The sequence below is a fragment of the Camellia sinensis genome, chromosome 10, assembly GCF_055761805.1.
Source record: "Camellia sinensis isolate YWXY chromosome 10, ASM5576180v1, whole genome shotgun sequence".
NCBI lineage: Eukaryota > Viridiplantae > Streptophyta > Magnoliopsida > Ericales > Theaceae > Camellia > Camellia sinensis.
In genome coordinates this window covers 128,988,878-129,060,966 of record NC_138970.1, presented here as the reverse complement: position 1 = coordinate 129,060,966, position 72,089 = coordinate 128,988,878, and the positions used below count along the sequence as shown (strand labels likewise).

The 72,089-nt window shown below is 36.2% G+C and overlaps 2 protein-coding genes and 2 long non-coding RNA genes across 7 annotated transcripts in view; 2 read left to right on the top strand and 2 right to left on the bottom strand.

The window, feature by feature from the left end:
* The window catches only part of LOC145801312 (uncharacterized), a 9,991-nt gene extending 3,747 nt beyond the window's left edge, over positions 1 to 6,244 (top strand). Inside the window, exon 2 of the long non-coding RNA XR_014342602.1 lies at positions 5,919 to 6,244. This is a non-coding gene — a long non-coding RNA (uncharacterized LOC145801312). The remainder of the gene's footprint in view (positions 1 to 5,918) is intronic.
* Positions 6,245 to 17,012: 10,768 nt separating this feature from the next.
* On the bottom strand, positions 17,013 to 20,327 carry LOC114315962 (calcium-transporting ATPase 12, plasma membrane-type). The gene is given in 1 exon segment (XM_028262594.2): positions 17,013 to 20,327. A coding segment is annotated over 1 exon segment (3,081 nt). The 5' UTR covers positions 20,292 to 20,327; the 3' UTR covers positions 17,013 to 17,210.
* A 23,400-nt stretch (positions 20,328 to 43,727) lies between these two features.
* On the bottom strand, positions 43,728 to 66,244 carry LOC114315951 (uncharacterized). The gene is made up of 4 exons (XR_014342599.1): positions 65,869 to 66,244; positions 64,601 to 64,695; positions 44,321 to 44,393; positions 43,728 to 44,183 (listed from the first exon to the last, which is right to left on the bottom strand). It is a non-coding gene; the product is annotated as an uncharacterized LOC114315951 (long non-coding RNA).
* Positions 60,811 to 63,577, top strand: LOC114298409 (uncharacterized). Of its 4 annotated transcripts, XM_082892290.1 has the most exons (3): positions 61,035 to 61,817; positions 61,938 to 62,198; positions 63,325 to 63,577. In XM_082892290.1, the coding sequence occupies exons 1-3, from the start codon at positions 61,778 to 61,780 to the stop codon at positions 63,414 to 63,416; spliced, it is 393 nt and encodes a 130-aa protein (XP_082748416.1). In that variant the 5' UTR covers positions 61,035 to 61,777; the 3' UTR covers positions 63,417 to 63,577. The 4 variants fall into 4 exon arrangements, 1 of the variants encoding a protein (XP_082748416.1); XR_014342596.1 differs by lacking the exon at positions 63,325 to 63,577 and having other exon boundaries at positions 60,811 to 61,817; positions 61,942 to 62,427; XR_014342595.1 differs by having other exon boundaries at positions 60,821 to 62,198; positions 62,975 to 63,577.
* Positions 66,245 to 72,089: the final 5,845 nt, after the last annotated feature.

Sequence of the window (72,089 nt, the reverse complement as noted above, 5' to 3'; positions counted from 1 at the left end):
ATCAAGGCATATAAGTTAATGTTACTATAATTATGGTCAGAGAAATTTGGATTCTAGAGAGAATTCATTACAAGGGCAGAAATAAACCAGTGGTAATCAAAGAAGCAACATAAATTGAAATTTCAGAGAAAATTGATCTCAATTAGTTGAGGCACATAAGTTATTCCATATAAGATATTGCATTGCAGAGAAAATTGATCAAATCAAGTAAGGCACAAGGAGGGAAACAAACCAATAGTCAGATAAATTTTGGAATTTTACTAAGATTTCAGTGGCAATAGAAATCTAACCTGTCGAGGTGCAAGAGAGTGGACTAGTGTTTTCTGCAGCTATTTGGTCAAGCTTTGTAGGTTCCACTTGGCACATCTTGGGAATTCAGTTGTGTTATTGGCTTCCCAGTCAATGATATTCGCATGTTCACATAACCAATACTGTGATGGAAATTGAAATAATTAAATTTTGCTAAACACACAAATTTGTAAGTATCATAACTGTAAATTTGAATAGAAATTCTACTTACTGGCAATGCAATGACGCATCCTGTAACTTTTTCTGGAGTTTTGTGTAATGTTGTGATAGAATCAATCAATGTTGTGATTGCTTCTGGCCAATCATACTGTTTCATTGATTCAAGAAGTTCGACGTACTTGATAAAAACCCACCCTATTTGTCACGACCCAAACCCGGCCCTATGGGTTTAGCACCGTAATCGGCCAGTAATCCGAGATTATCGAAGGCCTGCTTAACAGTAGTACAGTAAAACAGAGTACAGGGCCTGGCGGAAGCCAATACAGTAATTAAACAATGCCCAATGAGCTGTGACAGTCTGGATGCAAAAGGACTTCCCAAACATATTTACATTCAGTAGAAAGGTATACACAATATATACAATCATTCAGAATAGGGACCCAATCCCTATCTAACGGTACAGTAAACATTCAGTCTATACAATCCATTTGGTTGTTACAAAACAGCAAGACAGTACAGAAGGGGGAGTCCTAAAACACCCCTAAGCCTTAGCATGAGGCTTGGAACCTCGCAGTGAGGCACGGTAGTTGGCTTGACAAAACTGGAGTAACCCTGACGCTCCTAGCCGCGGTCTGGTGCCTGTACACCTACATATATATATGAGCAATGAGCTAAAGCCCAGTGAATAACATAATGCATAAAGAGGTTAAGAATGAATGTCCTTACAGTATGAAAACAGTTCATTAAATCAGTATTTCAGTCGTTCAGTCAGTACAGTCATATGTGGTACATCCATTAGCATAACAGTACAGTAAACAGTAGGTCTTAAAAGACCGAGCAGTAAATGATGGCCATCAGTCAGTAAACAGTAGTGGTTCCAACAAGGGAACCGACACAGATCTCTGTAACAGTAACAGTAAGTGCTAAGGATGCCACAATACAGTTCAGAACATAGGACATACATTCATTCAATTAACAGTATTAGTTCAGAAAGCAGTACAGTTCAGTTGTTCAGAAGATAATCATTTCGAACATATCTTTACACAGTTGTTACTCACAGAGTTTGGGCTACAGTATGCTAGAGCGTGCCTCCCCAATTGCCAACCCTACACAGTTAACAGATTGAACACACTAAGCTACACAGCTGGGAAAGATAATAACTTAATCCCTAATTTGCCTTGGTGTGTTCTACATCTATATCCTCAATAAGATGTCTTAAACTAGGCCTAAGAATGCCTAGAATGGGATGAGGATGCAAAGATGTACTTTTCAAAGCATTTTCAGATTGTTCAGAAAACAGAGGTCACGCTCGAGCGTAGGTCACTCCACTCGAGCGGACATGCAGACAAAAGTACCCGCTCGAGTGGTAAATCCCCCGCTTGAGCGTACTGCAAAAGTACTGGATGGGTGAAATCTCCGCTCGACGGACACTCGACGCCCGCTCGAGCTTGAGACTCAAGACTCCGCTCGAGCACCCAGTCCTCCGCTCGAGCAGATGCAAAACAGTGCAGAGATACTGGATGCTCGAATTCCATGCTCGAGCGTCACCTTCCCTCGCTCAAGCGGGAGTGCAAAATCTGGAAATTCCAGATTGCACCTCCAAGCTCAAACTCAAGCTCAAATGCATCAAAACCGATCCTCTTGGGCCCATTTTCTGGAAAACTCTTATAAACTCATAGTTAAACATGATTCAAAACTCAATTTGAGAAATCAAAGCCCAAGGGTGTTTAATCAAACCCAATTTCAAACCAATTTTTCAAGAACAATCCTCAACATGACATGCATGATCTTCAAATAACTTTCAAGCTTCAAAACATGCTCTAATGAGCCAATTGATTCACAAACATGATGAAAACATGGCCTACACTCAAAACACGGACATGCATTGTCACGACCCAGACCCGGCCCTACGGGTTTAGCACCGTAACCGGCCCGTAATCCGAGATTACCGAAGGCCTGCAGAACAGTAAAACAGTAAAACAGAGTACAGGGCCTGGCGGAAGCCAATACAGTAAATAAACAGTGTCCAATGAGCTGTGACAGTCTGTATGCCAAAAAGATTTTTCATACATTTGTACATAAACGGTACAAAACAGTATGCACAATATTTACAATCATTCAGACTAGGGACTTAATCCCTCCATAACAGTACGGTAAACATTCAGTCTATACAGAACAGTAAGACGGTACAGAAGGGGGAATCTAAAACACCCCTAAGCCTTAGCACGATAGGCTCGGAACCTCGCAGTGAGGCACATAGGCTGGCTTGACAAAAACTGGAGTAACCCTAACGCTCCTAGCCGCGGTCTAGTGCCTGAACACCTACATATATATATAAGCAGTGAGCTAAAGCCCAGTGAATAACATAATGCGTAAAGGGGTTAAGAATGAATGTCCTTACAGTATGAAAACAGTTCATTTCAATCAGTATTTCAGTTGTTCAGTACAGTAAACAGTCATATGTGGTACATCCATTAGCATAACAGTAAGCAGTAGGTCTAGAAGACCGAACAGTATTGATGGCCATCAGTCAGTAAACAGTAGTGGTTCCAACAAGGGAACCGACAGAGATCTCTGTAACAGTAACAGTAACAGTAACAGTAAACAGTAAACAGTAGGTGCTAAGGATGCCACAATACAGTTCAGAATATAGGACATACATTCATTCAATTAACAGTATTCAATTCAGAAACAGTACAGTTCAGTTGTTCAGAAAATAATCATTTTTGAACGTATCTTTACACAATCGTTACTCACAGAGTTTGGGCTACAGTAAGCTAGAGCGTGCCTCCCCAGTCGCCAACCCTACACAGTTAACAGATTGAACACACACTAAGCTACACAGTTGGGAAAGATAATAACTTAATCCCTAATTTGCCTCGGTGTGTTCTACATCTATATCCTCAATAAGATGTCTTAAACTAGGCCTAAGAATGCCTAGAATGGGATGAGGATGCAAAGATGCACTCAAAAAGCAGTTTCAAAATTTTCAGAAAAATAGAGTCCCGCTCGAGCGCAGGTTTACCCGCTCGAGCGGACATGCAACAGAGGTACACGCTCGAGCATCAAATATCCCGCTCGAGCGTACTGTAAAAGTACTGGATAGGTGAAATCTCCGCCCGACGCCCGTTCGAGCTTGATACACAAGACTCCGCTCGAGCGCCCAGTTCTCCGCTCGAGCGGATAGTAAAACAGTGCAGAGATGCTGGATGCTCGGATTCCACGCTCAAGCGGCAATTTCCATGCTCGAGCGGAAGTGAAAAATCTGGGAATTCCAGATTGCACCTCCAAGCCAAAAACCAATTTCAAAAGCATCAAAACCGATCCTCTTGGGCTGAATTTCCAGAAAACACTTGTAAACATATAGAAAATCATAGTTCAAAGCTCAATTTTGAGAAATCAAAGCCCAAGGGCGTTTAATTGAAACCCAATTTCAAACCATTTTCTTGAACAAGAAGAACATGCAAACATGCATGAATTCAAACCATTTCAAAGCTTCAATTTGATGCTCTAAGGAGCCAATTGTCTCCAAAACATAATGAAATCATGGACTTAAACATAATTGTGAACATGCATGTAACCTTTTGCCATGAAAACAACTCAAACTTTTACATTACAAACATGCATGCATGAATTGAGCTTCAATTCAACAACAATGAACCAAAACATGACTTAGTTTTACAATGAAGCATGAATCATGCATGAACAAGATGAACAAGAGGGTAATTACTCTACCTTAGGTCTCCAATGCAAGACTAGGAGGTCAATTTAGCAATCTACACTTCAATTACCAAGCAATTCTTCAAGTTTCCAAGGAATTCAAGGTGAATTCACTCTAACTCCCTACCTCCCTCTCTCTAGTCAGTGGTGTGCTCAAAATGAGCTGATGAAATGTGTATGTGTGAGTGTAATGAGAATCAAAGATGATCCAAGTAGTGGGCCACTCAAGTGGCATTAAGGTAATTAAGTCCAAAACTCTTTAATTAGCTTATTTAATCTAATTTGATCATACCTAACAGTTTTTCAGATAATTATCCCATAAAATCACATTAATTCTAAGGATCATAGAACACTAACCAATTCCCGGTTCGGCCGCCGATAAGGCCTTCAATTAGCAGTTTAAACATAAAAACACAAACAGATCAAATAATCAATCAAACAGATAGAATACAAATTAACATACACACTCAGTCAATTCAGTTCCAGTTTTCAGTCAGTCAGTTCAGTACTTTAACCAGTCCAATTATCAGTCATAATCAGTTCAGTTTAACGGTAATTGATGTTTATCGGTAATCAATCAGTCTTTAATCGGTAAACAGTATGAGGGTTGTTACATGCATGTGACGATTTGCCAAGAACTCAACTCAAAATCCAACAATACTAACATGCATGCAAGGAATGAGCTTCATTTCAACAACAATGAACCAAAACATGACTTAGTTCTACCATGAAGCATGAATCATGCAAGAACTAGCTCAATGGCAACAATAAGAAGATGAGTTTCCTACCTTAGTCTTGTATTCAAGGTTTAGGAGCTCAAATATGAAATCTATACTTCAATCCTCTCAATCCAAGCAAGATCAAGCAAAAGAGATGAAGACACTCTCACTCCCTCTCTCAAGTCGGTGGTATGCTCAAAATGAGCTGAGCAAAAGTGTTTTAATTCAATGTATAAGGCTCAAAAGTGCATAGATAATGGCCACTAAGTGGTCTAATTGTAATTAAGTCAAACTTTGCAATTAACCCAATATTTAATCTAATTTAATCATACTAAATCAAATTTCAGGTAAATACACCATAAAATCACATTAATTATGAGGGTCGAGAAACCTCAATCAATTCCCGGATTCGGCCGCCGATAGGGCCTTCAATTAACAGTTAAAAGCATAAGAAGGTGAACAGATAATCAAACAATCAAACAAATAAATGCAAAAGTAAATAGATATACTCAGTCAATTCAGTTCTAGATTTCAGTCAATCAGTTCAGTATTTTAATCAGTTCGCTTATCAATCATAATCAGTTCAATTAACGGTAATCAGTGGTTATGCAGTAAACAATGGTGAGGGTTATTACACTATTGAATTCCCACTTATTGCAAAAAAGAGGGTGAGACACAAGTACAAGATAATAATGATTGCTACATCTTTGAAGTCAAGTTGGTTGCTTGCCTTTCATTGCTTTGACCAAGGCATTCTTAAGAACAGGACTAGTGAGCCTTATGTCCTTTGGGAATCATCGCTTTAGGAATTTAGTGTTTGGCTTTTTTGAGTATCTTAGTGACATGGCTCCTTTATTACCTTGCAAACCAAAAATCAAGGTCATGTCATTGGTTGTAAAGGTCAAGTTTTTTTACCAATTGTGAATGCTTTTGTTTTTTCATTGTAACGTTGGATTATTGCAACTACATCATTATCAGATTTTCTAGACTTCCTTGTATCCATTCTTCCAGTGGTTAGAGCTTAAATCAAATACTAGAATGGAGTCTTTTGAAGTTCTTCAAGTTGGTTTGAATTGAATTTAAGTGTTTGAAAAAAGGAGACAACAAATGAGAGGTTGGATCGGTATTGAATACTGTAATGAGCTCTCTTTCTTTGGGGTTTAACATGTTTTTTCCTCCTTGAGCTTGAGTCTTTTGAAGTTGGGGTATTCATTTTGATGCTTGTTGCTTCATCACCTGGGACTTGTGTTTTTTGGCGAGGAGTTTGTGATGTTTTGTTGCTTTTTAATCTAAGATCATAAAAAGACTTAGAGAGTTTCTGTTTCTTTCGTGGTGTTTCTGGTGTTTTGTTGCTTTTGGGTTTCGCCATCTCTAGACAATGAATACATAAAGATATCATCATTAAATTCCAGAAAAAATTAAACATGTCAGAGAAAATTACATATAAGGGAGAAAACTAAGGTGGCTAAAGAAAATTATAAATGTCAGAGAAAATTATACACTGAAAATTAAATGTCAGAGTACTAATTGTTTTCTTGTGGAATACATCTACCCACATAAAATTTCCATTCTCAGAGAAAATTAATAATGCAACATAAACATGCCAGAGAGATCAACAAGTGAGAAAAGTAATTTGGCTAGAGAAAATTATAAATTCCAGAGGAACTTAGACATAGACAAGAGAATACTAAGTGTTTTCGTGTGGAATACATGTTGCCACAGCTAATTTCCATTCCTAGAGAAAATAAACAAAGCAACATAAACATGATAAAGAAATTTTCAAAAATTGTTAAAAATTACATAAAGATGTAAAATATAGTCAGAGAAAATTTAAGAAAGAAACAAAAATCTAGTAAATACAGAAAATGAAAATGTCGGAGAAAATTACACATCCCAGAGAAAATTTTCATTCTATAATATTAAAATGCGAAAGAAATTTCAATACACAACCAGAGAAATTTAAACATGACAGAAACAAACAAGAGAGAAAAGTGATGTGGCCTGAAAAAATTATAAATACTAAAGAAATTTAGACATAAACAAGAGAGTAATATTACATATAGATGTAAAATATAGTAAGAGAAAATTAAAAAATATATATATATATATATATAAATTTAGCAAGCATTGAAAATGAAAATGCCTGAGAAAATTTCATATTCCAGAGAAATTTACAAAGTAGATAAATTTACGGAGTAGAGAAATTTGAATGAAATTAACCATGCTAGAGAAAATGGGGGAATAAACAGAAACAAATGGGAATAAACATGCCAGAGAAAATTCAAGAAGAAACATATATCAAGCAAATACTAGAGAAATTCAAATGCAAGAGAAATTAACAACAAAATCACACTAACATCTTCAAGAATAAGTTTAAAACTCAGAGAAACAACATTTTTTAAATTCATGTAGTCTTTTATCACAAAATTGAAACCCTAATTAATAGAAGGTTAATATAATATGCAATTAAATGTGTTTCCAGAGAAAAACTCATTGGATTATAGAAAACTTACTAGAGTGAGGATGAAACCCTAATTACAAACTAATATGCCCGGAGATGAAGATGCAATGAGATGACGATGAATTAAGATGACGATAAACAATGAAAACGGGTCAGCGAAATTTGTGAGGAAGGAATGGAAAAGATTTTCGCAAAAGATAATGAAATCCTAATGTTGATAGTGAAACCCTAATTCTCCTGTTCTCTTACTTGTGAAGATGGTTGGATGTTTGGAATGGAACATAGTCATTTGTGAAGGGTATTTTGGTCCAAGAAAGAATTAAAAATGCGCGCGTTCTAGTTGAGGGACCTGATGCATCATCTCTTTTTTCGATGTCCTTTATCCTCTAAATTACTATTATTAGAGACCTTAAAAAAAATTCCCCCCTTTTAAATTAATGATTTTAATTTGATATACTTTTTTATAAGCTCAATATTTAATAGGTTAATCAACGAATAAAATTTAAATATTTAATTTACTGAAAGTGTCAATGTCATATAAATCATTATTCTCTGTAATCCAAACCCAAACATAAAATTAGACATCTTTAATTCTGTTTCGTGGATAGTGATCCTTTCAATTATTTTTTTGGATGTATTTGATTTTGTGAAATGTCTTTCTACCCCCCTCAACTAAAATTAGGTATTTGTAAGTGATCTCTCAACTAGTTTTTCTAGACGTATTTGATTTTGTGAAATGTCTTCTCTACCTCCTCAATTAAAATTAGGTATTTGTAAATCAACTTCCTTGAAAGTAATTTAATTTTAGGGTTAATTTCATTTTTATCCATTAATTTTTTTTAAAAAAAATTATATTTATCCCTAAATTATCAATTTCAATTATTTAGTTTTTAAAATTTCTGATTTACTCATGTAGTGTAATTTGAGATAGTTGTCCAAATCAATAAATGTTAAAGCCTAATATGGTAGGCGAAAAAGTCATTTCAAAATTTGAACAATTTAAGTCAGGACACCAGGGATTCTTCCCTCCGTGTTCTTTCTTTTTTTTTAATTTAATACTTGAGAGCATGAAAAAAGTGTGAAAAACATTTATTAAAAATAAAAAAATATACAAATTTAAATGCGTTTGTTTGACATGAGAGTGGTGAAAAGACTAAGAAATTGAATAATTCATATCTGTATGTTAACTTCAAAGTAGCGAGCTCTTATTGGACTTCCTAATTTTCATACAATCTCATAAAATTTCCATAGTAACCAAATGCATTTAATTAAGAACGTAAAAATGTCTTTCATTTTCTATCATATTTATCAATCTAATCAAACAAACAAACAAACAAAATTTTAATCTACACTATGTATTTGGATGATAAAAAATGAGCAATACTAAGTATTATGAAAAATATTTTATGAAAATGATCATGAGAGATTTTTGACGCTTAGATTATATATACAATAAGTTACAAAGTGTAATATAAGGATGGAGATTTTTTCATGATCATTTTCATGAAGCATTTTTCATGATGCCTAACATTTTCCATAAAGGATTCTTGAAGGAATAACTGAAACATTCTTTGCTAGTTAAAATATTGGAATATTTGAGTGACATAAACTAAGGTAGGCATTTCCTGCCTATTTCCTCAAAAGCTGGATAGGGAAAAATGTGTGCCCATCCTTTTTGGTCGAATGAGATAGAGGTTCAAGTATTCTTGTTCCCAACATATTTTATAGCAAAAAAATTATTCTTACAAAAATTTCATACAAAATAATGCAATGGTGATATTTTTGCAATGACAATCATTTGGTGAGTTCATTGCTTTGAAGTGATAATCTCATAATGCAATCATGTCATTTTGTATAAATTTTTTGTATGTAATTTTCAATAAATATTTATATAGTATTACCCAATGTAAAAAATGGAAAGAGAGAGATAAAAGTGTGCCTTTGCAAGCACAACAGTGGAGGTATTTTTAGCGGGTTCATTTTCCACTTCCTAGGAAATTCATTGCACACCTTTAATTTTTGTGACTTATGAAATTCTCTCTTTTTTGGGCCTCAATTGGTGTTTACTTGAGCAAGGGCTTTCAGTGAGTGGAAAAATACTTAGACTGTTGAGTATATGTGTCATTGAATAAAAATTAATAATTTCGAGAATCATTCCATGATTAGATGGGATAAAGTATTTTGTTGCATACATTTCCTCGAAGGTGACCAAAATTATTTTATGCAAACACGTTTGTTTGGTTTCTTGGAAAGTCTAGTCTAACATTTTCTTTTCATTCTTACTTAAATTCGTTAATATTTTCATAGCATAAGAAAAGAAGAAAAAAAAGAAAGAAAAAGTGATCCTTTTTTCTGAAACGGACCATGGAACTTTGGTTTGCTTTCATAGAGAATCTTGTTTGCATGTGGCTCGGGATGAGATTAGGTATTTCTAACCTAATTTATTAAAACAATTGTGTTAGGAACACTTTTATTTTACATTTTTAAATGCACCAACTCTAAGCGAACTCTTCTCCTAGTTTAAAACTCGTTTGACAATTTGAAATTTTAGTCAAAAAGTTAGTATAAATTGTCACATACTCTTTATTTTTCTGCATATCTTTTCGTAAAAAATCTAAAATAACTTGTTTCCAAACAGAGTCTCGAAGTAAAAATATTAAAAGTACTCACATATATATATATATAATCAAGAAGGACTATAGGTCTATGAGCCCTACCACAAACTTTTTTTATCAAACCAATTCAAGAAAATTTAACTGGGGATTTAGGTCCAATAATAATATCACATTATCATAATTCGTTAATTGACCTACTAGTAGACTAAAAAAAAAATAAAAAAATTGTGCCTAGCAGCGGTTGTCCGCCCCGGACATCCAAAGTGTATAGGATATATATACAGTTTCATATTCCTAAAAAATAAAAAAATTATAAAAAAAAATGAAGCGTGCAGCAGCTGGTTGTTTGGCAAGATGTTTGGTCGGATGACAGACAAGATGTCTGGTCAATAAATGATTAAATATTATATACCATGTGAACAGTGTATCGCTACATGTAGTGATATACTATAGCAAAGTTAATTGAAAGTTAGTTTAGAAATAATTTGTTGAGAGTGATAGAGTAAGAATTTTATAATTTGTTAACTATATTTAATCAAAATTTACATTTGTTGAGACTGATGTGGATACTCTTAGATTATGATTTGTTAAAAAGTGTATTTTCTAAGTTGAGCCCAAAACTCATCAAATTTAAAATAATTTGAATACAGATTAAAATTTTGAATTTAATTTAAAAATTGAAAAATGAGTCAGTCCCCCAGTTTTGGAGATCCCACGACTCTCAAAATGATCTAGTCCATTCATGTGTTGTTGTTGTTATTTTTATTTTTATTTTTTTTTCTATCTCTCTTACATGAATGGTCCAGATCATTTTAGAAATCATAGAGATCTAAATTTGGGGGTCTCAATCATTGCTATTATTAATTTATCACTTTCTCAAAAACTTTTTTTGGGTGAAGCGGTTGGTTTCTAGTCCAATTAGGATGGTTAAGATGATTGGAGTCCTGTAACTTTTATCTTCATGCACATTAAAGCCATTCAAAAATAAATAAATAAATCAAATTTAAAAAATCAAATTATCATGATAATCTTAACTACATAATTTTATCATATTTGTTTTCTTAAAAAAGTGATGCTATAATTTTTAATTTATATTTTACACTCATTTTTTTACAAATATGATGAAATTATTAGATTGATATGAAAATCATAATCACATAATTTTATTATAATTATTCTTAAAAAAACAAGTAGTATATATTTAAAATAATTGTCATCTATTTTTTCAAAAATAAATATAAGAATATTTATAATTACAATTATCCCATCAATCAATTTTTCATTCTAGATGATCTACACAGAGAGGTAAAAGATGAAATAAAGATCCTCTATTCAAATCATTCCTGTTTTTTAATTTATTTTATTTTTATGATACCAGCATATGCACCTGTACTACAATGTGAAACATTATTATAAAATTTTGTAACATTAATCACAAAATGCGTAAATTCGCCATAAATTAATATAACAAAAAAAAGTCGTAATCAAGTTATAAACTTTTGTAGTATCAATCACAAAATTTTAAACATTTTATTATATCAATTTATGATGAGATTGCATATTTTGTAACTAATATTATAAAATTTTATGATAAAATTATATATTTGTTGGTAGGGTGTAGCATTTCCCTACCATAATATTAGAGACAAACATCATTGTTGTGATAAAGAGGTGACTTTAAACAAAGGACATGAGAGGGTCCGAAGTTCATCTTAGGGGGCCCTTTTTTGATCCACAAAATCTGGACTGGGCAGTTTCAGTAAACTACTTTGTTTTTGGAATTGGGTCAGCCCGAAACCAAATGTGGAAAGCAAAAACTCAACCCTACACACAGTGATGCTTTTGCTTTGTACCCTTCTTTCAAACCCTAGGCCTAAATCACACACGCTTACTATTATTCAGCTTCAGACAGTACAATTCTACAACATAGTCCCTACACTCAGTTCAGGTCTCTCTCTCTCTCTCTCTCTCTCTCTCTCTATATATATATATATATATATATATATTTTATATGTTTAGATAGATACACATGGACTCACACTTTTGAGAGTTCTTCAAATATGTCATAATATTTCAATTTTTATTTGTAAATTTTGATTTGTTTGATGAAATATGGGTCGAAAGGAACCTTATTTAATAAATCTCAAAAGATGTCTGATGTTTTCAATGAATTAGGAAAGGAAAAGTCAAAAGTGCTCTAAATTAAATTATTGTTTTTCAATGTGTGGAGGCCACTGTTATTTGTCCAATAATCTTGAATATTCTTGCAAATCTAGTGTGTTATTTAATTTAACCGAGCATATAACCTTTGATAGAGCTGAAGAATGAAAAAATTTAATGTAGTTGACAACATTTAAATGGAACACATGACTTAATTTGGTTTGATTATATTTTGGGCTGTGGCCATCATGATAGGATGATTGCAATTTATGTGCAACAATGCTATGATCACCACATTTGTGTGTCTCAAGTTGTTTACTATCTCATGATTGCATTAGTAATAGATACGAGTGATAAGACTCATTACACCAATACAATTGTGATACATGAGATGGTAAATATCTTTTCGTATGCAAATATAGGCATCATAGCATTATTGTCTCACCTTGATTGGTTGAATCCCAATAGATGCTTGCTTTGGGACAATCATGAGCTGCAACTCTTTAACTATAAAATTTCAGACAAAAAATGATTTTAGAAGTTTTGTGTTGATGGTTCACCCAGTAAAGGTGAATTTGGGGTAGAAATATATTCACAAAAAGGTTTTTGGATAACCCAGGTTTATCTTAGATATTTTACCCCACATTGCACTGTACAATGATTGGTCTTTGGGCTTTGCCTATTTAAGACCCCATGCTAAAATCTTATGGTTATGTGGCATTTTAAGTCGAGCACACTCTCTGGAATGATGTAGCAATGACAAATTTTCAATTATAGATTTACCTTATTTAACTTGCAGAGGATGTAGTTAGTGTAGCAGGGGATGATATGAAATGAGATGAATTATTTAGAAATCTCACGAGCATATTAAATTGTATGAAGCATGTTGTGTGTTATATATATATCTTATATGGCCTTGTAAGTTGCATCCATGTCATGTTTTTTGGGAGGTTTCATCTGAACTTGTTAACAAATCATACTTGTCAAACCTTGCACATTGCTTGTGGCAGTTTTGTGAATTTTGGTTGAATCTAGCACAGTTATTGTTTAATCCCAAATACTTATTCAAAAAGCAACTAATTTGATGTTATTAATACAAATATTAATTAATGTAATGTTGACCAATATGCACCTAGGCTTCTTAACTATTTTATTTAGAAGGAGAAACAACACAAGAACTAGATTACGTAAATTCAGCACAAATTGAAATATGGTTTTGATTTTAGTTGCTTAGCTTTATAAAGGGGTCAACATAAAATTAGCGAGTTGGATATTTTCGATGATCAACTAGAGATGAGATGAGGAGGTAGCCATGTGTGAAGGGAAAGGCTAGTGTGCACGCACACACACACAAAGAGATGGCAGATAGGGCAGCCACTTGAGTTTGTTACAAACTTGATCTAAACTATCTTTTTTTTCTTACAAAGTAGATGTGTTGGCTATTATTTATAGTTGTATTTGCAATTTTTGGAGACCAAGCAAACAATATAGAGATGCCACCAAAGATGTAGCCAAGGCTAGGCCTTGGTTGGCCAAGCCCCCCTATTTTTAAAAATCCATATAACCATAGTATATATGTCAACCACTTTTAGATTTGCAGTGTTGGTTGAGTGGTAGAATAGTATATATAAACCAAAAAGCAAAAAGTCCCCAAAAAAATTCTATCTACATGTGAGCCAATAAGTCGATGGCAACATCATTAGATTACTTATAAAAAAAAATAAAACATCATTAGATTATAATTGAAAGAACAAAAAGGTACTATCTTTTTATTTAGGTACATCGGACAACAAAAGGTACTATCAAACTCTCTTTCTATATTTATATTGTTAAAAATTTATGATGTGACATCTTCTCTTAAAAAGTGAAGACTTGTCTCTTCTCTCGCACAAATTGCGGCTTGCATAGTCTTATTGTTCAGTGCCTCTGGAGAACAACAACAAAAATATATGAATTTCGTGATAAGAAAGAACGTCAGGTACCATTTTGATAGACGACTAAGTGGCTATATATTTAAAAAATTATTTCTTTTGTTTATCCTCTAGCATATTTGGTTATTCTGAATATTTTGTCCGACATATTTTAATGCATTACAAATTAGGGTATAAAAAATGTAAATTAGCTTATATTATTTGTCTAAATTGATAATGTTTGGCCCCCTTGGAATAAAATCTTGGTTTTGTCCCTAGATGTCACATGTCCAATGGATCACATGGTGATATTCCCTTCTCTGAATTCTGAACTGCCAGGTCAAGATGGATACACCACTGTACCTCGATAGGTTGAGATAGAGACATGGTCTTCAACTTGACAATCCTTACTCTTAGCCATCAAACCACATAACCCCCACATAGTTAAAACCATAAAAAAGTTCAGAGACCGCAATAGCACATACAGAGCTTTGAGGTGCTTCACTAATCATGCCAATTGACCCAGATAGATGCTAGTTTGAGTATGAGAGGGAGCTCTTTATTAGTGTCACTCCTCTTGAGCTCAAGATGGTCACCTCCACTTTGACCTTGAGATTCCATACCGTTTCAATATAAGATGTGGAGGCCTTTGGCCTTTAGGAGCATTGTCTTTGAGAATGTCACCCTTGAGGGACTATGGCACTTTACCTTGTGTGGCCTACAAGCTTCAATTTGAAGGCTATGTAATTTATGCTAACAGGGTCAATGTTGCTAAAATGTAGATTTTAGCTAATTTAACTCCTTCAAAGTCTTTCTTGGTAGTATAACTCCTTAAACCAATGTATAACTATGAGAATTAGAAACATGTGATGATGAGCAATAGGTGCTTATATTTCGACTTATACTCTTTTTGAAGTGATAATTTTCTTTTGCTTGAGAATGTTGTCTTTTAATTTTCTTATAATTTTTTTTGTTACCTGTTTTTGTTCAAAATATTTGATGTTTATTGCAAAGCTAGTTGAGCTAAGATTTTGTGTGTTATTTGTTCTTTGAGTCTTGCAATTTTAAATGAATTTCCATTTATGCTTTAGCTGAGTAACAAAGCTTCTGACTTGTTATTGTAATTCTCAATAGCCAAAAATAAAAAATTGAAGTCTAAAGAGAGAGAAATGGTTTTTGACATTACTAAAATGGTTTCTGGTGGTTTTTTGAGTTGGCATTACCTTCTTCTAAACGGGTTACGGGAGATCTTTTTTTGATAAGTTTCTCAAGGGTGGAAATAAAAAATTTGAAAATCTGCTTTTAAACAAATATTGTATGTACCAGAATGATATGTTGCTCTGTTTGGGTTTGGTGATGTTGTTGTATGGAAGTACAAAGGATTATGCAAGACAATCCTATGCAAGCATGTCATTGGTTAAGAACCATCAAGATGAAAAAGAAATTTATAATTTGTAGGAATAGATGGTTCTCCATTTTTTAAAAAAAATTTCTGAAAACAACCCATTTTATGGAAACAATTTTAAGGTATTTTTTGAGTTTTCAAAACTTTGTAATTTCTATTTGTAATTTATAAAATTTGAAAAAATACAAGTCCCTAATTGCCTAAAAGAAGATGCCACCTGTGTCAATGGTCTGAGAAGCATGGACGCGGATATACGATACAACACGGGCATGCGAGACAATATAGACATGTCAACACGTCAATTTTCAAAAAATGCAAGACATGACACATGAGGGATACACACAATATATGATTTTATACATTTATTCTATGTCATTTACATGAATATTTCATAAAAGATAATACAAAATGTGACATAAAACTAATTCCTAAAGTTTAGAGGAGGAGGGATTTATAGGTATAATTCTATGTTGTTTTTCTTTGATCATTGTATCTTAAAAGTTATTTTGTTTAAACTTATAATCACCATGTTTAGTTCCAAAAAATTAAGTCCAATTTTCAAAAAATTGATTTTTTTTTTTTTTTTTTTGTGTTTTCTATGTTTTTTTTTTTATGATTTTTTTTTTATAATATTTTACTCACATTTTATATTTTAGATACACCTAATCTAAATTCATCAAATACAGAAAATACAAAAAAAAAAAAAAAAAAAAGAAAGAAAAGAAGAAAGTTCAATATATTTTTGTATTTTGTTGTATTAAATGAATTTTTAAAAGATTTTTATATAATTTTTTTTAATTTTTTAAGTACATTAAGATTAATTGGATCTAAAAAAAAAAACTGATTAAAATATTTTTAAAAAATCATTAAAAATACAGAAATAAAAATTAAAAACTCAAAAAATTATTTTTGAAAATTCAAAATCAAACAGGGTGAATGTGTTTTATGTCTGTCTCTAGATGATTGATGTGTGTCCAAAGCGTAACATTTGGATTTGGATCTGTGTCAGACAGATGTTGAGCGTTGGTGTCAGACATGTACACGGAGAAGCACCTTTTTAGTAGTGTTGATGCTTCTTAGTTGGTGGTACATGGAGAGAAGGTTTTTAGTTTTGGGTCTTGAATCCTTCAATTATCAAGAGCTGTCTCCTCCCTCTAGTACTTCTGCTATATTTGTTAGGAAAATGCTATGCTTACAGGATTTTTATACAAAACAAAATTCAAAATTCATGATGTGTCAGTGACATTTTTAAAATATAAGTCATCCTAATGGATCTTTTGATATGAAATGAAAATCAAAACTTGTCACATCATTCTGTATTACTTTTATGTATAATTTGTGTATTTGTATAGCACTGATCTATTCGTTTAGACACCCACGTAAATATGTATTTGTGTGTGTGTGTAGCATCCAATGAGTTTAGCCCCCTGTGGATGATTGCTGGGTGCACCACTCGAATGCATGAGCAATCACCTTGAAGTGTTGTGTAGTGGAAGTTGTGTTATGAATTGATTAATTGCATGATGAGAAAAGCAAATCACAAATACAGACCGAGGCAAGAAAATGAAAATCCTTGAAGTTTATTTAAGACCCAAAGCTATGGTCCCTTGTAGTTTATCAATATTTACAAGAACTGAAGGTTCGCAAACCTCTAATATGAAATACTTAAGTACTGTGAATCACCTAGTAAATCCTACTGGAATTGAAAACAAAATACGATTTTTGATCCGATACCTGACTTGATCATTTGTTTTATGTCACAGAAGATCTATGTGTGGGGAGGCTGAGAAACTGTTTACTTGATACTGGAATGAACTTGACAAGCCAGCCTATTGGCCAAGACATTGCAGCAATCACAATGCACGCGACCCATTGCCCCCAATTCAGACTCTCAGTATCGGCAAATTTCTTTAGAAACTCCACCATGACCACTTGAAGGACTACTGTCATCCCAATAATGCCTAGAAAAAGTTTGTTCTTAACTATCCCCTTAAATATATTCTTCTCCTCCATCTTCCTTGCATTGAACTCGTTTAAAACTTGGCACAGGACGAAACTATTGAACACAAGTGTGTCCTTGACGTTCTTGTTCACGCCAAAGATTGTGCTTCCCTTGAACTCTAGGATCAGCAAAACAGTTATTTGATACAAGGCCTGAGCAATGAGGTTCCTCCACATGATCTTTGTTATAAGCGGTTCAGTTCGACCCACCGGTTGCTTTGTCATTAGATCATTAGTCGGTTGCTCGGTGGCCAGTGCTAAGGCCCCCAAAGTATCCATTATGAGGTTCACTCACAGTAGCTGGACTGCTGTTAGCGGAACTTCACCAGACGATATTGCTGCGACGAAGTTGATGACAAGGGCAGCCACATTGACAGTGAGTTGAAATTGGATGAACTTTTGAATGTTGTTGTATACACACCGACCCCACTTCAAAACTGTCACCACCGAGGTAAAATTGTCGTCTAAGATGACTATATCCGAGCTCTCTTTTGCCACTTCTGTGCCTTGAATTCCCATTGAAAGTCCGATATCTGCTTCTTTCAGTGCAGGTGCATCGTTTGTTCCATCCCCTGTGACCGCTACCACATGTCCTTTCCGCTTCAAACACTTTACCATCAGAAGCTTGTCAGATGGGGACGATCTAGCCATTACGCGGATTGTGTTTATCTTTTCCATTCTCTCTTCGTCCGAGTAATTTCTAAATGTCACTCCTTCGACCACTGCATTGTTCAAATCCTCATTGGGTTTGACAATCCCAGATTCGATTGCTATAGCTTTTGCAGTGAAGATGTTGTCTCCCGTAATCATTTTAACATCAACTCCGGCATCTCTGCAAGCTTGTACTGCTGCCCTGACACCTGGTCGACTAGGGTCCTTTAAACCGACAAGCCCTAACAAGGTAAGTCCAGTTTCTTCAATCTTTCTGCTGACCTCTACACTTTCATCTGTAACTTCTTTGTAACCAAAGGCGATGCATCGCAAGCTTTTAGCTGCCATATCTTTAATAATCATTTCAAACTGCGTTCTTTCTTCATCATTCATGGGTATATTATTCCCATTTTTGGTGTAATAATTTGAGCACATTGACAGAATCATCTCTGCAGCCCCTTTCCAATGCGCGTGAATTTTTTTTCCATTCATCCTCGTCAAAACCCCACTTCGTTTCTTCTCTGAGTTGAAAGCTTCTACTTGAAGAATTTCATGACCTTGCTTCAGCTCATCAATATCCATAGCCAAATCAAACACGACCCAGGAGAGGATTGCTGACTCAGTAGGGCTTCCAGAAATTTCAGGTATTGATGTGGATAACTGTCTATAGACTTCGCCAGTTGTATTTAAACCGACACCTTCATGTAGCATTTCAAGAACATTAGGGGCTATTTTTAATGATGCTTTGTCTGTCATTACCTCTTTTCCAAGCCAAAATTCTGTTACCTTCATCTGGTTTAATGTAAGTGTGCCGGTTTTGTCTGTGCAGATAGTGGTGGCCGAACCCATTGTCTCGCAAGCAGAGAGTTTCCGAACCATGGAATTCTCAACCATCATCCTCTTCATTGAATAAGCCAAAGTTAGAGTCACAGCCAAAGGCAAACCTTCTGGGATCGCCACCACAACAATCGTAACTGCCGCAGCAACAATACGCACAACGGCATTCATGACATCATTCGCTTTAGTCTTGCCGTAGTTGAATTCTCGGTTCCCGTGTTTATCTTCAGTGTTTCCTGTGAAGTACCGGATGAGCAAAACTACGAGAACAAGGAAAGCCACCAGTAAATCGACCTTTCCGATATAAGATGTCAGTTTGTTAAGCCGAGCTTGTAATGGTGTTTGCTCATCTGAGTCCTGGCTTATCGAGCTCATCATTACACCCCATGCTATATTCATGCCTACCGAAGTAACAAGCATGTGACCGTACCCATCTGTCACCTTGGTACCGGAGAGCAAGAATGGATTATCGGTTTCATTTACTTCGACGTAATCACTCTCCCCTGTCATGCTTGATTCATCCACTTTCAATGAGTGTCCATCCAAGAACAACCCGTCTGCCGGAACTTGATCACCAATCTTTAGACACACAATGTCACCCACTACGACTTCAAAAATCGATATGGGTTGTCTGTGGCCTTTTCTCACCACTTCCACTTTCATCAGGTTACTGCTCTCATCGGAAAGCTTGTCAAACTGTCTGCTCTGCTTGAAGTTACTGATGGCAGAAACCACCACGACTAGAATGACAGCAACGATAATGCTCCCCCCATCGTACCACCCCTCTGTGGGACCGTGCTGTTTGATTCCGAACCCGAGAGAGAACACCGCACATACCAGAAGTATAATGATGGTGGTGTCTTTGAATGCTTCAAAGACAAAACTGAGAAAGCTCTTTGCTGGTGGTTTCTCGTACGTGTTCGAACCAAACACATCGACTCTGTGCTTAATATCACTCTCCTTGGCAGTGATACCAACATTCATGTCGGTTTCAAGAATTGCCGCAACCTCTTTTACCCCTCCATATTGACAGAGACCGTTAAAGTTCTTCTCTCTCACCATCTCGGAGAGTGCTTTCTGATCAATATCAAATAAGCATACGTGATCGTGATTGTCATCAACATCATCAATGGCTTGAATATCAATTGCAACGTAAGACGGGCCGGGCGAGAACCTTGGAAGGAATTGGGTGTTCTTTCCATTGGCAATGACTTTCTTGGCCAAAGAAACAACAAAATAGATGACTCTGAAGGTCTTTCGCAATCGCTTGTTGGTTTTTCGAACTGAGTGAGCTTTGTCGAGAAACATGATGGTATCGCTGGATTTTCGAGATTGCAGAGGCATGGTTGATGAAGAAGAAGAAGAAGCTATGAAACTATAATCTAAGCTGTAGAGATACGGAAACTTGGGACTGAGGTACCTTGCTGTGATAGACCTGGAACGCGGAGCGTTAGTTTTATGAGGAAGTTCACTGTAATTTCCTTTCCTCGGCATAATTGAAGAGTTGTTGGCAGTGAAATTTTGTGGAAACAGCTCATGAGGTGGCAATGTCAATTTTGTAAACAAAATTCAATTGTTATAGAGACTTCACAAATATATAACCCCTACAATTCCTACTCTCATCTCAACCACTCATAATGTGGGGTCCACACATACATGAGTGGACCTCACATACATCAAGGGTCAAGATTAAAATCGGGGTCATGAAATTCCTAAAAAATGGATCCCAAACATTTTTGAATAAAATTATCTTTATAAAATTTTGTTTTACATTAAAAGGATCATATTGAGTCATATCATTGTGAATAAAAATTTAATAGAGTGATGTTAGAGATTTTAAATAATTTATCAAATTTTTTATCAAACTTTTTATATGAGTGTGGAATCTACACACATATATAGACTTGTGTGGATCTTACACTTATATAAAAAGTTTGATAAAAAATTTAATAGATTATTTAAATCCATAACATTTTCCAAATTTTATATGAACACATATCGGGGAAGTCAATTAGTACATGTGAAGCTAGTACACGTGATGCTTCCACTTACATGGTTATTGACTTGGACAATAGGGTCAATTTCTTTAATGTTGGTATTTTGGCAAGACGTGTCAATTGATAATGGTGATTCTACTTATATTATTATTTTATCTCTTTATATTTTTCATATGAGTTTTTTTTTTTTCAATTTTATTCACGTGTGAAATTATTTTTAAGGACAAGACATTAAATTTAAATATATTTTGTTATCTCCTTACACTCTTTGATCTTCAATTCCTACTCTTTTTTCTTTTTTTAATTTTTCTTCTCTCTCACACATCTCTTTTCAAAAAATATGAATCATAGTATTTTGATCATTAAAAAAAATAATGGATGAAGAAACAGTAGTGAAGAACCATAAAAAAAGTGAAATTATGAACTTTTTTTTTATTATTATTTATTTGGTAGGTTTTTGTTTTGTTTTTCTAAACTGGTGTTCAACTTTCGTTCGGTGGTTCGAAATTGAACAAAATAACGTAGTTCGGCATCATATTGCCGAACAAAAAATATAAATCTGGTAATCAACTGCCGAATAAAGGATACATTTCTGGTAACCCCAAACCGAATTTTTTTAATTTGTTCGACTTCTTATTATCATGTATTTTTAGTTTCATTTTTTTATTTTTTTTTATTTTTTTTGTCTGGAAGGATTATATTTATACTCATAACAACACAAGTACTGCAATATTAGTAGACTCTAGTCACGAATTTATTATAGATGAGGTTTATTAAAAAAAAATTATGAATACAATTTTTTCTTATTTTTAATTTGTATTGAGTTTTATTAATAAGTTGACGTATAAATATATTTATTATCTTTAGATTTTTAAGTAGTCGTGAAACATTAATTAAATGGGCTTTTGACGTTGGGAGAGAAGACTGGATTTGTCATTGTTATAAACACATCAGATACGGGAGGTAATGGCAGAAAACCAAGATTTACACTTGCTTGTGAAAGAAGTGGTTACTATAGAGACAACATGAAGATCAATAGGAAACGATTGAGGTTGACAGGTTCTAAGAAATATGGATGTTTATTTCTATTAAGGGGGGAAAAATTGCCTACAAATTATCAAGATGAATTATGATAAAATGTTTGATTGATGGATGCAAACAATGAAAGATTTTATGGATACTTTATGGATATTCGTACACTTGATGCTTTTATGAATAATTTTATGGATACTTTTTATGTATGGTTTTATGGATGCGTGTTTGATTCATGAATTTTTTTATGGATACTTCAAAGAAAAAGTAAATCTTTCAATGTACAGCAACGGGGGCCTAGACAACTCTATTATAGTTTAGCAACATGACATTAGAGTAATCTCATTTGTATAACAATGTATCACTGAATAAGCACTTCACAAGTGGCCCAAATTAATTTTTTGTTATTATTTAATTAGACAGCAACATAATGCTGGAAAAAAAAGTATTTGTCTGATAACATGACACTGAAGTAATTCAAATTAATTAGTGTTGTATTATCGAACAGGCCCACCACAAATTAAAAAATCATTGTTTGGAAGAAAGTGGCTCTGTAAATGTATAGTAACAAAATGCTAGAGAGATCTATTTTTTTCGGCAGCATAACGCTAGAATAATGTAAATTATTTAACACCACGTTGCTAAAATTAGTGGTGTAAAGAGATGAAATAGTTAATTTATGATTAGTTTTGATAATATACTGGGGATGTAATGAAAATTATATTTTTTTTTAGTGATATAATAAGATGGAGGGTATAAGAAGGTTAAATAGTGGTGTAAGTAAAATCACCCATTGATAATTGGTGTGGAATATTGCTCCAAAAACTAGTAATTATCTATACTTTGTTGAGTGTTGTTTGTAAAGGATGCTAAACTTATTCATAACATAATTAATCAAATCAAATCAAATTATTCTTTATGTTTTAATGATCGGTTACATAAACTATTTTTTGTCATTCCATTCGGTCAAGGATTATATTATCAGTGAAATTAAATAATTTTATCATATTTTTTTATTATTACATTCTAATTTAGTTTAGATTTTTCCTTTTATTTAACATTTTTATTTATGGTGATCATATTACTTTTTTATTAGTGGTGCATCTACAGATTTTTGTTATACATGATCAAACCTTGATTACTTTGTTTATTTGTTTCTGTCTTTTTTTTTTTTTTTTTTTAATTTAGCTTTAATTGGTGCTATTACCACCATTATACGTGTACATTAATTTATTCCTAACTCAATTGATTTGCAAAAATGTTAGTAATATATTTGCCCTAGTGTAAGGATATATGCACTTTGTTCTATAGTGTGAAAAGTCTAAAGTTTAGAATAAAGTGAAACGCAAATTGAGAAAAGAAAATGAAAAGTAAATTCTTTCCTTGCTCCTCTCAATTTTTATTCAATTCAAATCTATTTAATGGAATATACCACTTAATACATATTTTATTTAAATTTTTAGCTTATCTTATCCAAAAGAGAAGAAAAGTTGTTTTTGTGTTAAAAAAGTGAAATGACATCCACATACATTCTATTTTTATTTAACACTCCACTTTTATTTCTAGAGTGTGTATATCATTTATTTTTAAAATGTTTAATTTGAATTGTGAATTTATATAATTTGAACAAATTATATTTTATCCCTTTTAACCATGGACTATTTATCACTCTACTCCATCAATTACAAATTGTTATATTTTGCTTCACTAATCTTTTAATTTGTTTCAATTTTAACATTGTGTTAACATTCTATTATGAAAAGAGGACGGAAAAGTGGCATGTGAACAATACATGCCAATTTTATGATTAAAATGGTCATTCAAGAATTGATTTATTTATATATATGTTAAAAGAATAATATTAGGGATCATGAAAAAAATATCATGAAATATTTCATGAAGTGTGTGATGTTTTCTTATATGTGAAATCTAATGGTGGAGAATCTTTTATGATCATTTTCATGATACCTAATATTACTCGTGTGAAAAATATGTATATATCTTCCCCTCTCCTGTGAAGAAATATGTTAAAGAAAATATATGTACATGCCGCTTTTATTATTAGAGAGCAAAATATATATACATATATATCTTCAATTATATATACATATAAATAGCTTTTGAAATAACATTTTAGTCATAAAATTGGCATGCATAATATATACATAACATTTTTTCATCATGTTTTTATGATAAAATGTTGAAATTGGAACAAATAAGAAGATTAAAAGAGAAAATGTAATAATTTTTAGTTGAGGGGTATAGTTTAATTTGCCCTATATGAACAAAGAGATAAGGTGAATTTTCAATTTTTCATAGTGTTCCAACCCTCATGTTTCTTATATGTTTTTGTTTCTTTTCTGTACATTCAACTAAACAATTGAAATTTTGTTCAAATGAAAATAAGAAACAAAAACAGAAAACAAAAACCACTCTCTCTCTCTCTCTCTCTCATATGAAATGCATGTGTTAGTTGAACTGAAATTTCCAAAACACATACTAGATGACTTGGGTTGAGAGAAGTCATTTCATTTATGATACACATGGGAAGACCCCCCATGCATGAGTGATGACTCTCCCACCCAGCTCAGTCTTCAAGTTAGAATATGGAATTCTGTGGCTTTTCTCTCCTTAAGTCTTTTTCTATATATATTTATCAGATCAAGAGGTTTGACAGCACATAGTTTGATGACATAGAATTGATGTTGTAATGTTATTGCATGGGGTTGATGATGTATTTCACTTTGTGTCATGTCTTCAGTCTTGTTTAGATTATTATTAGCCATTTGCTTACCTAACATATATTGGAATTTTATTAAAAATAAAATTAATTATTTCTATTTAATTTGTTTGACCGTTATTAATATTAATATTGGTTTTAAATATTTTGATTACAAAGATATTATTAAGTTTCATTATTATACTTATGTAATGATTAAATGTTATGTATCAATTCTTATAAGATTTTCACTTATATATATTCTTATGTTTTTCTAAAGATGAAGAACACATAAAAAGACACACAACAGTATATATAAGTATGACATATATTGAGATTCTATTGAAGAGTATAGTTTGATATATCTTTTGTATTTTTGAACAATTATGGTTCGTGACTCGTTCATATCCTCTTAGTAGACGTGAATATCGGATGAGAAAGGTTATGAGCACTTGGGTTGTATCTTGGAGTCACTGCACTCCGGTTGTACCTTCACTTGGGGAGGAACAACGGTTTTAAAGCAGTGACTACCTGCCTCTCAATCTCACAGGCTAACTCTTTCTTACTCTATATGAATTTACTTACTTTCATATTTTATTTGTCGTAAATCTCTTAATTATTTTATTAATTAAATTATATTAATAAATAATATTTTTCTAACAACATATAGTAGTTTCTAGGTTTTTGTTTGATAATTTTTTATAGTATCTTGTTTTTGTTTAAATATGCTTATGCTTATTCTTTCTAAAAATAAAAGCAAAAAATGTTTGGTACACATTTTTTAAAATAAACAAAACACATGCAAAAAAACTGAGGGTTGGGAGGATGGGAGTGGGCCCATGGGGAGGGAGGGTTGCTGGAGGTGGTGGCTTATGGGTGGGAGTGGGAGTGGGAGTGGGAGAGGGAGGAGATAATGGATGACTGCAGAAAGGTGGTGGGCTTTGGTAGGATTGGAGGACGCAATGGTGGAGTTAGGATTTTGGCTTAGGGAGAATAGTATTGTGTTGAAATCTTAATAAGAACCACAATCCAATTGAATTCAATTTTCAATTGATGTCACAATTAAAAATCAATTGATACCAAAGTTATACTAGAGATATACTTAAGTTAGGATCATTTTATTTTTGTTATTAATTTTATTTTTTATGAATCATAGTTTAAAAAGCAATCATATACTTCCGTAAAAATATATTCACGTACGTAAAAGAGATATAGAGGGCAGATAAAGGATGAGCGAAACTATGGAGAGAAAAAATAAAATTTATAATAAGAAAATATTTAGCATAATTAAACATTTTAAGTGACAAATTACAACAACAAAAAATAATATAAAAGGAAAAGTAGAGAAAAGAGAGATATAAAAATTTACAAAAATACTTGAAACTTCAAAATAATAATTTTTTTATTAGAAGCAATAGTGCGATCACATGTCTCCCTGGCTTCAAGTGGCTTGGCCCTTCGTTGGAAGTGGTGATTGGTGGGTGAAGGTGGCAAGGTAAGGAGAAAGAAGAGAATGAAAACTTGTTTTTAGAATACGTGAATATATATATATATATATATTAGGGCAAATTACAGTAGTAATCCCTGCAGTTTATCTATTTTATCATTTTGGTCCCTATTGTTTTAATTTCATCAATTTTGCCCCTGAATTTTACGGATTGTGTCATATTAGTCCAATAAATAACGTCAGTTAAGTTTGATAGACGGAAATCAAATGATGTGTCAATTTGATCCCTGTAATTTATAGGATGTGTCAATTTGATCCATGTTCTGTCTTTCCTATAAACTACAGGAACCAAATTAACGCATTTCATAAACTATAGGGACCAAATTGACATATCATTTGATTTTCCATCCATCAAACTTAACCGCTGTTATTTCTTGGACTAATATGACACAATCTATAAAATTCAGTGGCAAAATTGATCAAATTGAAACAATAGGAACCAAAATGATAAAAACGGGTAAATTACAGGAACCAGTTGCATAATTTGTCCTATATTTTACTTTTATAAATTTGTAAAACAAAAAATTATCAAACATCTGTTGGTTTATTCTTCGCATATATGATATGTTGGAAATTATGGTTTTTTATAAGTTTATTTTGAGTCAACTTTGAGCTCAAATTTGAGTAGGTCCCACACGTTTTTTCGGGTGGGTTCAAAAAGGTGACGTGTTCCTTGCCGCATAGCTAGTTACACAGTGCAAACGGTTCGTCAAAACCAATTATGAGTAAATGTGAAGTTAACGTTGTTTTCAGGTTCGTGAAATGAACAATTAAAGAGTAAAATGTGGGTTTCATTAAAATGATGGTCCCACATTGAAACTTTAAGAAAGCTTGTATGTGTTTATAAGCTCTAGGTGGACAAACTTGGGTTAAGCTCCAAGAGGCACCCCAAGTTTGTAAAAAAGAGCAGCTATGGACAAAGTGAGCCTTGGATCAAGCCACCACACGCGCGCGCTCACCGCCACTGCCGTCCGTCCAAGCCAAACCGAGTCCAGGTTATGGGTTGGGTCCTTACATTAATTTTTTGGACAATTTATCTGAATTTTTTCCAAAAATTCTTGCGGGAAAATTATTTTTTCTAAATGAAATTAATTCAAATTTTGCACCAAATTTGAATTCAATTTTCTGTCCAAACAGTGCCTCCTCCGGTCCAATTTCCAGCAAGTTCAAACAGGTTTTTCAACCTGTTTTAACATATTGCACCGGACAGATACAATTTCTTCCAGACAGATTCAAACATATTTGAATTTTTGCACCTATTCATTTCAAATCTCCACCTGCTCGGCTCTACAGATTTGAATCTCTATCTGTTTAATTCAAATTGTACCTGTCTTCCCAATAGTCACCTTCTATGCCTATAAATTCATAATCATTCCAGCAAATTTTGACATCTAGAAAATTAATTCTCTTCCCCTTTTTACTCTCTTTACATTGTTCTTCATACTAGTTTTTTAGAGAAAATTCGAAGTGTATAGAACACGAGTTCTAGTTCGCCGTACAGATTGTTTGGAGTGCTATTACAATCTATGTAAAGATCATTGTATCCTGGGAGATGTCATTTATCCGTAAGCACCGGAACAGGGCGAATATGTCTCAAGGACAAAGTGTCACACACTCGACTTGATCATTTTTGTAGTAATTCACTTCGGTAAATAAATTATGTAAGTAGTTTATTTTTATTTGTTTGATTTCGTTTCAAGTTATTTATTTTGTTTTATACAAAAGATTGTTCCAACAATCTTAAGATAAATTCAAATTATTCTTTTTATACATAATTTTTTCGTTTGTTTCCTTTTCTTCTTTTCTTCTTCTTACAGAAATTATTTTTTGTGCTTATACAAAATAATATTCTAGTTGAAAAATACAAATAATAGTAATATACTGTTTAACAAATAATAATAATATACTATTTATTTTCTTTGACAACTAATAATAATATACTAGTTATCATTAACAATTTTAGAATATCATTTATGAAGTTGGTCAGAAATTAATTTTGGTTTCCAGAAATAATTTCTGAGTTTTCATTAATTAAAATTATATTTTCAGTATATTAATTTTTGAAGTGTTACAGAAATATTTTTTGTGTGGAATTAATTTGTTTAAATAAAATTTTATTTTCAAATTAATTAGAAATAAAAGTTACAATTCTTGTTTCTTGTATTTTTACAGAATTAAAATCCTGTATTTATGTTTTAAATTTTCAATGTAGTATAAAATTCTAATTATAATTTTGTTTTATAATTTAAAATTCATGGCTATTGAAACTAGTCAAACTAATGTTCAAACCAGTACTATTATGATGACTGCAATTGCTCCGACCCCTCCTCCTGTTGTGATTGTGCCAATCAATCACGGTGAAAAGCTAGAGAATTTCTTATGAACTGATTTTAAAATATGACAGCAGAAAATATTGTTCTATCTTACTACTCTCAACCTGGCACGTTTTCTCCGTGAGAATGCTCCTACTCTGAAAGAGGATGAAACCAACCGACAATTGGTTATTGTGGTCGATGCCTGGAAACATACTGATTTCGTTTGCTGGAACTACATCTTGAACAGACTTGATAACACATTATACAATGTCTACAGCCCTATCAAGACGGCAAATGAACTTTGGGAGTCTTTAGAGAAAAAATACCAAACAGAAGATGCTGGTTCAAAGAAATTTGTGGTTGGTAGATTTCTGGACTTTGTGATGGTTGATTCTAAAACTGTAATCAGTCAAGTTTAAAATCTCCAACTCATTCTACATGACATTCATGCAGAATGCATGTTTCTGAATGAATCCTTCCAAATTGTTGTCTTAATTGAAAAATTACCACAAAGTTGAAAGGAATTCAAGAACTACCTCAAACACAAGTACAAATAAATGACTTCAGAGGAATTGATTATGCGTTTAAGGATTGATGAGGACAACTGCAATTCCGAGAAACGGGTTGGTAACCATCCAATAGAGTCTAAGGCAAATGTGGTGAAACATACTCTAAAAGTAAAGAAACGGAAATATATTTTGGAGAAAGTTTTGCACAAGGCTCTAAAGGAGAGGAAACTAAGAAGTACAAGTTCAATGAAAAATGTTACATTTGTGACAAAGAGTGACATTGGGCCAAAAATTGTTGTAGCAAGCGCAAAGGCAAAAGAAGATCAAGCAAGAAGCCTGCTCAAACCAATATGACCGAAGTGGATAAAATTTCCAATGATGTAGATCACCGAAGTGGAAATCTAAAAGAATAGTGGATAGACACTAGTGCTACTCGCCACATCTGTGCCGACAAAAAGAAGTTCACAACTTATTCTGTGGTGGACAACGGCAAACAACTTTTCATGGGCAACTCCTCGACTTCTAAAGTTGAAGGACAAGGAAAGATTATTCTGAAAATGACATTTGGAAAAGAACTCTCTCAACAATGTGCTGTATGTACCAGACATTCGCAAGAATCTTGTTTCCGGATCACTATTGAGTAAAAATGGGTTTAGACTAATGTTTGAGAGTGATAAATTTGTACTTACTAAAAATGAGATGTATGTAGGGAAATGTTACATGTTTGATGGCCTTTTTCAAAATAAATGTAATGATTGTTGTACCCTCTGTTATTAATAAAAATACATATTATTCTTACTTGCTTGAGTCTTTAAATTTGTGGCATGGTAGATTAGGACATGTTAATTATGAATCTTTGTATAGATTAATTAATATGGAATGTTTACCTAAATTTAACATTGATTTAAATCATAAATGTAAAATTTGTGTTGAGGCAACATTAACTAAAACTCCTTTTTATTCAATAGAACGAAGTACGGAGCCACTTGAATTAATTCACAGTGACATTTATGATTTTAAATCAATTCAAACTAGAGGTGGGAAAAAATATTTTATCACTTTTATAGATGACTATACTAGATATAGTTATGTTTATTTAATTCGAACAAATGATGAAGCTTTGGAAACTTTCATTCAATTTAAGAATGAAGTTGAAAATCAAGTTGGTAAGAAAATTAAAAAACTAAGTGATAGAGGTGGTAAATATAAATCATCTTTTGGTGAGTTTTGTAAAGAACATGAAATAATTCATCAAACCACCGCTCCTTACTCACCTCAGCAAAATGGAATTGTTGAAAAGAAAAATAGAACTTCAAAAGAAATTATGAATGCCATGTTAATAAGTTCTGGATTACCTCAGAACTTGTGAAGGGAAGCAATACTTTCTGCTAATTATATACTTAATAAAGTATCCCAAAAAAAAGTAAATCAAACACCTTATGAAAAATGGCATAGTAAAGTATCATCCTACAAATACTTAAAAGTGTGAAGGTGTTTGACTAAAGTGGCTATCCCTAGTCCTAAAAAGACTAAAATAGGTCCTAAAACTGTTGATTGCATATTCATTAGTCATGCCAAGAATAGTAGTGCATATCGTTTTTTGATTCATAAGTCCGAACATTTCGAAATGCATGTAAATACTATTATTGAATCTCGAAATGCATCCTTCTTTGAAAATATATTTTCAAATAAAACTGGACAGGAGACTAGTACTAATAAAAGATCTCATAATACTATTACTAATCATAAACAAAAACAAGATCAAAAACAAGAGCAAGAGATAAATCAAATTGAGGAAGAGGAACATAAGCGTAGTAAACGTTCTAGAATCTCAAAATCTTTTGGTCTAAATTTTCTAACATTTTTGTTAGAAAATGAGCCTTTAACTTTTAAATAAGTTATGTCCAGTCTTGAGGCTCTTTTATGAAAAGAGGTTGTAAATAGTGAAGTTGAATCCATCTTGCAAAATCACACTTGAGAATTTGTAGATCTTCCACTAGGTTGTAAACCTCTTGAGTACAAGTGGATTTTCAAGAGAAAAATGAAAGCAGATGAATCAATTGACAAATACAAAACAAGTCTTGTGATTAAAGAAAGATCTTAATTACTTTGACACATACTCACCAGTTACGAGAATAACATCCATTAGAATGCTAATTGACATTGCATCTTTGAACAATCTAGAAATTCATCAAATGGATGTAAAAATAGCTTTTTTAAATGGTGAGTTAAATGTAGAAATTTACATGAAACAACCAAAAAGATTTTCTGTTCCAGGGAAAGGAAAGATAGTATGTAAATTGGTTAAATCATTATATAGTTTAAAACAAGCACCAAAGCAATGGCATGAAATATTTGACAAGGTACTGATGTCAAATGGTTTTAAAATTAATGAATGTGAAAAATGTGTTTATATTAAAAACACAAACAAATGTTATGTTATTGTGTGTCAATTTTCGACCACACTGCCAATCAAGCACTCAGCTAGAGAACACTGACAGAATAGATTAAGCCCGAACGACCTATCACAAAAAGAAGAGATTTTGGTGGTGGTTCGTCCACCCGGGGGCACTCCGACGATCAAGTCAGTTATCTCTCAAAGATAGCAAAAGTGCTTAACTCACTATTCAGAGCATAAAAAGCATACCTTAAACCTATGAGGATGTCTCTCTTTTATAACCAACACTTAATCTCAATAGAAATCTAGCTTCAATAGACTTAAGATTACTGTTAATCTTGGACTCGCAGTAGGATTGGGATAAACTCTCTAAGAGTCTTATCTTTATCCAAATTGAAATCCTCTCCCATTCTAGGACTTTTGTCCCTTATCCGCTTATCTCGGATTTCGATTTCTTCGCAGATAACCTCGGCCTAACTGAGATTATCTCGGTGTCATGACCAAGACACGTGACACCTCGGCCACGTGTTGTCATTCAAAAATTATGTCCCCACAACTGCCCCTAGGTTCTATTACCTTGGCATCCTGAGGTGATGGAATCTATATCATTCCTTTCATTTAGTACATCGGCTAAGTTCGCTTTATCCTTCATTGCCGAGGTCATCATTCGTCGGCTCAAATATGACCAAGACTTAGTCTGTTTTCATCAATGCCTTAGAACCAAAAAACCAAGTTTTGTTCAAGTTTCACAACCGAGATCGTCCTCCTAGCCGAGGTCTTGCTCCATTAAATTAAGAACTCCAAAAGTTTCATCACGCGTATGAGCTGTCACGCACAGCAACTCAACCGTTTTTGCCACGCGTCTTTCCCCTACTGAGCCGTGCCTGACACGCGCCATTAAGTCGCATCGCACTTGCATGCGCCGTCTGACAAACACGTCGTCCTAGTGTCACGGACCGAGAAATCCTAATGTTGTCCTCACTAGAAAGCGTTGGAAACCAAAGGAGATTGCTAGAACTCTCTAGAGAATGACTAGAAGAAGGGAGGCTAATAGAAGAATCTAGAACTCTCTAGAGCAGTCAAGGGAATGAGAAAGCCTTGGGAGATTGTAGAGCATGCTGGAAGCTTCTAGAACTCCCTGGAGTTTTGTAGATACTTGTACATAATTGTAGAGTTATGTAGACTCTTCTAGACATGTACATACTAGAATAGTCCTAGAATACTCTAGCTAGGGGAAGTGTCTAGAACACTCTCCAACATAGTAGTTCTAGAATAATCTTTGTAAGGCTATATAAAGGGGAGGGCCTCATTTGCCCAAACCACCCAAGTAGATCCAAACCACCAAGTGTAATCACAAGCATTCAAGCAATACAAAGCTAACATTCTCCAAGAGTTCTCTCTAAGTTCTCTAAAGTCTCTCTTGTGTGTGCAAACTTCTCCTGGCTCCCTTCCACAAAAGGCTTACTTAGGTACAAGCAAGGCGTGTTACAAGCATCTAAGGCCGCACGGTTGGCTTGGAAAGACTGAGGGTTGGTTCAGAAAATCCAAGGCCGTGACAGTTAGTATCAGAGCCAAAGTTACGAAGGCATCGTGACTAAGGAAGGAAGGGTACTATGTCGGAAGTAACTCACACCGAAGAGAACCGCGGAAGGGAGACTGTTGCAAACTTGGGCAAGAAGGCGAAAGACAAGTCACGGGACATCGTGAGTGCCATGGAGACTCAAGCGGTCAAGGTTGAAGTGGCTATGGCCGATGTCAAGGAGCGTCTTGATCGGCTAGAACAAGGGATGGAGCAACTCGATGGCAAGGTGGAAGGCCAAGTCGAGGAATTGCTTGAGTCCATGCGGGACACCATCCGGATCAACTCTGAAGCGCAGAGGCAAGAAAGCTATGACTTCCAAGAACGAATCCTGAAGGCTATTTGTCAACTCCAAGACCAAGTCCAAGAGTTGAAGGAAGGCTTGGAGGAGACACGGGCGGATTGGGCCATATGCAAGCGAGCTGTGGCTAGTGGCAGTGTTGCCACTAATGCGGGATTCACTCCAAGGCTTGAGGCACCAAAGCCTAAGGAGTTTGATGGCATGCGGGATGCCAAAGAGCTAGATGACTACCTTTGGCACTTAGAGAGGTATTTTGAAGCTTTAAACTTAAACAATGAGCTTGCGAAGGTACGCACTACTTCTCTTTACCTCACTAAGTTAGCTGGAGTTTGGTGGCGTCGTAAACATGCGGAAATGAAAAGAGGCATTTGCACTATCTCTTCATGGGAACAATTCAAGAATGAGCTAATGAGGCAATTCTATCCAAAAAATGTGGCATATGAAGCACGTTTGAGGATGAGGGAGTTGAAGCACACCCACTCTATCCGGGATTATGTCCAAGAATTCTCCGGATTAATGCTTCAAATCCCTAACATGTGTGATGATGACTTGCTCTTTAACTTCACAGCTGGGCTTAAGCAGTGGGCACAATTGGAACTACAACGAAGAGGCGTCAAGGATATCTCCACTGTACTCACCGTGGGCGAGACATTGGTGGAATACACTAAGTCGGAAGCTTCTAACTTGGAGTCCACCAAGGAGGGTCAAGGCAAAGGTGGGGGAGCCACATGCGCCAAAGAATGGAAGGATTCTAAGGCTTCAAGGTACAGAGAAGGTAGAAGCAAGTCACCGACGGGCAAAGATTGGAAGAAAGAGGCGAATAAAGAAAGCAAGCCCAAAGACAACTGCTTCATCTGCGATGGGCCACATTGGGCGCGCGATTGCCCAAAGAGAAAGAGTCTTAGTGCAATGCTGGAAAAGCAAGAAAGGGAAGAGCAGGCTTGCATGGGATCTCTGCAGCTGCTTGGTGCCATCGAAGCGAAGCCTACTGCATCAACCCAATGGGACAAGGGTTTGATGTATGTAGAGGGCAAGATCAATGGGAAGGCGACCCAAGTCATGGTAGACACAAGGGTTTCCCACAACTTCATCAAGGCGGAAGAGGCCAAGCGGCTTGGTCTAAGACTTGACAGGGGTCAAGCATTAATGAAGACAGTAAACGCCAAGGCAAAACCCGTGGAGGGCCTGGCTCGAGAGGTTGAGCTGCACCTTGGTGGATGGCGCGGAAAAGTGAACTTCTCAATAGCATCACTCGATGACTATGATGTGGTGCTAGGGATGGAGTTCTTGCGAGAGTTCAACGTGGCAATGTTGCCTCGCGACAACAAAATGTGCATCATGGAGGGTGGGCCTTACATGGTGCCAATGGCGAGTAAGGAGAATACTACACTCCAACTCCTATCAGCTATTGAGTTGGGGGCAGACAAAGACAAGGTAGAAGGCGCTACCAAAAAGATGATAAGCAGGCAAGCGGCCAAGAAGGTTCTCTCCACAACGCAAGTCAAGGAAGACTCAAAGAAGGGAGAGACTACCTATCAAACTATCCTCCAAGGCAAAAGAGGAGCGAGACCTAAGAGACTTCCACCAAGGAAAAAGGTGGATCACAAAAAGAAGAAAAAGCAAGGCGTCTAGACACGTTATCAAGCACAAATGGCAAGTGCAACTCCCTATGGCAAGGAGGCAGGAAGATTTTGCAAGGAAGGCGCGACGAGGGCGTCGCCGCATTAGGTGGGAGAGAATGTCATGGACCGAGAAATCCTAATGTTGTCCTCACTAGAAAGCGTTGGAAACCAAAGGAGATTGCTAGAACTCTCTAGAGAATGACTAGAAGAAGGGAGGCTAATAGAAGAATCTAGAACTCTCTAGAGCAGTCAAGGGAATGAGAAAGCCTTGGGAGATTGTAGAGCATGCTGGAAGCTTCTAGAACTCCCTGGAGTTTTGTAGATACTTGTACATAATTGTAGAGTTATGTAGACTCTTCTAGACATGTACATGCTAGAATAGTCCTAGAATACTCTAGCTAGGGGAAGTGTCTAGAACACTCTCCAACATAGTAATTCTAGAATAGTCTTTGTAAGGCTATATAAAGGGGAGGGCCTCATTTGCCCAAACCACCCAAGTAGATCCAAACCACCAAGTGTAATCACAAGCATTCAAGCAATACAAAGCTAGCATTCTCCAAGAGTTCTCTCCAAGTTCTCTAAAGTCTCTCTTGTGTGCGCAAACTTCTCCTAGCTCCCTTCCACAAAAGGCTTACTTAGGTGCAAGCAACTGTCACGTACCTACTCATTAGGGATGTGAGTTCTACACCAAGCACCTTGCAAGCGCATTAATTTGTGAGCGGCAAGGCAGGCAGGGTAGATCCCTATCGCATCTCCTGGGTTGGTCCTTGGGCATAATGCACGGGGGTACGCAGTACCACTCATGGAGCCGGCTTCTCGGGAGGATGACAAGCGCCCAGTCCGTGACAAGTGGTATCAGAGCCAGCCTAGGGGCACTGTGATGGGGACGGTACGTGGGACTTACACCAAGCACCTTCATTGTGGGGTCCGCACCAAGGGTGGTGTCCGCGCGGGGTGGGTTTCCCATGGGTAGGAGAACGGACAAGCATGGGGGCAGGCAGGGTAATGTCCCCCTGACGAGGGCGTCAAGGACTGGCGATGGTAGCATGTCACGTACCGACTCATTAGGGATGCGAGTTCTACACCAAGCACCTTGCAAGCGTATTAATTTGTGAGCGGCAAGGCAGGCAGGGTAGATCCCTATCACATCTCCTGGGTTGGTCCTTGGACATAATGCACGGGGGTACGCAGTACCAATCGTGGAACCGGCTTCTCGGGAGGATGACAAGCGCCCAGTCCGTGACACAAGGTGTGCTACAAGCATCTAAGGCCGCACGGTTGGCTTGGAAAGACTGAGGGTTGGTTCAGAAAATCCAAGGCCGTGACACTAGGCACACTAAATGCGTTTTTGCTGCCATTTCGTGTGTTTGATCAAAATCACTTCTCTCTCTCCGTCTTTTCATTTTTGCATCTTCGTCTTCGTGCAAGCTTTCTCTCTCTAACTTTCTCTAATCCTCCTATTGCTTCAAGCTCTAAAACTCTCTGCAATCACCGTCGTTCACCTCCTCCAGCAAGGTTTTTGCTGATCCTTTCCGTTTGCTGCCATCATCTGACTCCGGCGTACTCAACACCGGCTTCATTTTTCTTCGGTGAGTCACTATTTCCTCCTTTATCAGTCTGTGTTTTCTTTGTACCTTGTACTTTTTTCTTACTTTTTGAAACAATGTAAGCTTTAATTTGGCTGACATGCCATTTTTGTAATCTAAACAATCATTCTTCAATGTCAAGCCGAGGTGCCTTCTTTCCTTATTAGAATGCATATACAACTTTTTTCCCTTTCAAGTGCTTTGAATGTTTCTCTTCTTTTTACTCTTACATGATTCTATACTTAGAATAATTTGCATGCCTTCAATGTACACCTTAACTGTGCAACCTCCTCGGGGTGGAATACCTCGGTTAAACCATTATCGGTTTATTTCGACAAGTACATAGGTACTTCTTTTCAATACAACCTTGGCTTAACTTGTAAACTTTTCTTAAAAATTTCAACAAGTGTTTAAACCAACCTTCCTTTAACATAACCTCGGATTCACTTCAACTTGTAAATTTTTTTTAAAAATTTCAACAAGTGTTAAACATGACCTCAGTTTAACTTCAACTTGTAAATTTTTCTTAAATTTCATCAAGTGTTAAACATGACCTCAGTTTAACTTCAACTTGTAAATTTTTCTTTAAAATTTCAACAAGTGTTAAACCGATCTTGGCTTGAAAATTCCAACTCCCAAGCATCATTCTCCAGCCCTCTGCCCCTTAATGTGAACTTAAGTTCTACTTGGGTTCTCATTAGGCATGTGGCTCTGACCTCGTTGCCGAAGTCTATATTTAAACAGAGACTAACCGGTGTTCTCAACCTTGGTTCTTCTGTTAATCTTACCCAAGTGCACTTAGTTTCAATCTGTGTTTGACTTTGCCGAAATGGCAAGTCCAGATTAATTCAACTTAGTTCAACTCTATTATATACAAGTAGAAACTCTGTCATATAATAGGTCTAAGTTATTCGTCATGTTTCAATCAGAAACATCACCAACTTAGTTCAACTCTATTATATGCAAGTAGGAACTCTGCTATATAATAAGTCTAAGTTATTCATCATGTTTCAATCAGAAATATCGCCAACTTAGTTCAACTCTATTATATACAAGTAGGAACTCTGCCATATAATAAGTCTAAATTATTCATCATGTTTTAATCAGAAACATCGCCATAGGACTGGTCAATCCTATTGCACAGATTTCAAATTCACAAAAATCAAACTAGCACTTTATTATTACTTCAGCCGATATGCCCCATTGTCGGCAACCGAGATGATTCTATTTGGGCCAAGTTTGGCCTCCCTATTATCTTTTTTATTGCCAACAACCTTTCTCAGGATGAAGTCCCTAACCTTGAACTCTCTTAGGCTGACCTTCTTGTTGTAAACCCTAGCAAATTGTTTGTTGGTATGCCCCCAGCAAAATTGATGTTCTCTCGCACATTGCAAGTGGATTTTAACAACATTTTCACGCTTTTTTACATAAGCTTCAGCTTCCTTTTGCATGTAAGGCCAAAAGAATTCCTGCGATATTGCTCTATGGGCAAGGGATCTGCCCCCTGTATGGCTTCCACCTACTCCTTTGTGGACCTTATATAAAAAGTCTTTAACTTAGGCTGAGCTTTTCTCTTCTCGGACTTAATCATCTAGGTTAAGATCTTGTCTCCTAGAATTTGGGATCTACTCACTTAGGTTGGAGGGATAAGTTGTGACTGCCTGTGCAGCCCTTAATCCTGTCTCTTGCTTGCTGTATCCAGTGTTACCCCAGCCTCGCTTCGGCGAGCCGTTTCTCTTTTCTTGTGTTAACGCCTTTGTCCCCGGCGTGTCTTCCTCAACCCTTGCATACTTCTCTATTCTGACCATGAGTTCCTCCATACTCTTTGGCAGTGTCTTTACCAGTGATTTTCGTAGCAGACAGTCATCTTTCAGGCCGTTCTTAAAGGACACAACTGCCACCTCTTGGTTGCATCCTGCTATTCGGTAGAACACCTTGTAATACCTCTTAGCATAAGCCCTAAGGCTTTCATCCTCACTGATTCTCAAGGCCATCAAGGAGTCCACCCTTAATGGTTGTAGTTTGTCTGTCACAAACCTGGCCACGAACATCTCGGCCAGGCCTTCCCAGGTTTTCACAGTTCCTTTCGGCAACTTGTGAAACCAGTCCGATGCAATTTCCCCAAAGGACGAGAGAAACACCTTACAGAGCAATGGCTCGTTCTCGGTGTATAATGCCATCGAGTTCAGGTACAAGCCGACGTGAAAGTTCGTGTTCGACTTACCGTCGTATATCTAGAATCTCGGCATGTGGAACCTTTTCGGGGCCTCAGATTTGTCCAACTCTACTGAGAACAGTGTCCTCAGCTTGACCGGAGAGGTCACCTCGGCATCTTGTCGCTTTCTCTAGAGGTAATCCCTCATATCCTCCTTGGTTCATTCAGGAGCTCGGCTATCTCCGAATTTCAACCTCTTTGATGCATTACTTCCAGTGTCATTGTGAGTCTCTCTGGACCTCCCTCCATTGGTCGTGTCGAAACAGAGTTCCTTCTCCTAAAGATCCCGATGTTCTTTGGTGCATGTTTCTTTTGTTCGACGTGTCTTCTGGGATTCTCCATGTCCGACCTCCCGCGAAGGCCGATGAGAATGTCCCTTGGTCTTGTCATGCTAAAGGACTGCAGGAATCGTTTTCTGCCCCCCCCCCTTTTTGGGCACCTTTTTTGGTCGCTGGAATCAGCGTATCTTGTAGCGGGAACGGTAGCTGCATGACGTTCTGCATCATGAAATTGACGACCGTTTGCAAGTCCGCCAATTTGTCCGCCATTCCCTTCATCTCGTCGTCCCTCCACAAGCATCTATCTTTCTATACCTGGAAGTCGTCCTCTTTATAATACCCACTCCGATCCGATTTCTTCGGTACGCCGCCCTCCTGCCCGACATCCTTTCCTCCGTGATTCTTATCACGAGTCTCTTCGTTGCAGTTGTATTCTTCGACATCAAGGTCAATATGTTTCCCACTCTTAGTAGGGGTGTTGTCCCCAACCTTCTCTTTCTGTCCATCGTTGGCCATAAATTCTCCTTTCTCTCCCATAGACGGCGCCAAATTGTGTGTGTCAATTTCCGACCACACTGCCAATCAAGCACTCAGCTGGAGAACACTGGCAGAATAGATTAAGCCCGAACGACCTGTCACAAAAAGAAGAGATTCCGGCGATAGTTCGTCCACCCGGGGGCACTCCGACGATCAAGTCAATTATCTCTCAAAGATAGCAAAAGTGCTTAACTCACTATTCAGAGCATAAAAAACATACTTTAGACCCATAGGGGTGTTTCTCTTTTATAGCCAACACTTACCTAATCCCAATAGAAGCCTACCTTCAATGGACTTAGGATTACTGCTAATCTTGGACTCCTAGTAGGATTGGGATAAACTCTCTAAGAGTCTTATCTTTATCCAAACTGAAGTCTTCTCTCATTCTAAGACTCTTGTCCCTTATCCGCTTATCCCGGATTCCAGTTTCTTTACAGATAACCCCGGCTTAGCCAAGATCATCTCGGTGTCATGACCAAGACACGTAACACCTCGGCAGACACTTCGGTGTCACTTTGGTCACGTGTTGTCATTCAAAAATTATGTCCCCACAGTTATAGTATGTCTTTATGTGGATGATATACTCATCATAGGTAGTAATAATGACATGATTAAAACTATCAAGAAAATGTTGAACAAACATTTTGACATGAAAGATATAGGGATTGCTGATGTAATACTTGGCATGAAAATTATCAAAACATCAGAAGGATATGCTTTGTCACAATCACATTACATTGACAAAATATTTAACAAATTCAGCAAAGATGATGATCATCTTGCTAGAACACCTATGAATGTTAATTTGTTTCTTTCTAAGAATGTACATAAAAGTATTTCTCAATTAAAGTATGCCCAAATTATTGTAAGCTTAACGTACTTGATGAACTACACTCGCTCAGATATAGCCTATGCAGTAAGTAAATTAAATAGATATACGAGTAATCCAAGAGTAGAATACTAGAAAGCTATTATAAGGGTTCTAAGATACCTTAGATTTACTCGTAATATTGTACTAAATTATACTAGATGTCCAGCAGTACTTGAAGAATACTGCGATGCAAACTAAATATCGGATACTAAAAACTCAAAATCCACCAGTGGATATGGTAGGGTAGCTGTATCTTGGAAATCTTCCAAACTGACTTGCATTGCTAGATCTACTATGGAATCAGAATTTATAGCTTTAGATAAAGCTGGGAAAGAAGCAGAATGGCTTCGTCACTTCTTTGAAGATATTCCAATATGACCAAAATCGATGCCTGCGATATGCATACATTGTGATAGTCAATTAGCAATTGGTAGAGCACAAAGTCATATGTATAACGGTAAGTCACGTTACATTCATCGTCGACATAATACCGTAAGACAACTACTCTCTAATGAAATTATTTCCATTGAATATGTGAAATCTAAAGACAACATAGCGGATCCACTAACCAAAGGGTTAACAAGAGAGTTAGTTGAGAATTCATCGGGGGAAATGGAGCCTATTAAATAATAGTTACCACAACGGCAACCCAACCTAGTTGACTTGAGATCCCAAGTTCTAGGTTCAAAGGGACAACCTAAAACTCATAAGGATCACTACGGAGTCAAACTTCTACCAATTTCTATGATGAAATAGTGATGTCTGCTACGTTTTAAGTTAAGTAATACTTTTAATGATTCTTATTTCTAGGAACACCTAGTGGAGTTTGGCGGGATATTCTTCATAAGAATCACCTATATGAGTCTGAACTTAGCCGGTTCTATGAGATTTGTGAAGGGCTATAATTCTCTAGAGCACTCATGAAAGGCCAGGTTGTTCAGGGTCAAAATGAACATTATAGTGAGAACTAAACTGTGTCTGATAAATATACTGTGTGAGTTCCATTGTCTTGGTTTACACAAATGGCTGAACAGTTCAAGACATTATATTCATTGGTTAACTAGTAAATCTGATAGTGTCTCACAATGGAAGATTCAAAGCCAAAAGCTACATATCCTTTATAGAATATTTCAAATTTATGTACTCTCTGTAATCAGATCATGTTGTATTTTTTTTCCATCAAATTCCATTCATGTGAGGGATTGGTGGAAATTATGATTTTTTATAGACTTATTTTGGACCAACTTTGACTCCAAATTTGAGTGGGTCCCACACGTCTTTTGGAATGGGTCTAATGAGGTAACGTGTTCCTTGCCATATGGCAAGTCACACGGTGCAAACGATTCATCAAAATCATCTATGAGTTAATGGGAAGTTAACGTCATTTTTGAGTTCGTGAAATAGACAATTAAAGAGTAAAATGTGGGTTTCATTAAAATGATTGTTCCACATTGAAACTTTAAGAAAGTTTGTATGTGTTTATAAACTCTAGGTGGACAAACTTTGGTTGGGCCCCAAAGAGCACCTCAAGTTTGTAAAAGGGAAGAATTATGGACAAAGTGAGCCTTGGCTTAAACCATCACACAAGAGCGCACGCGCGCCGGCGGCGTTGGCAGTCCAAGCCGAGCCGAGTCGAGCTGGGTCCGGGTTATGGGTTGGGTCCTTACATTAATTTTTTAGACAAAGTTTATTTGAATTTTTTTCAAAAATTCTTATAGGAAAATTATTTTTTCTGAATGAAATTAATTCAAATTTTGCGCCAAATTTGAATTCAATTTTCTGTCCAAACAGTGCCTCCCCCGATCCAATTTCCAGCAAGTTCAAACAGATTTTTCAACCTGTTTTAATAGATTGCACAGATTCAGTTTCTTCCAAATAGATTCAAACAAATTTGAATTTTTGCACCTATTCATTTCAAATATGCACCTGTTCGGCTCTACAGATTTGAATCTGTATCTGTTTAATTCAAATTGTACCTACTCGGCTCTTCCCCACAATCACCTTCTATGTCTATAAATTCATAATCATTCCAGCATATTTTGACATCCAGAAAATTAATTCTCTTTCCGTTTTTGCTCTCTTTTCATTATTCTACATAGCAGGTTTTTAGAGAAAATTCTGAGAGTATAGAACACAAGTTCTAGTTCACCGTACAGATTGTTTGGAGTACTACTACAATCTGTGTAAAGATCATTGTATCCTGGGAGAAGCCATTTATCCGTAAGCACCAAAGCAGAGCGAATATGTCTTAAGGATAGAGTGTTACAGACTCGACTTGATCATTTTTGCAGTAATTCACTTCGGTAAATAAATTATGTAAGTAGTTTATTTTTATTTGTTTGATTTGGTTTCAAGTTATTTATTTTATTTTACACAAAAAATTATTCCAACATGATAAACATGGGAGATGACCCATGCATGGAGTCTCCAAACTTGTCGTGTAAGTTATAAATATTGGAATTGTATGGATATTGAACTTCAGTCAAAATTTAAAAATGCCATCTTGATGCCTATTGCACTTAGTTTTTGGCGTCATACTGTTTTCAAATAATATCTATTCAGGTTTGTGACATTTTTAGCATTCGTATAATGCGTGTTCTACCTATAGCTTCTTATACCTAGCAAGTTCATGAAAGACTACGGTTGCGTTTGGTAGAGGTTTGTAACTATGATTTGAGAGTATTGAGTTATATTTTGAGTTTTTGAGGTTTGGAATTATGATTGTGGAAAATTTGTTTGGTTTGAGTGAGGAATTGTTGACGTGACATTTGATATTTGATACAAAAATTTACAATTCATAACCAAGCATACAACTCAAAATTATTTTAAAGCACATAAAAAAATTTTAAAAATTCAGAAAATATTTTTTTCAAATATATAAAAATTAAATATCAATTGCAAAAAAAATTCACTGTTCCGGTCAACCGACCGGACAACCGGTTAGGCCAAATTTCGAAAAAAAAATTGAAAATCGCGCTCTGTTTGACAGAGTTTTCTATAGAGTTGTAGAAAATTAATTCCACAACTCTATCCAAACACCATATGCGAACTCAATGGTAGAAAACGAATTTGAGAATCGTTCCAAACAGAGCCTACTTTTCTCTCTCTCTCTAGAAGTTCAATATAATATTTGTGTGAAAGGCTTTGTCCATACTTTTTATAACATCTCTAGGTCTAACCTAAAGAAACAGTTCAAGAAGCATAACTGGTGGCCGATTTGGGTTTCTCTTTTTTCCCTGGCAATACAAGCTTAAAAAATTATAATACAAAGACTTAAGTCCAAATAACCTCAAGAGGCATCAACCACACTTGGCTTTTTATCACTATGTTACATATATTAGTCATAATAATAAAGACATTCAAATTTTTTAAACATTGTCTATCATGTTCAGAGTAAATATGTAGAAGCTAAGGAGCAAAATTTCTTAAGCCAAAAGGTTAAATTTATCATCATGTATGCCAATATCTGAAACATAGAGTAGAGGGAAAAAATTTCAAGAATCGAGAAACATCATAGTACTTATTATGGAGTCTAAGGATGATCTGGACAATGATCCGACTGCACCTATCCAGCAAGGGACATCGGACAAAAACTGACTAGCTCCATAATCTCATGAAATTTGAAATGAAGCTTGAGGTTAAGAATAATATCCAATGCCAAATTGAAATGAACTCATGATGAAATAATGCATGCCACCAAATGCTAAAAAGCTGACCTGATTCAGGGAGTTCTTTGGAGTTTCATACTCAGCAGCTAAAAATATAAAAACCTGCAATTAGAAAATGAGATGCAAATAAAACACTAAACAAGCATCAACACTATAGAATTGAATCAATGCTTTCTTGGAATTTGCATCAGTGTTTTATTCTGCTTTCCTTTTGGATCAGAATAGTATTTTAGTTTTACCTTGAGCTGCTACACTTTTATGTAAACAAGAGGTAGAACATCTCAAAGCAACAATTTGGCTACCACAGGTTAACTGTTGCACAAAACAGAGACAAATAAAAAATATGCACAACAAGATTTTCAAAATTAAAACGATCAACTAAGAGCAAAGTGGTTTTCAAAATAAAAAATTACAACACAAAATATATATATCTATATAATAAGGCACAAAGGTTTTTGAAAAATGTATCAAAATGTATGTGAGATACATTTTGATCCAATAGCTTAAATTACTTCATCTAAATTTCAATGGTTAGGATGTCTTTGAGCATCAACGGTCCAAAATGTAATGGTCCAAAACTCTCCTCTGTGATCTGTCACAGGTACTCATCTTCTCTCTCTCTCTCATTTCAATTTTTGAACTCTCTCTTTCTCTTTCTCTCTCTCTCTCTCTCTCTCTCTCTCTCTCTCTCTACCGTGCGACGACCACCAACCACCTCTCCTCATTGCGACGACCACAGACCATCGCGATGCCGACACCACCGACTGCCTCCTTTCCTCTCACCCTCCTCTTTCGGTTTGGTGGGTTTGGTTGTTTCTGATTTCTGACATGTGGGTTGATCTTCCAACTTAAATGGATTGATCAATCAGGTAGGTTGATTACGTTATAAATAAATGGATTGATTACCATAATGGGTGTTCCGGCTGAGTCACGGTGGAGAAGTCAAGGCCGACGGGAATTGCAATTGACGGCGGAATCATGGACACCGGAGATCTACGGCGGAGGACGGTGAAGAGATTTATGGAAGATCTTGGATCTGTTGATGATGCGATAAGGCATGTGGTTCAGGAGGTCAAGTTATTGGCTAAGAAGGAAGATCGGGAGGGTTTGGATTCATCTATCAACGAGCTTCTTCTTCTTGGAATGCAAGGGTGAATTTCTCGCTTTTGATTGTTTGAATGTGTGTTTTATTTTTATTTATTTTACTTCTGTTTGATTTTTGTGGAAATATAGGAAAATTAGAAGAAAATGTTTATTACATATTGAGCTGTTTCATTCTTCGTTGTTTGGATCAAGAATGCCAAAAAAATTCCATTTGAATGAGTAGAGTGCAATACCACTATGCTGTATATCTCTGTTAACCTTGAAACCGAATTTCATTTTTTTCCCTTCGGGAGCTTGCATATAGTCAGTGACAGGGCAGAATGATTTATTTATTTATAATGTAATCAACCTACCTGACATGTGGGTTGATCAAGCATTTTTCTGATTTCTGATTTCTTAAATGGATTTAAATTTAAATTTTTTGAAAGTTTTGGGTCTGAAATGGGTTTCATTTGTATTAAGGCTAGGAGGATCTGGTGAATATTGAAATGGACAACGAATCGAGCAGTGACAACGAATCGAGCAGTGATATAGACCCGAAACCTGAAAAGGGTTTCACTTGATAGTCCAGTGTATAAATGGGTTTCACTTGATTTTGTGGGTTTGAAGAACATGTGGATTTTCCTTATAAAACAGTGAATGAAAGGAAACCTGATTTCACCTGATAAAACAGTGATTGATCAAGTGTATGAAACAGTGATTGAAAAACAGTGAAGAAATACCAAGTGAAACCCATTTATTCTATATACAAAGAGGAACCCATTTATTCCATTTGTAGCTCTGTTTTTGTATAAATTTAAGTTTCTTAATAGGAAAATCAAGTGAATGAAAGGAAAACAGTGAAGAACATTAAATTTAATGAAACTCATTTATTCTAATGATCAATCACTGTTTTTTAATCATTGAATCATAGTTTGAAGAACACAAAAACAGAACTGAAGCAACAAAAACAGAGCTACAAATTAATGTTGCAATGATGGAGATTGGCCCACTGATTCACCTAAAATGCCGTTCTAATTTTGATAAATTCCACAATTTTGTAGGTATGGTATTAATAATCATAGGTATTTTAAATGCCGTTCTAGCGTATGCCCGCAAAAGGGAACATGTAACGCCCTCAAAATAATAACATTAAACCCATCAAATAAGACATGCGTTGACATATAAACAAAACCACCTTCTATTATTCATTAGCGTCTCATTACATAAGTATTACATGTTAACATCAAAACAAAATGCCCTACGGGTTTACAGCTTTCCAAGTTAACACTTGGTTACAACAAAGAGTACTAACTCGACACACATTAAGCCCTTGGCTTGAAGTTACATGTAATACATCAAAAGTAAAACAACAAAACATGTCCGCCTCTAGCCTTCCAGCTATGTCCTTGGAGGTGGCATGCTTCCTGTACCTGAAAATGATGTTCCCATATAGGGTGAGCCACAGCCCAGTAGAAATACACTAAACCAACCATGGACAATGACTAAAACATTAGCAATTGATAGATGGCTAACACTTATACAATCACATAAATCCCATATTTATGTCAACGACTTACAAGTCCCATTTACTCTTCATTTTCCCTTTTTCAACAGATAAGCATGCTAGCTCTATCATCCTTTCCACAGATATGTATAAAAACTATATCTCACATTCAGAGAAGCATAAAAGCTATATCTACATTCTCAACAGATATGTATATCAACAATATCCACAGATAAGCATACAAGCTGTATCCACATTCTACAACAGATATGTATATCAACAATATCCACAGATAAGCATACAAGCTGTATCCACACTTCACAAAGATAAGCATATGAGCTCTATCTTCACTTCTCTAGACAAGCATATTAGCTCTGTCTACGGAGTTCATCCCCTATCTCCTCCCAATACCTATCCGGTTTAGAGGTACATCCCCTATCTTCCCCTAAACCGCGGAGTACATCCCCTATCTCCTCCTCTACACATAACGTATACAAACACAAAGGTTCTATATACAATCACACAATACATATAATTAATGTATTCTATCAACCGTCAAGTTCCATGACACATTTCATTGATTAGTTTCAGTTTACTTAATCATCAAGCATTGTCTACAATAATCACGACTATCCTCCACCGATAGCCCAAAGCAGTTATTTCTAAATAGAAAATAAATGCACAATGGATATTCAATCAACATTTCATTCCTTCATTCCTCTCAATTAATTATCCCAATTAATTAAACAATGTAATTAGGTCAATTCCCCTAATTAACATTTCAACCCTTAGGTCCCATTTTCATCAATGATTCAACATTAATTCCATTTTCCATGCCAAACATGCATCTAGGTTTATTATGAATAAAACCCCAACTTTTGTAAAATTACACAAAAGCCCCAAACTTTCACAAAATTACCAAACCAAGCCCAACATCTCAAAATACCAAAATTTAAAGACAAAACCCATAGAGAGGAGTAGGTTATCCCTACCTTGAAGTTTAAGCCACAAAGGAGATGAAGACTCCAAGATCAACTTGCTCCAAATCCAAACTTTTTCAGATTAAATCGAAGCTCTCAACACCCTCTATCTTTTTAACAAAGGCCCTAGGCTAGATTCACACTCTAGGGAGATCAAATCTTAGAGAGAATATAATTTTAGAGAGAGAGAGTGTCGGATTAAGGGTTTGCTCAAAGAAAAGAAGTGAAAAAGTGATGTTTTAGACGCTGCTGTCCGCTGATATAAAACACTCTCGCTCGAGCGAAGGATTGGTCGCTCGAGCGACCAGACACAGAAAACTCTCGCTCGAGCCAAGAAGTTCTCGATCGAGCGAAGAAAAACCCAGACCGCTCGAGCCACGAAAAGCTCGCTCGAGCGAGAAACTACAACTCTCAGGTCCAGAACCGGGGCAACACTACTCTCGCTCGAGCGACAAACTCCTCGCTCGAGCGAAGGACCAAAAATCTGGGCAGCAACACTAGGCTCCCAAGCACAACCAACCTGTAACAAACCTGCCCAACACATCCCATAACCCAATATACAAAGTAAAGAGGATGCAAACTAGAAAATAAACAACTACCAACATTCACGGACACATGTCCGGATCACTATATAACAAGGGTAAACCCGGGATCGCTATAACCTCCCCCCTTTAAAGAATTTCGTCCCCGAAATTATAAGCACAAGTTTTCAAAAACAGGTTTTCCTCCATTTTGAACAATGTTACAATTTAACATTCAATAATTCGACCCATTACCGGTCATCCCATCCCTTTAACAAGAGACATATCACAATATGTAAACAACATATGTATTATTAACATGCATCAACATTATGCACTAACTTTCCAATGTCAACAATATACTTAACACCTATAATGTTACATTCAACTTCCATATGAGGCAAGTTCCAAAACATACTTCCAATAACCAAAACATTTTCAATGTTTCACAACTTAAGACATATATAAAAGCTCTTAAGTTCAACAAAATGTAAAATTTAAATACAAAATTACATATCAATAAACAAGTCCGGATATTTCTCACGGACTTCCAACTCACGTTCCCAAGTGGCTTTCTCCACTCCGTGATGTTTCCACAAGACTTTCACCAAAGGAATGGTCTTGCCACGCAGGACCTGGTCCCGCCTATCCAAGACCCGAACCGGTCTCTCCTCATACGAGGCATCCTCATCTACCTCTAAATCAGTCCAATCTAACACATGTGATGGATCTGGCTCATACTTCCGAAGCATACTCACATGAAACACGTCATGCACCCCGGACAACTGCGGCGGTAAGGCTAACCGATAAGCAACCTCGCCAATCCTCTCAAGGATCTCAAAAGGACCAATAAACCGAGGGGATAACTTCCCACTCTTCCCAAATCTCATCAAACCCCGCCTAGGTGATATCTTCAGAAAGACATGATCACCTACCTCAAACGCCAAAGGCCTCCTCCTACGGTCGGCATAACTCTTTTGTCGACTTTGGGCTGTAACAAGCCTCCTACGGATAAGTTCAACTTTCTCCGTCGTCTCCCTCACCAACTCCGGACCCAACAAAGGTGCATCACCCACCTCGGCCCAACAAACTGGAGACCTACACGGTCGGCCATACAAGGCCTCAAACGGTGCCATACCGATGCTAGACTGAAAACTGTTGTTGTAGGCAAACTCTACCAAGGGTAAGTGCCTCTCCCACGTCCCACTAAAGTCCAGGACACAACCCCGAAGCATATCCTCGAGGATCTGAATAGTACGCTCGGACTGCCCGTCAGTCTGGGGATGATAAGCCGTACTAAAGGTCAACTTAGTGCCCAAGGCACTCTGCAAACTCTGCCACAACCTAGCAGTAAAACGAGGGTCTCTATCTGAGACAATCGTCACTGGGACCCCGTGCAATCTCACTACGTCCCGAACATACAAATCGGCAAGATGATCCACCGAATCTCTCACGCGCATAGGAATAAAGTGCGCCGACTTAGTCAACCGATCTACAATCACCCAAATAGCATCACTACCCCGTTGAGTCCTCGGAAGACCTACAACGAAGTCCATAGTGACATGCTCCCACTTCCACTCGGCAATAGGCAAGGGTTGCAACAAACCCGCTGGCCTCTGATGCTCGGCCTTCACCTGCTGGCAAGTAAGGCATTTCGATACGAAAACAGCCACATCTCTTTTCATACCCCGCCACCAAAACTGGCGACCCAAATCCTGATACATCTTAGTACCTCCCGGATGCACCGTAAGGCGCGAATGGTGAAACTCTCGGAGTACTTCCTCTCGGCAAGCCTCCGGTACAAACAAACGGTCTCGGTATCTCACACTCAGGTCGGGATACACCGTCAAACCCTTCTCAACTTTCCCACTGGAGATCTTCTCGCGGAGGGATTCTACCTCAAGGTCACCTCTCTGTGCCTCTAACACTCTAATCACAAGTGTAGGCTGCGCAACAACAGAAAACAAGGCCGCAGCCTCGACAGATTCGCCCAGTAGCAAATCAAACTCGCCAAGTGCTTCCAACATCTCCCATTCCCGGATGGCTATACAAGCTACATCACTAATGGTTTTCCTACTAAGGGCATCGGCCACAACATTGGCCTTTCCCGGATGATAATGTAACTCAAAATCATAATCCTCGATGAACTCCATCCATCTCCTCTGCCTCAAATTCAAGTCTCTCTGTGTAAACAGATACTTCAAACTCTTGTGATCCGAGAATACCTCGAACCTCTCACCATAAAGGTAGTGCCTCCAGATTTTCAAGGCAAAGATCACAGCTGCTAATTCTAGGTCGTGTGTGGGGTAATTCTTCTCGTGTATTTTCAACTGACGTGAGCCATAAGCTACCACTTTCCCCTCTTGCATCAACACACAACCCAAACCCTCTCGTGAGGCATCACAATAAACCGCATAACCCAACCCTCTTTCCGGAATAATCAACACCGGAGCGGTGGTCAATCTAACTTTCAGCTCTTGGAACGACTTTTCACAAGTCTCACTCCACACAAACTTGACTCCCTTCCTAGTCAGTCTAGTCAATGGTGACGCTAACCTGGAGAAATCTTTCACAAACCGACGGTAATACCCAGCTAATCCCAGAAAACTGCGGATCTCAAACACACTCTTAGGCTGTGCCCAATCCTGCACTGCCTCAACCTTGGATGTATCAACAGACACCCCTTCCCCGGATACCACGTGGCCTAAGAATTTGACTTCCCTCAGCCAGAACTCACACTTCCCAAACTTGGCATACAGCCTATGGGCTCTAAGTAACTCAAGCACCACTCTCAAGTGTGCCTCGTGCTCCTCCTCAGAAGACGAATAGATAAGAATGTCGTCCACGAAGACAACCACAAATCGGTCTAAGAACTCCCGGAAAATCCGGTTCATCAAGTCCATAAAGACTGCCGGTGCATTGGTAAGCCCAAATGGCATCACCAGAAACTCATAATGGCCATACCGCGTACGGAATGCTGTCTTAGAAACATCCTCCTCCCTGACCCTCAACTGATGGTAACCCGATCTCAAGTCTATCTTAGAGAAACAACGGGAACCCTTCAACTGGTCAAACAAATCATCTATACGGGGCATAGGATACTTATTCTTAACCGTAGCCCGATTCAACTTCCGATAGTCAATACACAGTCTCAAGGCACCATCTTTCTTTTTAACAAAGAGGGCCAGTGCTCCCCACGGCGAAACACTAGGGCGAACAAAACCCTTATCTAGCAATTCCTGGAGCTGAACTTTCAACTCAACCAACTCTGCTGGAGCAAAACGGTAAGGTGCCATAGAAATCGGCGCCGTACCAGGCACTAAATCAATAGAGAACTCTATCTCTCGGTGAGGTGGCAAACTAACAAGATCTTCGGGAAAGACATCCGAATACTCACAAACCACCCTTGGCAACACACTCTGAGTCTCAACACACTCGCTACTCTCAAGGCTAGCAAGTAAACCACTAAGCTCACTTCGCCCTCGCGAATCATACCCCGGTGGCAAAACACTACCAACCCGGTCTCCCAAGAAATGGAACCACTCCCCGCTCAAGGTACACAATGTAACCCTCTGGCGGTAGCAATCAATAACAGCCCGGTATGACGATAGCCAGTCCATACCCAAAATAACATCAAAACCCTTCATGGGCATGACAACAAACGGAAAAGGAAGCCTATAGTCGGCGACCTTTATATCACATCCTCTAACACCCTGTTTCAGAATCAACTCACCACCCAAAGGTGATACCACACAAATAGGAGATGCTAACTGTGCTAACTCCAATTCCAAAACAGATACAAATGCAGCAGATACAAAAGAATGAGATGCACCCGTGTCTATCAACACATTAGCAACTGAGTTGCAAAACAGAAAAGTACCTCTCACTACTGACGGAGCCGGTACTAAATCCTGCGCGGTAACGGCATACACGCGCCCCGTAGGCCCCTGGTCTACCTGCTCACCTCTCGGAGCAAAAGACTGCTGCACAGACTGGGATGACGAAACTCCCGGATTGGCCTTCGAGGCCTGCACAGACTGAGCTGGCTGAAAACCCTGCGTCTGCCTAGAACCAGACGCTCCCGAAGTGGCACACAACTGTGGGCAAAACCTCTTCATGTGCCCAGGTTGTCCACACTGATAACAAGTCAAGAGCTGCCCCCTGCCCAAACTCTGACTCTGCGGTCTAGCTGAAGAAGAAACAGCTTTCTGACCTCCACCCTTCTGCGGGCAAACAGAAACCTTGTGACCCAACTGGCCACACTTGTAACAAGTGAAATCCCCCTGACCACCTCTCCCTGGGCCTACACTCGGCACTGGGAAGGTCGATCTAGCCACACCACCCTGTGACTGCTGAGGGTTAGAACCCCTCTGCCTCCTGCCATCACTCTGACTATCTTGGCTCCTCTTGGAGCCTCTCTGCCCCTCATCCTCCTCCTGCATCATAAGCTCCATATGAGCTGCAGCGTCCACTAGGTGTCTATACTCCCGGATATAGGACCCACCAACTCTCAACTTGAGGCCCCGCCTCAACTTCCGCTCAAACTCATAACAACGGCGTTCCTCAGACGCCACCAGTTCAGGTGCAAACCTAGACAGACTGGTAAAAGTAGCCTCAAACTCGGCCACTGACAAGCCCTGCTGATTAAGCCGGCTAAACTGATCCCTCAGCTTCTCTCTAGCCACTGCAGACAAAAACCTCTCCTGAAAAGCATTCACAAATGCCTCCCAAGTCCCACCAACACGAGCCTTCTCGTACTTCCACCATTGACCCGCATCTCCCTTCAGCTGGAAGGATGCCAAGGTCACTTTCAGTGCTCCGTCCTCGATGCCAAGCATCTCAAACGTCTTCGTTGTCTGTTCGAGCCATTCATCTGCCTTAAGCGGCTCTTTAGGATCCCCGATAAACTCGTCCGGATTACACCGGAAGAACTCCCTCTTCAAGAAGGAAGGCCCTGCCTCAACTGCCTGATTCTCAGCCCTAAGAATACCCAAAGCTCCTGCTAACTCTCTGGCCAAGGCACCCATAGCCTGCTGACCCACTGGCTCGGCCACATTGGCCTGACCAACTCCCTCCTGCACTGCCGGAACCTCCTCCGGTAACGGTACTTCCTGCCTCGCAGGTCTACCACGCCTAGCACCCCTTCCTCGTCCTGACATCCTAATAAAGGCAACACAGAACGTTAGCACATTCACAAATGTGCCGAAACTAGACACTCACGTCCTAATGCATGGACAACAATAATTCACTCCACGTAAGCACATAAAACACATAAGCACTTACGAATTTCATTTCCGGATAATGATAGTCCCGAGACGTTACTAGAGTTCCGGTTAGAAACAGCATTGATCAAGTGCTTTTCCAACAAGACTCCCAGAAACTCAAGGATCCGATCAACATCCTAGAAATTAAATCCCATACCCACATAGTCACATAAGCATGTTAGCATTTAAGCACATCACATATGATACTACATCTAAGTCTCTATCAAGCGAGACAAACCCATTGTGATACTAATCACTTCCCACGTACCCAAAGTATTCGAACCCGGTACGCTCTGATACCAAGTTGTAACGCCCTCAAAATAATAACATTAAACCCATCAAATAAGACATGCGTTGACATATAAACAAAACCACCTTCTATTATTCATTAGCGTCTCATTACATAAGTATTACATGATAACATCAAAACAAAATGCCCTACGGGCTTACAGCTTTCCAAGTTAACACTTGGTTACAACAAAGAGTACTAACTCGATACACATTAAGCCCTTGGCTTGAAGTTACATGTAATACATCAAAAGTAAAACAACAAAACATGTCCGCCTCTAGCCTTCCAGCTATGTCCTTGGAGGTGGCATGCTTCCTGTACCTGAAAATGATGTTCCCATATAGGGTGAGCCACAGCCCAGTAGAAATACACTAAACCAACCATGGACAATGACTAAAACATTAGCAATTGATAGATGGCTAACACTTATACAATCACATAAATCCCATATTTATGTCAACGACTTACAAGTCCCATTTACTCTTCATTTTCCCTTTTTCAACAGATAAGCATGCTAGCTCTATCATCCTTTCCACAGATATGTATAAAAACTATATCTCACATTCAGATAAGCATAAAAGCTATATCTACATTCTCAACAGATATGTATATCAACAATATCCACAGATAAGCATACAAGCTGTATCCACATTCTACAACAGATATGTATATCAACAATATCCACAGATAAGCATACAAGCTGTATCCACACTTCACAAAGATAAGCATATGAGCTCTATCTTCACTTCTCTAGACAAGCATATTAGCTCTGTCTACGGAGTTCATCCCCTATCTCCTCCCAATACCTATCCGATTTAGAGGTACATCCCCTATCTTCCCCTAAACCGCGGAGTACATCCCCTATCTCCTCCTCTACACATAACGTATACAAACACAAAGGTTCTATATACAATCACACAATACATATAATTAATGTATTCTATCAACCGTCAAGTTCCATGACACATTTCATTGATTAGTTTCAGTTTACTTAATCATCAAGCATTGTCTACAACAATCACGACTATCCTCCACCGATAGCCCAAAGCAGTTATTTCTAAATAGAAAATAAATGCACAATGGATATTCAATCAACATTTCATTCCTTCATTCCTCTCAATTAATTATCCCAATTAATTAAACAATGTAATTAGGTCAATTCCCCTAATTAACATTTCAACCCTTAGGTCCCATTTTCATCAATGATTCAACATTAATTCCATTTTCCATGCCAAACATGCATCTAGGTTTATTATGAATAAAACCCCAACTTTTGTAAAATTACACAAAAGCCCCAAACTTTCACAAAATTACCAAACCAAGCCCAACATCTCAAAATACCAAAATTTAAAGACAAAACCCATAGAGAGGAGTAGGTTATCCCTACCTTGAAGTTTAAGCCACAAAGGAGATGAAGACTCCAAGATCAACTTGCTCCAAATCCAAACTTTTTCAGATTAAATCGAAGCTCTCAACACCCTCTATCTTTTTAACAAAGGCCCTAGGCTAGATTCACACTCTAGGGAGATCAAATCTTAGAGAGAATATAATTTTAGAGAGAGAGAGTGTCGGATTAAGGGTTTGCTCAAAGAAAAGAAGTGAAAAAGTGATGTTTTAGACGCTGCTGTCCGCTGATATAAAACACTCTCGCTCGAGCGAAGGATTGGTCGCTCGAGCGACCAGACACAGAAAACTCTCGCTCGAGCCAAGAAGTTCTCGATCGAGCGAAGAAAAACCCAGACCGCTTGAGCCACGAAAAGCTCGCTCGAGCCAGAAACTACAACTCTCAGGTCCAAAACCGGGGCAACACTACTCTCGCTCGAGCGACAAACTCCTCGCTCGAGCGAAGGACCAAAAATCTGGGCAGCAACACTAGGCTCCCAAGCACAACCAACCTGTAACAAACCTGCCCAACACATCCCATAACCCAATATACAAAGTAAAGAGGATGCAAACTAGAAAATAAACAACTACCAACATTCACGGACACATGTCCGGATCACTATATAACAAGGGTAAACCCGGGATCGCTATAGAACAATGGTGGATTTCATGTAGGAGCTTCATTTTGACTTATCTTCTAATTATTTGTCACTTCATATTAGATTGAGAAAGAAACTAATTTCTGTTGTAAAGTACTTTCATTTTTTGCTTCCTCCTTATCTCTTGCATGAATTAGACAGAGGAAGTGAATGATTTTGAACTTCTTTTTCTCATCTATCAATGAGAAGTGATGGGACTTTGCAGAGGATACAGTGCTGATGAATAAATTGCTGAAAAGCATCTTTCTAAGACTTTATTTTGCTAAAAACATCTTTATCTACCTCCTTTTCTTACTGGATCAATCACAAAATTGTTATGGCATGCCGATTTCTCTAAAGGATGGCATTTGTGCCAACTTGAGGTCTTGGATTGCAAGAAGGTTGCATGGCCGAACTCTGTAACTGAAGAGAAGTATTGTGTTGAGGACTGTGGGTGGCCTTTAAAAGAGTTTGCACATGAGTGCAAAATAAACCTTTTGACAGGTCGAACGCATCAGGTACTTTATTTGTGTCTTTTTTGGTTTGTTTGATGTTGTTTCCCTCATCTATAGCAATCACAAGCTATGATATTTAGAATTGCAGCGTGCGTTTGTGACCATTATTTTTATCACATCTGGTTTGTGGTGGTGAAGAATTATAAGTGGTTTCAATTTGCTCGACTTTTTTTTATCAGTTTTATTAATGATAGTAATTGTCATTTTAAGTAATTAGCATTGGCATCTTTAGACCTGTATCCTTTAGTGATGAAAAATTGATCTAAGAATACAAGAAGAAATTTTCGTAGTGTTCTTGGCTATGACTTATATTGGTTTTGGTTATGAGACTTTGTGGTATTTGTTTATGAATTGAAATGACATTGATTATGAGAAGCAGAATGGCAATGGAGGTGAAGAAAAGTGCTGATATGTTGGCTTATACTGCCATGGCCACAACATGTTTGATAGTTTGCCTATGAGAGACTTCTAAGTTGTTTCTTCTCGGTTGTCAAAATAGCACACACTCTTGGTTGTTGCACAGTACTTAGTGTAGATCAAACCCAAGAAGCTAGAATAAATATCATAGTCAAAAAGAACAATTAGCATGATCAGCTATAAAAGCAAGAATGCATGAAAGATAAAGCTCACATTTCACACAGAGTAAGCACTCACAGTTTGTTTGGAACACATAACTGCCCATTTGACTGACAAATAGAATCGTAGGACAAAAAATTAAGACCAGCTGAAGATGGGAAATATAATAATCAAAGAACAGAATAATAACCAAGATAGCTCACCTTCCAAAGATAACATTGAAGCCAGCTATTATATCCAAAGAATCGTAAGATTACACATCAACTAAAAAAAATGATGATAGACAATTATATTTATTGAAAAACAAATTCCATATGTCACAGTGCTATGAAAGTAAGAACACCAACTAATTTGAAAAATATTACCTTTATCAACAGGACATGTGGATCTAAATCCCACCAACAATAAAATTATTTAAAACCCACAATTTATTGGCAAATTAGACTTTACCCTGTCAGCTTAAAATTGCTAAAATTACATGATTATTAGAAAAGTTAAGCAATGAAAGCAGTTAAGAGTCCACCATTTAAAATATTATAGAAATGTAAGTAATAGAAACACCAAAATAGTGTTTCAATAAAGAAAACATTGTTAAATAAAATAATGCAGGACTTAAGGTATTTTTGGGATGTATTGCTTTGGAAAAAAAAAAGGTATTTTTGGGATGCATTACTCTGAGGCGTGCCACTAAGTGAGCCTCATAAATTCCACCCAAGTTGGTTTGATCATGTACAAAGACCAATAATACACCAGCAAGCAGTCAAGGAACATGAACTGAGGTAGTGAATAAAGCATATGATGTAAGTGAAAATAAAGCATGACGTAACAACAATAAAAAAAACAGAATAAAGCATAAAAGAAATCCATGGGGTAATTTGAATAAAGCATAACTATACACCCATGTATACATATACATACATATGTCTGCTAGGGTTTGATTCCATGGTGATAGAGGGTGTTTGATGTATCTTGAATGTGTTTAGGTATTATGTTATTTGTTGTTGGTGATTTTTTTTTTTTGTTGATGTTGTGATCGAATTTTGTTTAAAACGATTTATTGTTGGATTTTCTTTTATAAAGGTTTAATTTTTATAGGTGGTAGTGACAATTTTTTGAGGCTTTTGTTTGGAAATGAGAGAAACTGCCACATTTTTTTAGGAAAAGTAAGTTATTGTATTGTTTTTCAATTATGTTTTGATTTGCACTTTTTTTTTAGCCAGATGTTTATTGTAATTTTGATGTGAAATAGTAGAAATGCTTCTGAAAACCCAATGCATGAATAACTGCCACATTGTAATGTGATCGCTGCCTCCTTTGGGTTTGATTGGTGTGATTTGGGTTTGATATTTTTTCCCCTTCTCTCTCTGTTCTTTTTCTTCATTTCATGAATACATACATTTTTAGGGTTGTTTATAACATTCTTGGGTTTGATTGGTGCATTTGGGTTTGATATTTTTTTTCCCTTCTCTCTCTGTTCTTCTTCATTTCATTAATACATACATTCATGAATACATTGATATATTTGATGAATCTTTTTTCTCTTTGTTTCACTTTTTCAGGTTGGTGATGATATACGGATGATGATCCAAGTTAGGTTTTTTTCCAATCAATCTGTTTCGTATGAATAAAAATTTCAGCATCGACAACCACCCTCATTTCGAACTCGCACTCGCAAGGTTCAATTTCTGTCTCTCCCCTTCTCTCTTTGTGTTTGTTTTTACCCTAATGACAGTGAGTCTTTCTGCAACAAAGCATGGTGCATTTCCCTTTGCAATGCATATCCTTTTTGGTTTTTTTCCTTTCTATCATGGACAATGGGATTTTTGAACCTTGATATCTGCTACAGTGGCCACAAGGCATCATTTGGCCATGAAATCCATTAGGACATCCATCTTCAGCTAACTTAATTTTGGTTTTGTGTTGTACAGACCTATATGTTTAAGTATGATAGTGTTTATGGTCAATGGAAAAAAAATGAGCTTAAGGTTCAGGATTCTAAGACCCTTCTCTTTGGTGACAAACCTGTCACAGTCTTTGGTATGAGATATTATAAGCTGATTTTGCTATCTTTATGTTTCATTTTATTTTCAAAATGGCACCCTTTGATTATTAATAATTTATTTTTTGATTTTATTTACGAACCCAGAGGAAATCCCATGGGGTGAAGCTGGAGCTGAATATGTTGTTGAGTCCACTGGAGTTTTTACTGATAAGGACAAAGTTGCTGCCCATTTGAAGGTTTGCCTTTATTTTTTTGCTTTATGGATTGGTATTTTGATTTGTGTGCATACTTTCTCTGATATAGTTGAAGAGATATATTTGTCTTGCTTTCATCAATATTGATTTCTGGTTCTTTTATTTTTTTAAATGGAAGTGTTGCATGTTGAATCTGTTTTCTTCTTTGGCTAAAATACCAGTGCTGGTACAATGCCCCACTCATGGATTTTGACTTGACATGTTATGCTCAATTGGGCAATGTTTGTTATTTTGTTGGCTTGCAAATGTTCATGACGGCATGGTTTGTTGATAGTATTGCTCTTAATTTTTTTTCAATCACCAGGGTGGTGCAAAGAAGGTTGTCATTTCTGCTCCAGGTAAGGATGCTCCCATGTTTGTTATGGGTGTCAATGAGAAGGACTACAAGCCAGATATTGATATTGTTATATTAGGGACATGAATTGAATCAAATTTGAATACAATTAACATATAGTTTCCAATGCTATCAAACTTGAATCAAACTAAAATACCAGTGCTGAATCAAACTTGAATCAAATTTGAAGGACTACAAGCCAGATATTGATATTGTTTCCAATGCTATCAACAAACCATTAACATTATCAATATCTAGCATTGGAAACATTATTATACCCAGTGTGTTAGTGTTTCCCTTCAATTACTATGCATTTGTCTATACCATTAACATTTATTGTATACATTATTTATTTATTTATTTATTTATTTATTTATTTATTTATTATTATTATTTTATGGTTAATTGATGGAATGCTTTCAATATATTTCAGGGAGGAATTTAAGGATGAGGAGATGGTTGATGTGAAGTCATTACACATCCGAAACTTTCTCTGAAGTTGAGTTTGTTGGTTAGTGCTTTGCTTTGCATTTAACAATTGTTAGGATACTCATATCCAGCAATTGTTTCTCTATCTTCTTTGATTGAAATTCATTGATTACCTAGGGACCTGCCTTAAAAAGAGATGTAATCCTAGATTTAATAGTAAACCACTTGATTATCTTTTCGTCTATTGTTATTGGTCAGTTTCCAGACAAAAGAAATTTAAAAACTATGTCAATATACTGTAAGAATGTGATGGATCGCAGCCCTCTAAATCTCCATTCTCAAATTTTCACAAAATCTTAAAAAAGGGTAAATTATAAATATGCCCCTCATGTTTGTAAAATATTCTCACTCTGCGGTGTTTCCTTTGAGTCAAACTTGGTTCTAGATCATGACACAATGCAATTATACAATTGGATTTGTTGATTGGGATTTTATTTTATTTATTTGTTTTTATTTTTTGTCAGTCAAACTTGGTTCTTATGTAGTTATAATTTGATTAGCAGCAGTAGCACTAACTGGTGTGCATTTAAGTTTTAATTTCTTTTAAATTGCATAGCACTGACTGGTGTGCATTATTTGATATTTTAATTTTTTTTATATTTGATTTATTTGGAATTGTATAGTACAGTCTGTTAAATATATTTTTATAAATACAATTTCTCTGTGTGCGTTGAAATGCTCTTCAAATGGAGGTGGTGCTACTTGGATCCTCTGATTATGCGTCTCTCTCTCCTCCTTTTCTCCTCTCCAACGCACACAGAAACCCCAATTTCTCTCCCAAGGTAATTCACAGATTTATTTGGAATTGATATAGAGTACAATCTATAATTCCAAACAAATCAAATATAATACATAGGTTAAATTTTGATCTGAACCTATGTATTATTAAAACAGAACAGGTTTTGAAAAATATATAAAATGTATGTGAGATACATTTTAGATCAATGGTCTATATCAATCCTGAGAATATATCAACGACTCAGATTTATGTAGCTCCCGCCCAAACATTAGACCTCCACCCACCCACGTCTCCTCTCCTTCTATCTTTATCTCTCTCTCCCTCTCACCCACGTCTCCTCCTCATTCCCTCTCTCTCTCTCTCTCTCTCTCTCTCTCTCTCTCTCTCTCTTCTTCTTTCATACCCTCCCTCTTTCCTGACGCTCCTGCTCTTCAGTCTCGGCTCCGAAGGTAAGATTTCTACCTCTTCCTGTCGTCTTTATAATCTGAGGTTGGGTTTGACTGTTTATTTGGGTTTATCTGGGTTTATATTGATTGTTTATTTGGGTTTATCTGGGTTTATAACCTGTTTATCAAACAGCTTCTGCAATTGGGGTAAATGATTTCTTTCCTGAGGTTGGGTTTGATTGTTTATTTGGGTTTATATCCATTGTTTATTTGGGTTTATCTAGGTTTATAACCTGTTTATTTGGGAGCTTGATTTACTGTATTTGGTGCAGATTTTAAAGCTGACTTGAAATTGAACATTATAGGATTTTCAAATCGTTCAATATCAAAGTTAGAACTTTAGATCTGAACATAGTAAAACGCATGTAACATATTGCACAATTGGGGAAAAAACATACTGCCCAATTTGGATGTTCAGAACTTCTGCAACTGTATTTCTTCTTTTAAGGAATCAGTAGAGACACTAAACTCTATTGTATTGTACAGCTGTCTTTGATTGATCAAGGAAATAGAAATAATTTCATATACCAAGAATGTGTATTAGTTGATGCCCATATTTAATAATTTCATAGTTTTTTTGCATATTATTTGTGTCTATACATAGTAATTCTGCTAACTGTGTCTCTCAATCTAATTTTCTGGCTTGCTAATCAAACAGCTTCTGTGATTGGGGTAAATGATTGGCTTGCTAATCAAACAGCTTCTTTTGCTTTTGGGTAATCTCTTTTGCCCAAAATAAACCTACATTGTTCTTCTTGCTCTGTTGACTGTTTTGTTTCCAATTGTGCACTCTGATTTGTGAAGTGTTGATTTGTAAAGTGTTGATCAAATGTAAGGTAGATCGGTCGACGCAACCAACAAGAAAGAGATCGGTATCCTCATCTCAATCAAACCCTACTTCCCTCTCTCTAAGTCCCTCCAATGTCTTCCTTCAAATCCCCACTTTCATTGGCTTCATCAGTTGATGGCAGCAGCAGCGATCGGATGGGTCTGTCTCACCACCCTTCCGGTGAGATTCACGTCATTGTTGGGCCAATGTTCGCTGGAAAAACAACAGCTCTCCTTCGTCAAGTCGAATCTGAGGGCAACAATGGCAGGTACTTTGTTGACTTTGTTAATTTCGTGAATTTGAGGGTTTTGATTTGTAAAGTTGGGGGTTCTGAGGGTTTTGAATTTGAGGGTTTTGTTAATTTCGTGCAATTTATTCTCAACACTTTTATGGTGTTATGTAGTTAAGAAATTCTGAATGTTAATTAATTGTACATGATAACAATGTGTTAATTTTATGTTGGATGCATAAAGAATTTTATTTTATTTTAACTATTATTTTGGGGCCAACCATGTAAATGTAGAAATGTTGCAATAATAAAGTCAAGCAAGGATACGAGATATGCGGTTGACTCGGTGGTGACACATGATGGGACAAAGTTTCCCTGTTGGGCGTTGCCGGATCTGTTGTCATTTAGGCAAAAATTTGGAGATGAGGCTTATGCCAAGGTATTTCAAACTTGAACCATTTGATTTGTGTTTTTTTTTTTATAAAAAAAAAAAAAAAAAAAAAAAATTTGGTTCAGTTTATGGTGTCCCAGTTGTTCTATGGGCTTGGTAGCTTCATAAGTTGGATGTGTTTGATATATTGTAAGTGATATTGAAGTGATGTTATTATAATCTTCATGGTTTTATGTAAGAAGAATTTGATTGTTTCTTGCGGCTTGACATTGTACAAGTTACTTTTCTAATTATTGGTGTTGGAGCTAATTTAACTGGTAGACAAGCAATCTTAACTGTTTAGGCTCTCTTTTTTATTTTTATTTTTAAATGTGAAACCAAATGCTATTCATGATTTTTTTTTTTTTTTTTTTTTTTTGAGTAGAACACAACAATATAAACATTAAACTAAGCAGAATGTCTTACATCAGTAGCAAGATGATGAGCATCTTGAACCACATCTCGATCCACCTCTTCTAATACAACATGATGAAAAGGTTTACAATAAGACAAAAAGAAGTTAGAATGGATTGGAGACTCCAATCATATTCTTGATCATGGTGTTGGAGCAGCAGGATGAGGACTAAGCAGTCCGTTTGTAGAAGCAGATTGCTAATGCCGTAATGCTATTCATGATTAACACCATTGCAGTCCTATATTTAAGTTTGGAGTTTTTTTTTTTTTTTTTTTAATGCTTTTTCTATTATCTTCTAAATGCTGGTTACATGTTGGCAGCTGGATGTGGATTGGCATTGATGAAGCTCAATTTTTTGGTGACCTTTATGATTTTTGCTGCAAGGTTGCTGACCATGATGGGAAAACTGTAATAGTTGCTGGGCTAGATCGGGACTACTTGAGGTTTTTCTTACAGATTAATTCCTTTTTTTTTTCTTTTCCTTGATGCAAATTTGTGACGGGCCTTTGTTGTGGTGTTTTTGTTTGATAATATAAATATTTTTCGTATGCCCGTGTCTAGGCATACACAAAATTCATGTTAAAGTCAATAAATTTGATAAATTACATTTTAAATCAATACTTTTAAATTTAATTATATTTTAATCTTATAATTAATTACATTATTCCTTTTAGACACGAGTATACACTAGGGTGACACATTACTTTCATGGGTGATACATTTTTTAATTTTTATGGGTGATACATTTTTAAACCTCCAGACCAACCCTGAGGACTTACCTGATTAGAAACCCATACTTTACGATAAATCAAAATTTTATACTCATCAAACGCACCATAAATTAGATTTGTACTATTTATTAGTCCATAAATCAGTAGTTTGAAGGTGTTAAAATCAGAAAGTGTTAAAATCTATTGCTTGATAAATTATAGTTGTTGCCAAGGATATGCGGGCGTAATGTGATTGGCTAGAAGGAAAAAGCAAGCAAGAAAAGCGATAGAAAATGTAGTCTTAAAAAAAAAAGAAAAAGAGGAAGCTTTGGGTGACCCACCACCAACCCGGGAAAGGGGTCCGAAAATTTCACGTCTTCTGAGAAATCACAATACTGTATTTATTATTATTTTTATTTTTAGAATCTTAATTTATTTAGCTTTTATTGTTTGTTGGACAAACTATTAAATTGAAATTCTTAAACAACATAATAATTATTTATTTGATAGTATTATATATATCAATTGGAATAATTGTTAGTTTTTATTGAAATTTTTAAACAAGAAAATTATTATTTGTTTACTGGCAGTGGGAGTATTTAGGTGCTTCTTCATGGGCTGCATCACCAGAGTTCTGGATAATTTCATTGTTATTTTATTTGAGTTCTGTAAAACGTGTGGTATAAATAAAATTGTTTTAAGTTTTTTAAAAAGAATAGTATTTCTTTATATTTTTTCAATATTTTTGTCAAAACATATTACGGACTTTATAAATTTTAATATGATACGTATGAATTACAATTGTATTTTGATCACAATATTATTTGCACCGTGCCTTCAGGCACGGGCATACGCTAGTACATATATATGTTCACATTCAACATACTAATTTGTGTGCCACATGGAGTCACTTCTTCTCAGAGTGCCTTGTCTTGAATTTGTTCTAGAGGTTCCACGGCGAACAAAGACAAGACTCGGATCCTACAGAACAAAGAAGATGAATCAAGAGATTTCAACAATTAAGAGCACCACCATCAGTCACAACCCTATCCCATTCCAATCAAAAGATTTCCGAATTCGCTTTCCTCTGAACAACTAAATTATGCACTTTGGAGTAAACAATATAGAGGTAATGGCATGAATTTTCTTAACAATTTTTTTTTTTTCTTCTAAGAAAAGAACACCATAGAAGGAAGAAAAGGGTAAATCTGAAATTTCACATGGATTCCAACAAAACAAAGAATTACATGGAGCATATGTAGGGAACCTTCTAGTGGAGTTTAGCGTTAAGTTGAGTCTTCATTTTATGAAATTTATAGGTTCGTAGGCAGCTAGATAGCTTCCTTTTGTTATTAGGTTTTAGTAAAGTAATCTAAGGCAAATATGTTTTGAAAAAAAGAACTTGGATAACGGCTCTAGATGAAGCCTATGGATCTCATGTGTCAAGAATGTTATTGAATCATTGCATGTGATTTTATTTAGGTCCAAAATGTTTGAATGATCAAAATTTTATAGTTTTCATGTATTAATCCTAGAAAAATTAGAAAAGGTCCAGCAACCTATAAGTATCTATGTAATAATTCTAGTCAATAGATGATTTGGATTCAGAGAATTTGTGTTTGAAACTGTGCGATGAATTACAGAGACCCGAGTAATTTCCAAGGAATTCTAGACCGAATATACAAATGGTTCTTCTTCCTGCCACTAAACCAACAGGTTACTTTTCTCAGGGCACTATTTGCAGCCCCTAAACACCACCTCTTAATTCCGAGACCTTAGCCTATTGAGTGCCAATTAACCCTAATAACTTTCGGCGTCTGATTTTGCACTTTAAAGCGACAAATTAGCTATTATCCATTTCCATTTAAAAAGACTAGAATCTTTCTCCTACGGTCCTAATATAGCCCTAACCCTAAAATCCCCCCCTTTCGTTGTTGAGAAAACAGAGGAAAAAGGAAAAAAAGAGAACCAAATAGTTTAAAAGACACAAACACACTCAGCCAAATAGTTGTATTAGTTTAATTTAGCTATGAATTCTTTGATTTCTTCGCAGCCAAACAGAGTACTGTGTTAACTCTTTTTAGTTCACTTCTTTTTTTTTTCCTTTTTCTTTTTCCTACAGTTTCTCGGCAACCAAACAGGGGTGAAACTAACCGGATTGTGCGCATTGGAGGACGTAATCGGCGCTGAGAAGTTCAAGATCAGAGTCGGAGACAGAGGAGGTGGCACCAGTAAGGGACCGGAGCTCCTTTATCAAACCTGATGAGAGTATGAAACTCAGGAGCTGACGACGATCGCTGTGATTGCGTTGGAGCAGAGATTGAGAAGCCTCCATGTTCGATCTTCAATAGTAGAGAAGAGAGAGAGAGAGAAAGAGATCGTGCGACGGTGTGATGACGATGCGAAAGAGATCGTGGAACAAGGGCAAAGGCGTGGGGAAGAAAGAGGCAGAGAGTCAAGAGACACACACCAGCTTTCCAAGTAAAGGTAATTTGGCCCCTACGAGGTGGAATCAAGATCCCCCATTGAGTTCACTTCCTGCTTGCAGAGTTATTGGGTTCAACTTTGGATCTAATTTTGATGATTTGAACCGTTTATATTTTAAGATTTACTGAATATATTATATCTGTAAAAAATTAAATTGATCGGATATCAAAAGTTATATGTTTGGATCATTAAACTAAAAAATATTTTTTAAAAAAATTTAATAAACAATTTTCCGAATACATAGGATATGTTTGGTTTGAGTTTGGGAGATGAGTTTTAGAGATAAAAAGTACGAAAAGTTGTTTGGTTTGGTTTTTTTCAAAAGATGTTTTGAAAAATTATTTTAAGAGAGAGTTTTGGAAAAAGTGATTGATTTGATGTGTATGAGAGAGAGATTTGTTTGGAAAACTTGTAAACCAAATAAGTTTTGGGAAAAATTTTTGGAAAAATTTGTTTGGTTTGATTACTTTTAAAAACTTATTTATAGAGAATTTTTCCCAAAAATTTTTGGGAAGCACAAACCAAATAAGGTCATATTTTTTGATATCCGATCAACTTAATTTTTTACAGGTATGATATACTCAATAAATTTAAAAATATGAACGGTTCAGATCATTGAAATTAGGCCAAAAAATGAGCCAAAATAACCTTGCAAGTAAGAAGTGAAGGAGAGAACTCCAAGTAGAGGATCTTGATTCTAAAGCGTGAGTGGGCAAACCTAGCCTTTTTTTTTTTAGTGGGGGAAGGGGGGAGTTTTGAAAACCTAGCCCTTTTTCTTTTTTTTTTGGGTGGGGGTTTTAACTGTTCTCCTCCCATAAAATAAGGAGAAAATATTATTTTATTTCCTAAATTATCACGTGTTTTTCATGTTAACTCCCATAATTCAATTTATTTTAATTTAATATTTGAACTTTTTATAAATTGATCAATTAGACCCCTATCGTCACCTTCCGTCTATAATTAAACGGAATGTGCTGACGTGGCATTTAAAATTTCATTTTACCCTTCAAACTATACCTTAAAAATTAATTTACCCCTCAAATTAAAAATCAATTTGTCCCCCAAACTATACAATCAATTTGCCCCCCACATCAACACATTCCGTCCAATTGTGGACGGAAGGTGACGGCAGGGGTCTAATTAATCAATTTGTGAAAAGTTCAGGTACTAAATTAAAATAAATCGAAGTATGAGGATCAACATAAAAAACGCATGATAACTTGGGAGGAAAATGATATTTACTCTAAAATAAAAGAGTTGTAAATTTTTTCCAACTAAAAGATACTTTTGTTGCCAATTAATTTAGGAATCCCTCCAAAAGTTTGAAGTCCTCCCTGCAAAATTTTAATTACAATTGAAGGACTAAAATTTAGTCACTAAAAGTCAACTAAAGGGCTACTAAATTTTTTTTAGTAGCTAAATATTATACTTTTTGCTGACTAAATTTTGTTTAGTTGTCCAAAACCCTGCCTTCAACGACTAAATTTAATTAGTCGCCAAAAGTAAAATAAATACCGACTAAATTAATTTTTGTAGCTATAGATTGAACATTTAGGGACCAAATGTTTTTTTTTGGTCGCTGAAAACCCTATTTTCAAGGACTAAAATCCAATTAATCGCCAAACATAAAGCAAATACCAACTACATAATTTTTTGTAGGCAAAGATTGCACCTTTCACGACTAAATTTTTTTTAGTAGCTAAAATGTGTACCTTTGCCGACTAAGTTTTTTTTAGTAGCTAAAGCATGTATCTTTGGCGACCAAATTTTTTGTAGTCACCATTTTTAGTCGCTAAAGGTGTAATTTCCTGTACTGATAGTAGTGTATCAAAAAATTATTTAATTATTTATAAGTAAATTTGTTCACATTTTAAATAAATAAATAAATATTAATTTTGATCTTTATATTTTTAATTAGATCAATTTTAATTTTTAATTTTTTGTCAATTTGGTCCAATTAATAATACCATTAGTATTTTTGACGAAAAATGATCGTTGAATTTATTGAGATTACTCACTAAGTTGAGAAAATTTATTATTTTACCTCCAAAAGAATAACATATGCCACTTATATGCATATTTGTCATTAAAAAATGCTAACAATTAGGCCAAATTACACTATTAGTCCCTCTATTTTGGCTATTGTGTCATTTTAGTTTTTGTAATTTCAATTGAATCGATTTTAACCTTAAATTTTTGATTTTGTCTCAAATTGGTCCAATTGATAGCATGTTATATTGAGTTCAACTTATTTTTTTATATTTATTTTGTGCATTTTAAAAAATTTTGGAAGTATATTGATATTTTTTGTTTTTTTTTCAAAAATGACATTAGATAGCTTGGAAATTTTTTGATCTAGTGACATTTCTCAAAATGCCATAAAATATTTGTTTATGATACATTTCACTTAATGCCATAAAAAGTAACTTACATCTATCTAGTTTAGTGACATTTTAAAAAAATGCCATTACTATTTAGTGGCATCTTTTGATAAATGTCATTAAAATAATTTCTTGTGTCATTCTTTTATAAAATGTTATAAAATTGATGCTATTAAATCACATTTTTTGTGGCTCTGTGGCATTTTTCTAAAACATGCCACCAAATATTCTTTTTGTGACATTTTTTTTAAAAAAAGCCGCTAGTATAGTGCCAGTAAAGTGTGTTTTTGTTGTAGTGAGTGCAGTCTTTTTCTATTAACTTTCTTCTCTCTCTCTTTTTTTTTTTATTTATTGGGTGCAGTCTTTTTAGAAAAAAATTCATTTTTACCTTTATATTTTAATTTCGATTTTCAATTACACTCCTAGACTTTGAATAATTTCAATTTTACCCTCAAACTTTTTGCAATTGTATCAATTTTGCCCCTTCAGTCAAATCTAAAATGGTAAAAGTAAAAAAAATTATATTTTGGTCGCAAATTTCAAAAGAAAAATGTAAACGCACCCCCTCCTACCCAAACTCACGCTTTCTCATTTTTCTCCAATTCTTCCCTTTATCCTCTGCCCTTGCAAGTGCTCCCACCACTACCAACCACAATCGCAATCACTCAATTCTCCAACCCAACTTCTCTCAAACCTAAATTCACTCACTGACTCCAAATTCTCAAACCCAAATTCACTTACTCCAAAATTTTTAGTTCTTCTTGTTGCAGGAGAGGAGCTTAGGTGGGAAGAGCAAGAAACATAATTTGGTTTCAATATCACAAAACTTCCCTCAATATCTTCTTTGGTAATCCAATGATAATTTACAAAACAAAAAATTCAGAGTTGTATATTGTTCATCACCACTCATCAAGAACCCTTGACTATGGGATTCATCAATTCTTTTATATAACTTTCTACTTTCTTTTGGAGAGAAGTGAAAGGAAAACGCTCAATCATTTCAGCGCCAATGAGAAGATGAGAGCTTTTCTGTCTATTTCTGTAACGCCCTCAAAATAATAACATTAAACCCAACAAATAAGACAAGCGTTGATAGATAAACTAACCACATTCTTTTATACATTAGAGTTCCATTACATTAGTATTACATGTTAACATCAAAACAAAATGCCCTACGGGCTTACATCTTTCCAAGTTAACACTTGGTTACAACAAAAGAGTACTAACTCATACACATTAAGCCCTTGGCTTGAAGTTACATGTAATACACCAAAAAGTAAAACGACAAAACTGTGTCCGCCTCTAGCCTCCCAAGCTATGTCCTTGGAGGTGGCATGCTTCCTGCACCTGAAAATGATATTCCCATATAGGGTGAGCCACAGCCCAGTAGAAATACACTAAACCAACCATGAACAATGACTAAAATATTAGCAATTGATAGATGGTCAACACTGATACGTTCACATAAATTACACATTTATGTCATACAACTTATGAGTCTAAGTTACCTTTCATTTTCCCTTTTTCAACAGATAAGCATGCTAGCTCTATCATCATTTCCACAGATATGTATAAAAACTATATCCCACATTCAGATAAGCATATAAGCTATATCCACATTCTACAACAGATATGTATAACAACAATATCCACCGATAAGCATAAAAGCTATATCCACACATCACAAAGATAAGCATATGAGCTCTATCTTCACTTCTCTAGACAAGCATATGAGCTGTATCTACGGAGTTCATCCCCTATCTTCTCCCAACACTATCCGGTTTAGAGGTACATCCCCTATCTTCCCCTAAACCGCGGAGTACATCCCCTTTCTCCTCCTCTACACATAACGTATACAAACACAATGGTTCTATATACAATCACCCAATACATATAGTTAATGTATTCTATCAACCGTCAAGTTCCATGACACACTTCATTGATTAGTTTCAGTTTGCCTAATCATCATGCATTGTTTACAACAATCACGACTATCCTCCACCGATAGCCCAAAGCAGATATTTCTAAACAGAACATAAATGCACAAATGGATATTCAATCAACATTTCATTTCCTCATTCTTCTCAATTAATTATCTCAATTAATTAAACAATGTAATTAGGTCAATTCCCATAATTAACATTTCAACCCTTAGATCCCATTTTCATCAATGATTTAACAGTTATTCCATTTCTCCATTCCAAACATGCATCTAGGTTTATTATGAATAAAACCCCAACTTTTGTAAAATTGCACAAAAGCCCCAAACTTTCACAAAATTACCAAACCAACCCCAACATCTCAAAATACCAAAATTTAAAGACAAAATCCATAGAGAGGAGTAGGATATCCCTACCTCAAATTCGGAGTCCCAAAGGAGAAGACGACAAAACCCAACGTGCTCCAAAACCCGAGATTTTCAAATTAAAATGTAGCCCTCGACGATCAACAACTTTTTTGTAAAGGCCAAAGGTGAGCAAATCACTCCTACTAGATCAAAACCTAGAGAGAAGGTAGTATCTAGAGAGAGAGACTCAACAATGGTGTTTTTGGAAAAGTAAGAGAGAGAAGAGAAAGTGAAAAAGTGATTTGAAGAGTCACAAATTCGGGACTTTAACCCAGGTCTCCGCTCGAGCGTAAAACACCCCGCTCGAGCGTCCACTCACAGACTTCCGCTCGAGCGGCCAACCTCCCGCTCGAGCGCAGAATGCACTCGCCCAGCACTTTTTGCAGAACCAGGCCTCCACTCGAGCTCTCAACCCTACGCTCGAGCGTACAACATTGCACAACAAATACTGGATGGGTGTATTTCCCGCTCGAGCGCCAACACCTCCGCTCGAGCGGACAGGCCAAAAATCTGGGCAACTAGTTTTGGTTTCTAAACTCAACCAACCTGAAACAAATCTGCCCAACACATCCTATAACTCAAATACGAAGTAAAAAGGATGTAAACAAGATAATAAACAACTACTAACATCCACGGACACATGTCCGGATCACGGTATAACAAGGGTAAACCCGGGATCGCTATAACCTCCCCCCCTTAAAGAATTTCGTCCCCGAAATTAAGCACAAGGTTTCAAAAACAGGTTTTCCTCCATTTTAAACAATGTTACACTTTAACATTCAACAATTCGACCCATTAACGGTCATCCCATCCCTTTAACAAGAGACATTTCACAATATGTAAACAACATATGTACTTTCAACATGCATCAACATTATGCACTATCTTTCCAATTTCAACAATATATTCAACACATATAATGTTACATTCAACTTCCATATAAGGCAAGTTCTAAAACATACTTCCAATAACCAAAACATTTTCAATGTTTCACAACTTAAGACATATACAAAAGCTCTTAAGTTTAACAAAATACAAAATGTAAATACAAGATCACACATCAACAAACAAGTCCGGATATTTCTCTCGGACTTCCAACTCACGTTCCCAAGTGGCTTCCTCCACTCCGTGATGTTTCCATAAGATTTTCACCAAAGGAA

Coding starts and splice junctions, on each gene's coding strand:
- LOC114298409 (XM_082892290.1), top strand. CDS start 61,778: ATGATTGGCTTGCTAATCAAACAGCTTCTTTTGCTTTTGG. Junction 61,818..61,937: donor ACAGCTTCTTTTGCTTTTGG/GTAATCTCTTTT, acceptor ATCAAATGTAAG/GTAGATCGGTCGACGCAACC. Junction 62,199..63,324: donor TCTGAGGGCAACAATGGCAG/GTACTTTGTTGA, acceptor ACATGTTGGCAG/CTGGATGTGGATTGGCATTG.